We start from the raw sequence: 70,866 nt of genomic DNA on the forward strand, positions 1-70,866 counted from the left end.
ATCCAGAGGGCTTTACGTGGGACCCTGGTGCTTCCCATGTTCCATAACCATGGGCAAGGCTGGGGAGCAAATTTGGGGCAGTGTTCTCATTTCCCATGAATGTTGCCCAGGCTGAGACAAATCTCACCAGGCCCCTCTCTTTTCATGGGGCACAATTTCCACACCACGCACACACTGTCAAGCCTAGATTTCACCACCAATGTCTAAGCCACGCTGCAGGCCTACATACTGCGGGGACAGGCGGGACCTCCGAGTCACTTCCCAGCCATGGGCAACCTGGGCTGCTCTCTCTGCAGTCACCTCACAAGCACCTTCCCAGCCACCTGCCTCCTGCTGCCCTATCAGCCACTCCAAAAGACAGGACCTCACGGCCACCTTCCCAGCCGTCTGCCCGCCACTGCCCTACAAGCCCCTGACACACAAGTGACCTCACAATAACTTCCTCAGCCATCAGCCAAATGCTCACCTCCCAGATGCTCCGGCCAACGTCACCTCCAAAGCACGCGTCCCAGCCGTGCACCTGCTGCTGCCCCAGCAACTGCTCAGCCAGAAGACACCTCACCAGCACCTCCCCAGCCACACGCCTCCTGCTAGCCAATCACGTAACCCTTGCAGAAGGGACCTTACAGACAACACGCCAGCCTTGTTCCTGCAGCTGGCCTCTCAGCTCCTCAGCCCCAAGGGACCTCAGAATCAGCAGCCGAGCCACGGGGCCCCTGCTGGCCTCTCAGCTACCGACAAAGAACTGATTGGGCAGTGGGGATTTTCTGGCCCAGCTCTCGCACACACTAGGGACCTCGTGGCTGTTGCCCCCTGCAGCTGCCCCTGCTCTCCCCAAGGCTGAGACACCTCCTGAACGGTCTCCCTCACTCACCCTGGCGCCTCACACTGCTCCTAGTGCAGCAAAACACCCAGGACGGGCCACTTCCTGCCCCAAGAGAAGATCACCTTCTGCCCAGCCAGTACCCGCACCGAGCCCGTGAAGCTCAGGAATTGGAGAAAGGCCTGCAAGGGATTCCTGGCAACATTTCCTAAGGGGCCGATTGTGTGGGAGCAGCGACCATGAAGCGGAAGACAGCGGTGTCTTGTTTCCCAGGCAGAGCAAGAAGCCTTCCCGCAACTCCAAAGGCCACTTCCTGCCCCAAGGAGGGACTGAACCAAGCCAGCACATCCCCTACACATCAAGGACAACAAGCACTCTCTGATTTGGTGCCCTGACAGTTTGGGACGTGGGAAGGTCTCAGGCGAGGGCATCTCAGCTGGGGACACCAGCAGAGGCAGCACTCAGCAGCTCTTCCCCCTGGCCCGCCAGCAGGGCTAATGACAACGGCAAGGGGAGGACGGGCCCTTCCCCAGCCTCCAAGGCCCTGCGAAAGCCAAACAGCTGCCACGCTCAGAGCTGCTCTGCCAACACCCTTCAGGCTGCTTCCAGGGCCACAGGTCTCAGGGCCCAGCAAGAGCCACGGAGCAGCACCAGTGGCCAGGCCACGGCGTGCCGCGTGGGCACAGCCTCTCTCGGAGCCCTCCGACAGGCAGTTTTTCCGAGCAGAAGCGACCATGGGCAAGGGCCCCAAAACACACCAAGACCCACTCTCCAACCCTTCCGCTTGCTTCTAGTCCTCCAGAGCCTTTCCACAGGCACTTCCTCTGAACATCCAGTCAAAGCCCAGAGCCTGCTCCCTTCCCACCTCCACAAAGCAGAGGGCAAGTGCTCTCCCAGGAGGCGCATCACGCCAGCTCTTGCCTATCTATCTGCTTTGCTTCCCGTGCCCTCAAGGCCCTCACCCCACAGGCCTCCCTACTGAGGGGCCCTTTGGGGCTTCAAGGAAGGAGGACAAAACTCTTTGGCAACACTCCCCCTCTCTCGGGCCGTGCTCCGACAGCTCACCAATGACCACACGGCTGCACACAGACACACTCAGCAGCACGGACAGGGCCAGTGCACCAGCCTTAGACAAGCACACTTCCAACCCGGGAAACGGCACAAGGCTTCCGCTGCTCTCCAGCATTTGCCTTGCCCCGGCTCAGCAAGGCCGGGGATTTCTCTCCCAAGCAAAGCCTTGAGCCAAGCCAGCAGCTTTCAGCAGGGCGAGTGCCACATGGAAAAGCCAGCGCAGGCTCTGCCTCCAGGGTCCCCCCGGGCATGGCCCAGGCAGAGCCCGAGAGCACCAGCTAAGCCACCCACTGAAGGAGCTGGGCGTGTGGCAGAGCCAAGCTGGTTTGTCCTCACGTCTGGTGCCAGGAGCTCTCCTCTAAAGCAGCACCAGGCAGCAGCCCAGAGGAAGGACCACTTCCCTCTCTTCTCTTAGCAAGCACTTGAGCCCCTAGTGCTCCACTCTTTGGCCCCTGCATTTCTCAGGCCTGCAAGGACACGACCCCATCACGGCGTCAGCAGGGAGCAGTCCGAAAAACAAGAGTGGTCACAATGCAAAGGCTCTAGGACTCTCCCCACCTCCCAAAAAAGGAGTGGCAACTCTCCAAGCGCTCAGGGAGAAAACACCAAGGGGAAAGGGCTTCCAGCGCTCAGCGTCCACAATGCCTGCCCACAAGCCGGCAGGCTGCTGGGAGGACGCCTGTGCTCACCACCACTCCCTTGGCTCCACACACTCGCAGCAATGCCCCTAGAGCTCCGTGGGGCTCCTCACACCCACCCAAACCTCAGGCCAACACCACCACCTTCCCCGCGTCAGCACCTCACCACACCACACCTCGCACACTCATGCCTGCCCAAGGGGGCTCTCTCGCTGCCCTGCTGCAGCACCCAGAGCTCACCCTGCAGCGGGACGGTGCAGGAACTTGCCGAGACGGCAGCTGGAAGGAAGAGAGGCCGGGGCTGCGCATCCCTTGCAGGCCACCCTTGCCTTGCCTTCCCTCCTCCAAGGCACTCCTTGTCCAGGGAGATTGGGCACAGGGAGCCATCAGCCACCCTTCAGAGTCCTCTCCCAAGAACACACCTGCCCCTCTCCCAAGAACACCTCTCCACAAGGCCTTCACTTCTCCAAACACCTTCCAGCACGCTAACACCCATCTGGGAACGAGCACCTCCCACGACCTCCTGCTCCTTCAGCCAACACTGCTGCAAGACCAAAGCTCTCCCCACAAAAAGCAACCGAGAGGAAAGGAGGACAAAGCATGCCTCGTACAGCTCTCAGAGCAAGCAGAAGCGCTCCCTGCACTTTCGGGTGGGTGCTGGCTACAGAGCCTGGCAAGAGCGGAGGAAACTCCAGGCGTGAAGCTGAGCGGGCAGAAGGCAGCCGGCTGCCAGCGTGCCTGGCTCACGGGGCCACCAGGGCAGCCGGGGCCCCAGCAGCCAAGGCACCTGCTCACCTCGCAGCGCTCCCCACCTCCCCAGCCTCATGGCACTCCCCACGCACACCACTGCTCTCTCCACACGTCTCCTCCCACACCCAGAACCAACACCCTGGGGCCACCGCCTCTCCCCACCACACGCCACCCAACTTCTGGCACACACCTCACCCCCACCCCTCCCCTCACACACGGTGGACAGCCAGCACGCCCCTCTGCAGCAGGCACACACAGGCCACACCACCACACAGGCCAGCAGCCAGGACACCCCCCCCTCAAATGCCCCAAATCACACCCAGGCCCACTCTCCAGCCCTTCTGTTTCCTTCTAGTCCTCCAAGAGGCAGCAACAAGCACTTCCTCTGAACATCCACTCCCACCTCTGCTCCTGCTCCCTTCCCACCTCCACCAATCCAAGGGCAGAAAGAGCATTCCCATCTTGCAGACAAATCTCGGCCAAACCACACTGTACCGCCCAGCGCAGCTGCTTGGGGCCGGCCAGCACATCTGGATTGCAGGACAGCTCCCCTGGGGCCCAGGCACCTCTGTCCTATGGTGCTAACCCCGTGGCAGCTCCTGGAGGAGAGCAGCCCCACACGGCCAGGGCCAGCATGGGAACACACCTACACACCCACTCACTCCCACTCCTGCTCTCCTGCTTTGCTCCCGCTGCACTTATAAGTGTCTTTAACCCACGTGCTGGACTGTGATGGGCTGACAGAGACATCCGGCAACCCAACACAACCCTCCTCCTCTTGTCAGCCAGTAGCAGGGCAGCACTGGGGGCGATGCCATGGCAACATTGCAGACACATGACCCAGCAGGCAGCTCCTTCCTCCCACCATGGTTGGTGGTGGGTCTGGTGCCATGCTGAGGGCTGTTACAAGGGGAAGGTTTCATGTCCTCTGTGGGCATTTCCAGCAGGCTCTTGAGATCCCCCTGGGATCTGCTGGACATTGCAGCCTCTGGGAGCCAGGACCCCTTTCCTGCCAGAGCCAGACCCCAAGGGGGGACCCACTTCCAGGGAAACTTGGGCCTGAATTTCCTCCCACCCTACCAGGAGGGGATGGAGCCAGCCCCACAGGAGCCTCGGGGCTCAGGACAGCCCCAGCCCCAGGACCCAGCACTCCTGCCTGCCCCATTGTGCCCTGAGCCAGAGGGGACCCTCCAGCAGGGCTCTTGTGGCCGCCCCCAGCCCTGTCCAGACACCCCCACAGCCCAGGTCCCACAACTGTTTTTCCATTTCACAGTCTCTGTGCGACACCTCAGGAAGCAGTTCCTCAATCCCTTACCCTTGGTGGAGAGCTGCAGGAGCACTGGAAAGCTAGTATCCGTGGTCTGGGCTAATGTTCTTGGTCCAGCAGTCTCCATCTCGTTTGGCCCCTTTCCTTCGGCTCGCCTCTCCCTCCAGGGAAAAAGGACTCTCTTGTCTCCTGTCTCATCACTCACAATTCCTCTCCAATGTGTCCCTGCTCTTGTGCCTGTTGGTGAGGAGCCCCAGTGCAGCCCCACTGCCTCCTGGCCTCCCTCCTTGCTGGGGAGTAGCTCTGAAGGGCAGCAGTGGGGAGTGTGTGAGCCGTGCCCTGGCCTTGCAGGGAAGTGAGGGCTCTCCCATGGCACCGGGGAGAGACCTCTCTGTGATGCGGCACGTCCCCCTGTGACCTCAGCCCGTGTCATCTCTGGGCTCAGTAGGTCACCGCCATGGAGATGGCACAGCCAGGGAGAGAGCAGAGAGATTTCCCTCCATGTTCTGCAAAGCAATCACCTGCCCTCCCCACAGTTAGTTTCCAAAACTGGCTGATAACTCCTTCAGGAACGTGACCAGATGGTGACAAAGGCTGTGAAAAATCTAAGATGGGGCACGGCAGAGGTCACTTCTGTGCCCCTGCACCAACAGGTCTCTGCACAGGGCAGACCTGGCCAGGAAGCTGGGGTTTGGGGCTATGTTAGGGGTTTGGCACTTGTTAAAGATGGGATCAAAATCATGTGAGGTCAAACAGCACAAAAGGGTGGCCATGGGCTGCGATGCTTTGGTGAGCCTGGTGAGACAGGTTTCTCCCGTGGGTCACTCTTCTTGTCAAAGGAGGATGTAGGACAGGATGGGACAGGACGCAGCCTTCCTCCTTCAGGCACCAAAGCAGGCTCTCTGCTTTGAAAAGGCCTCAGCAAGGTTTCTCAGTCTGCGGTGCTTAGGAGAGAGATGAGATGCCAGAAAAGAGCAACTAGGCCCTTAACACGCATCATCCAGAGGGCTTTACGTGGGACCCTGGTGCTTCCCATGTTCCATAACCACGGGCAAGGCTGGGGAGCAAATTTGGGGCAGTGTTCTCATTTCCCATGAATGTTGCCCAGGCTGAGACAAATCTCACCAGGCCCCTCTCTTTGCATGGGGCACAATTTCCACACCACGCACACACTGTCAAGCCTAGATTTCACAACCAATGTCTAAGCCACGCTGCAGGCCTACATACTGTGGGGACAGGCGGGACCTCCGAGTCACTTCCCAGCCATGGGCAACCTGGGCTGCTCTCTCTGCAGTCACCTCACAAGCACCTTCCCAGCCACCTGCCTCCTGCTGCCCTATCAGCCACTCCAAAAGACAGGACCTCACGGCCACCTTCCCAGCCGCCTGACTCTCACTGCCCTGACACAAGCCCCTGACACACAAGTGACCTCACAATGACTTCCTCAGCCATCAGCCAAATGCTCACCTCCCAGATGCTCCGGCCAACGTCACCTCCAAAGCACGCGTCCCAGCCGTGCACCTGCTGCTGCCCCAGCAACTGCTCAGCCAGAAGACACCTCACCAGCACCTCCCCAGCCACACGCCTCCTGCTAGCCAATCACGTAACCCTTGCAGAAGGGACCTTACAGACAACACGCCAGCCTTGTTCCTGCAGCTGGCCTCTCAGCTCCTCAGCCCCAAGGGACCTCAGAATCAGCAGCCGAGCCACACGGCCCCTGCTGGCCTCTCAGCTACCGACAAAGAACTGATTGGGCAGTGGGGATTTTCTGGCACAGCTCTCGCAGACACTAGGGACCTCGTGGCTGTTGCCCCCTGCAGCTGCCCCTGCTCTCCCCAAGGCTGAGACACCTCCTGAACGGTCTCCCTCACTCACCCTGGCGCCTCACACTGCTCCTAGTGCAGCAAAACACCCAGGACGGGCCACTTCCTGCCCCAAGAGAAGATCACCTTCTGCCCAGCCAGTACCCGCACCGAGCCCGTGAAGCTCAGGAATTGGAGAAAGGCCTGCAAGGGATTCCTGGCAACATTTCCTAAGGGGCCGATTGTGTGGGAGCAGCGACCATGAAGCGGAAGACAGCAGGGCCCCATGGCCCAGTCAGAGCAAGAAGCCTTCCCGCAACTCCAAAGGCCACTTCCTGCCCCAAGGAGGGACTGAACCAAGCCAGCACATCCCCTACACATCAAGGACAACAAGCACTCTCTGGTTTGGGGCCCTGACAGTTTGGGACGTGGGGAAGGACTGAGGCGAGGGCATCTCAGCTGGGGACACCAGCAGAGGCAGCACTCAGCAGCTCTTCCCCCATTAGATCCCGCCAGCAGGGCTAATGACAACGGCAAGGGGAGGACGGGCCCTTCCCCAGCCTCCAAGGCCCTGCGAAAGCCAAACAGCTGCCACGCTCAGAGCTGCTCTGCCAACACCCTTCAGGCTGCTTCCAGGGCCACAGGTCTCAGGGCCCAGCAAGAGCCACGGAGCAGCACCAGTGGCCAGGCCACGGCGTGCCGCGTGGGCACAGCCTCTCTCGGAGCCCTCCGACAGGCAGTTTTTCCGAGCAGAAGCGACCATGGGCAAGGGCCCCAAAACACACCAAGACCCACTCTCCAACCCTTCCGCTTGCTTCTAGTCCTCCAGAGCCTTTCCACAGGCACTTCCTCTGAACATCGAGTCAAAGCCCAGAGCCTGCTCCCTTCCCACCTCCACAAAGCACCGAGCAAGTGCTCTCCCAGGAGGCGCATCACGCCAGCTCTTGCCTATCTATCTGCTTTGCTTCACGTGCCCTCAAGGCCCTCACCCCACAGGCCTCCCTACTGAGGGGCCCTTTGGGGCTTCAAGGAAGGAGGACAAAACTCTTTGGCAACACTCCCCCTCTCTCGGGCCGTGCTCCGACAGCTCACCAATGACCACACGGCTGCACACAGACACACTCAGCAGCACGGACAGGGCCAGTGCACCAGCCTTAGACAAGCACACTTCCAACCCGGGAAACGGCACAAGGCTTCCGCTGCTCTCCAGCATTTGCCTTGCCCCGGCTCAGCAAGGCCGGGGATTTCTCTCCCAAGCAAAGCCTTGAGCCAAGCCAGCAGCTTTCAGCAGGGCGAGTGCCACATGGAAAAGCCAGCGCAGGCTCTGCCTCCAGGGTCCCCCCGGGCATGGCCCAGGCAGAGCCCGAGAGCACCAGCTAAGCCACCCACTGAAGGAGCTGGGCGTGTGGCAGAGCCAAGCTGGTTTGTCCTCACGTCTGGTGCCAGGAGCTCTCCTCTAAAGCAGCACCAGGCAGCAGCCCAGAGGAAGGACCACTTCCCTCTCTTCTCTTAGCAAGCACTTGAGCCCCTAGTGCTCCACTCTTTGGCCCCTGCATTTCTCAGGCCTGCAAGGACACGACCCCATCACGGCGTCAGCAGGGAGCAGTCCGAAAAACAAGAGTGGTCACAATGCAAAGGCTCTAGGACTCTCCCCACCTCCCAAAAAAGGAGTGGCAACTCTCCAAGCGCTCAGGGAGAAAACACCAAGGGGAAAGGGCTTCCAGCGCTCAGCGTCCACAATGCCTGCCCACAAGCCGGCAGGCTGCTGGGAGGACGCCTGTGCTCACCACCACTCCCTTGGCTCCACACACTCGCAGCAATGCCCCTAGAGCTCCGTGGGGCTCCTCACACCCACCCAAACCTCAGGCCAACACCACCACCTTCCCCGCGTCAGCACCTCACCACACCACACCTCGCACACTCCTGCCTGCCCAAGGGGGCTCTCTCGCTGCCCTGCTGCAGCACCCAGAGCTCACCCTGCAGCGGGACGGTGCAGGAACTTGCCGAGACGGCAGCTGGAAGGAAGAGAGGCCGGGGCTGCGCATCCCTTGCAGGCCACCCTTGCCTTGCCTTCCCTCCTCCAAGGCACTCCTTGTCCAGGGAGATTGGGCACAGGGAGCCATCAGCCACCCTCCAGAGTCCTCTCCCAAGAACACACCTGCCCCTCTCCCAAGAACACCTCTCCACAAGGCCTTCACTCCTCCAAACACCTTCCAGCACGCTAACGCCCAGCCATGAACGAGCACCTCCCACGACCTCCTGCTCCTTCAGCCAACACTGCTGCAAGACCAAAGCTCTCCCCACAAAAAGCAACCGAGAGGAAAGGAGGACAAAGCATGCCTCGTACAGCTCTCAGAGCAAGCAGAAGCGCTCCCTGCACTTTCGGGTGGGTGCTGGCTACAGAGCCTGGCAAGAGCGGAGGAAACTCCAGGCGTGAAGCTGAGCGGGCAGAAGGCAGCCGGCTGCCAGCGTGCCTGGCTCACGGGGCCACCAGGGCAGCCGGGGCCCCAGCAGCCAAGGCACCTGCTCACCTTGCAGCGCTCCCCACCTCCCCAGCCTCATGGCACTCCCCACGCACACCACTGCTCTCTCCACACGTCTCCTCCCACACCCAGAACCAACACCCTGGGGCCACCGCCTCTCCCCACCACACGCCACCCAACTTCTGGCACACACCTCACCCCCACCCTGAGCCTCACACACGGTGGACAGCCAGCACGCCCCTCTGCAGCAGGCACACACAGGCCACACCACCACACAGGCCAGCAGCCAGGACACCCCCCCCTCAAATGCCCCAAATCACACCCAGGCCCACTCTCCAGCCCTTCTGTTTCCTTCTAGTCCTCCAAGAGGCAGCAACAAGCACTTCCTCTGAACATCCACTCCCACCTCTGCTCCTGCTCCCTTCCCACCTCCACCAATCCAAGGGCAGAAAGAGCATTCCCATCTTGCAGACAAATCTCGGCCAAACCACACTGTACCGCCCAGCGCAGCTGCTTGGGGCCGGCCAGCACATCTGGATTGCAGGACAGCTCCCCTGGGGCCCAGGCACCTCTGTCCTATGGTGCTAAGCCCGTGGCAGCTCCTGGAGGAGAGCAGCCCCACACGGCCAGGGCCAGCATGGGAACACACCTACACACCCACTCACTCCCACTCCTGCTCTCCTGCTTTGCTCCCGCTGCACTTATAAGTGTCTTTAACCCACGTGCTGGACTGTGATGGGCTGACAGAGACATCCGGCAACCCAACACAACCCTCCTCCTCTTGTCAGCCAGTAGCAGGGCAGCACTGGGGGCGATGCCATGGCAACATTGCAGACACATGACCCAGCAGGCAGCTCCTTCCTCCCACCATGGTTGGTGGTGGGTCTGGTGCCATGCTGAGGGCTGTTACAAGGGGAAGGTTTCATGTCCTCTGTGGGCATTTCCAGCAGGCTCTTGAGATGCCCCTGGGATCTGGTGGACATTGCAGCCTCTGGGACACAGCACCCCTTTCCTGCCAGAGCCAGACCCCAAGGGGGGACCCACTTCCAGGGAAACTTGGGCCTGAATTTCCTCCCACCCTACCAGGAGGGGATGGAGCCAGCCCCACAGGAGCCTCGGGGCTCAGGACAGCCCCAGCCCCAGGACCCAGCACTCCTGCCTGCCCCATTGTGCCCTGAGGCAGAGGGGACCCTCCAGCAGGGCTCTTGTGGCCGCCCCCAGCCCTGTCCAGACACCCCCACAGCCCAGGTCCCACAACTGTTTTTCCATTTCACAGTCTCTGTGCGACACCTCAGGAAGGAGTTCCTCAATCCCTTACCCTTGGTGGAGAGCTGCAGGAGCACTGGAAAGCTAGTATCCGTGGTCTGGGCTAATGTTCTTGGTCCAGCAGTCTCCATCTCGTTTGGCCCCTTTCCTTCGGCTCGCCTCTCCCTCCAGGGAAAAAGGACTCTCTTGTCTCCTGTCTCATCACTCACAATTCCTCTCCAATGTGTCCCTGCTCTTGTGCCTGTTGGTGAGGAGCCCCAGTGCAGCCCCACTGCCTCCTGGCCTCCCTCCTTGCTGGGGAGTAGCTCTGAAGGGCAGCAGTGGGGAGTGTGTGAGCCGTGCCCTGGCCTTGCAGGGAAGTGAGGGCTCTCCCATGGCACCGGGGAGAGACCTCTCTGTGATGCGGCACGTCCCCCTGTGACCTCAGCCCGTGTCATCTCTGGGCTCAGTAGGTCACCGCCATGGAGATGGCACAGCCAGGGAGAGAGCAGAGAGATTTCCCTCCATGTTCTGCAAAGCAATCACCTGCCCTCCCCACAGTTAGTTTCCAAAACTGGCTGATAACTCCTTCAGGAACGTGACCAGATGGTGACAAAGGCTGTGAAAAATCTAAGATGGGGCACGGCAGAGGTCACTTCTGTGCCCCTGCACCAACAGGTCTCTGCACAGGGCAGACCTGGCCAGGAAGCTGGGGTTTGGGGCTATGTTAGGGGTTTGGCACTTGTTAAAGACGGGATCAAAATCATGTGAGGTCAAACAGCACAAAAGGGTGGCCATGGGCTGCGATGCTTTGGTGAGCCTGGTGAGACAGGTTTCTCCCGTGGGTCACTCTTCTTGTCAAAGGAGGATGTAGGACAGGATGGGACAGGACGCAGCCTTCCTCCTTCAGGCACCAAAGCAGGCTCTCTGCTTTGAAAAGGCCTCAGCAAGGTTTCTCAGTCTGCGGTGCTTAGGAGAGAGATGAGATGCCAGAAAAGAGCAACTAGGCCCTTAACACGCATCATCCAGAGGGCTTTACGTGGGACCCTGGTGCTTCCCATGTTCCATAACCACGGGCAAGGCTGGGGAGCAAATTTGGGGCAGTGTTCTCATTTCCCATGAATGTTGCCCAGGCTGAGACAAATCTCACCAGGCCCCTCTCTTTGCATGGGGCACAATTTCCACACCACGCACACACTGTCAAGCCTAGATTTCACAACCAATGTCTAAGCCACGCTGCAGGCCTACATACTGTGGGGACAGGCGGGACCTCCGAGTCACTTCCCAGCCATGGGCAACCTGGGCTGCTCTCTCTGCAGTCACCTCACAAGCACCTTCCCAGCCACCTGCCTCCTGCTGCCCTATCAGCCACTCCAAAAGACAGGACCTCACGGCCACCTTCCCAGCCGCCTGACTCTCACTGCCCTGACACAAGCCCCTGACACACAAGTGACCTCACAATGACTTCCTCAGCCATCAGCCAAATGCTCACCTCCCAGCTGCTCCGGCCAACGTCACCTCCAAAGCACGCGTCCCAGCCGTGCACCTGCTGCTGCCCCAGCAACTGCTCAGCCAGAAGACACCTCACCAGCACCTCCCCAGCCACACGCCTCCTGCTAGCCAATCACGTAACCCTTGCAGAAGGGACCTTACAGACAACACGCCAGCCTTGTTCCTGCAGCTGGCCTCTCAGCTCCTCAGCCCCAAGGGACCTCAGAATCAGCAGCCGAGCCACACGGCCCCTGCTGGCCTCTCAGCTACCGACAAAGAACTGATTGGGCAGTGGTGATTTTCTGGCACAGCTCTCGCACACACTAGGGACCTCGTGGCTGTTGCCCCCTGCAGCTGCCCCTGCTCTCCCCAAGGCTGAGACACCTCCTGAACGGTCTCCCTCACTCACCCTGGCGCCTCACACTGCTCCTAGTGCAGCAAAACACCCAGGACGGGCCACTTCCTGCCCCAAGAGAAGATCACCTTCTGCCCAGCCAGTACCCGCACCGAGCCCGTGAAGCTCAGGAATTGGAGAAAGGCCTGCAAGGGATTCCTGGCAACATTTCCTAAGGGGCCGATTGTGTGGGAGCAGCGACCATGAAGCGGAAGACAGCGGTGTCTTGTTTCCCAGGCAGAGCAAGAAGCTTTCCCGCAACTCCAAAGGCCATTTCCTTCCAAAGGAAGGACTGAACCAAGCCAGCACATTCCCTACACATCAAGGACAACAAGCACTCTCTGATTTGGTGCCCTGACAGTTTGGGACGTGGGAAGGTCTCAGGCGAGGGCATCTCAGCTGGGGACACCAGCAGAGGCAGCACTCAGCAGCTCTTCCCCCTGGCCCGCCAGCAGGGCTAATGACAACGGCAAGGGGAGGACGGGCCCTTCCCCAGCCTCCAAGGCCCTGCGAAAGCCAAACAGCTGCCACGCTCACAGCTGCTCTGCCAACACCCTTCAGGCTGCTTCCAGGGCCACAGGTCTCAGGGCCCAGCAAGAGCCACGGAGCAGCACCAGTGGCCAGGCCACGGCGTGCCGCGTGGGCACAGCCTCTCTCGGAGCCCTCCGACAGGCAGTTTTTCCGAGCAGAAGCGACCATGGGCAAGGGCCCCAAAACACACCAAGACCCACTCTCCAACCCTTCCGCTTGCTTCTAGTCCTCCACAGGCTTTCCACAGGCACTTCCTCTGAACATCCAGTCAAAGCCCAGAGCCTGCTCCCTTCCCACCTCCACAAAGCACCGAGCAAGTGCTCTCCCAGGAGGCGCATCACGCCAGCTCTTGCCTATCTATCTGCTTTGCTTCCCGTGCCCTCAAGGCCCTCACCCCACAGGCCTCCCTACTGAGGGGCCCTTTGGGGCTTCAAGGAAGGAGGACAAAACTCTTTGGCAACACTCCCCCTCTCTCGGGCCGTGCTCCGACAGCTCACCAATGACCACACGCCTGCACACAGACACACTCAGCAGCACGGACAGGGCCAGTGCACCAGCCTTAGACAAGCACACTTCCAACCAGGGAAACGGCACAAGGCTTCCGCTGCTCTCCAGCATTTGCCTTGCCCCGGCTCAGCAAGGCCGGGGATTTCTCTCCCAAGCAAAGCCTTGAGCCAAGCCAGCAGCTTTCAGCAGGGCGAGTGCCACATGGAAAAGCCAGCGCAGGCTCTGCCTCCAGGGTCCCCCCGGGCATGGCCCAGGCAGAGCCCGAGAGCACCAGCTAAGCCACCCACTGAAGGAGCTGGGCGTGTGGCAGAGCCAAGCTGGTTTGTCCTCACGTCTGGTGCCAGGAGCTCTCCTCCAAAGCAGCACCAGGCAGCAGCCCAGAGGAAGGACCACTTCCCTCTCTTCTCTTAGCAAGCACTTGAGCCCCTAGTGCTCCACTCTTTGGCCCCTGCATTTCTCAGGCCTGCAAGGACACGACCCCATCACGGCGTCAGCAGGGAGCAGTCCGAAAAACAAGAGTGGTCACAATGCAAAGGCTCTAGGACTCTCCCCACCTCCCAAAAAAGGAGTGGCAACTCTCCAAGCGCTCAGGGAGAAAACACCAAGGGGAAAGGGCTTCCAGCGCTCAGCCTCCACAATGCCTGCCCACAAGCCGGCAGGCTGCTGGGAGGACGCCTGTGCTCACCACCACTCCCTTGGCTCCACACACTCGCAGCAATGCCCCTAGAGCTCCGTGGGGCTCCTCACACCCACCCAAACCTCAGGCCAACACCACCACCTTCCCCGCGTCAGCACCTCACCACACCACACCTCGCACACTCATGCCTGCCCAAGGGGGCTCTCTCGCTGCCCTGCTGCAGCACCCAGAGCTCACCCTGCAGCGGGACGGTGCAGGAACTTGCCGAGACGGCAGCTGGAAGGAAGAGAGGCCGGGGCTGCGCATCCCTTGCAGGCCACCCTTGCCTTGCCTTCCCTCCTCCAAGGCACTCCTTGTCCAGGGAGATTGGGCACAGGGAGCCATCAGCCACCCTCCAGAGTCCTCTCCCAAGAACACACCTGCCCCTCTCCCAAGAACACCTCTCCACAAGGCCTTCACTCCTCCAAACACCTTCCAGCACGCTAACGCCCAGCCATGAACGAGCACCTCCCACGACCTCCTGCTCCTTCAGCCAACACTGCTGCAAGACCAAAGCTCTCCCCACAAAAAGCAACCGAGAGGAAAGGAGGACAAAGCATGCCTCGTACAGCTCTCAGAGCAAGCAGAAGCGCTCCCTGCACTTTCGGGTGGGTCCTGGCTGCAGAGCCTGGCAAGAGCGGAGGAAACTCCAGGCGTGAAGCTGAGCGGGCAGAAGGCAGCCGGCTGCCAGCGTGCCTGGCTCATGGGGCCACCAGGGCAGCCGGGGCCCCAGCAGACAAGGCACCTGCTCACCTCGCAGCGCTCCCCACCTCCCCAGCCTCATGGCACTGCCCACGCACACCACTGCTCTCTCCACACGTCTCCTCCCGCACCCAGAACCAACACCCTGGGGCCACCGCCTCTCCCCACCACACGCCACCCAACTTCTGGCACACACCTCACCCCCACCCTGAGCCTCACACACGGTGGACAGCCAGCATGCCCCTCTGCAGCAGGCACACACAGGCCACACCACCACACAGGCCAGCAGCCAGGACACCCCCCCTCAAATGCCCCAAATCACACCCAGGACCACTCTCCAGCCCTTCTGTTTCCTTCTAGTCCTCCAAGAGGCAGCAACAAGCACTTCCTCTGAACATCCACTCCCACCTCTGCTCCTGCTCCCTTCCCACCTCCACCAATCCAAGGGCAGAAAGAGCATTCCCATCTTGCAGACAAATCTCGGCCAAACCACACTGTACCGCCCAGCGCAGCTGCTTGGGGCCGGCCAGCACATCTGGATTGCAGGACAGCTCCCCTGGGGCCCAGGCACCTCTGTCCTATGGTCCTAACCCCGTGGCAGCTCCTGGAGGAGAGCAGCCCCACACGGCCAGGGCCAGCATGGGAACACACCTACACACCCACTCACTCCCACTCCTGCTCTCCTCCTTTGCTCCCGCTGCACTTATAAGTGTCTTTAACCCACGTGCTGGACTGTGATGGGCTGACAGAGACATCCGGCAACCCAACACAACCCTCCTCCTCTTGTCAGCCAGTAGCAGGGCAGCACTGGGGGCGATGCCATGGCAACATTGCAGACACATGACCCAGCAGGCAGCTCCTTCCTCCCACCATGGTTGGTGGTGGGTCAGGTGCCATGCTGAGGGCTGTTACAAGGGGAAGGTTTCATGTCCTCTGTGGGCATTTCCAGCAGGCTCTTGAGATCCCCCTGGGATCTGCTGGACATTGCAGCCTCTGGGAGCCAGGACCCCTTTCCTGCCAGAGCCAGACCCCAAGGGGGGACCCACTTCCAGGGAAACTTGGGCCTGAATTTCCTCCCACCCTACCAGGAGGGGATGGAGCCAGCCCCACAGGAGCCTCGGGGCTCAGGACAGCCCCAGCCCCAGGACCCAGCACTCCTGCCTGCCCCATTGTGCCCTGAGCCAGAGGGGACCCTCCAGCAGGGCTCTTGTGGCCGCCCCCAGCCCTGTCCAGACACCCCCACAGCCCAGGTCCCACAACTGTTTTTCCATTTCACAGTCTCTGTGCGACACCTCAGGAAGCAGTTCCTCAATCCCTTACCCTTGGTGGAGAGCTGCAGGAGCACTGGAAAGCTAGTATCCGTGGTCTGGGCTAATGTTCTTGGTCCAGCAGTCTCCATCTCGTTTGGCCCCTTTCCTTCGGCTCGCCTCTCCCTCCAGGGAAAAAGGACTCTCTTGTCTCCTGTCTCATCACTCACAATTCCTCTCCAATGTGTCCCTGCTCTTGTGCCTGTTGGTGAGGAGCCCCAGTGCAGCCCCACTGCCTCCTGTCCTCCCTCCTTGCTGGGGAGTAGCTCTGAAGGGCAGCAGTGGGGAGTGTGTGAGCCGTGCCCTGGCCTTGCAGGGAAGTGAGGGCTCTCCCATGGCACCGGGGAGAGACCTCTCTGTCATGCGGCACGTCCCCCTGTGACCTCAGCCCGTGTCATCTCTGGGCTCAGTAGGTCACCGCCATGGAGATGGCACAGCCAGGGAGAGAGCAGAGAGATTTCCCTCCATGTTCTGCAAAGCAATCACCTGCCCTCCCCACAGTTAGTTTCCAAAACTGGCTGATAACTCCTTCAGGAACGTGACCAGATGGTGACAAAGGCTGTGAAAAATCTAAGATGGGGCACGGCAGAGGTCACTTCTGTGCCCCTGCACCAACAGGTCTCTGCACAGGGCAGACCTGGCCAGGAAGCTGGGGTTTGGGGCTATGTTAGGGGTTTGGCACTTGTTAAAGACGGGATCAAAATCATGTGAGGTCAAACAGCACAAAAGGGTGGCCATGGGCTGCGATGCTTTGGTGAGCCTGGTGAGACAGGTTTCTCCCGTGGGTCACTCTTCTTGTCAAAGGAGGATGTAGGACAGGATGGGACAGGACGCAGCCTTCCTCCTTCAGGCACCAAAGCAGGCTCTCTGCTTTGAAAAGGCCTCAGCAAGGTTTCTCAGTCTGCGGTGCTTAGGAGAGAGATGAGATGCCAGAAAAGAGCAACTAGGCCCTTAACACGCATCATCCAGAGGGCTTTACGTGGGACCCTGGTGCTTCCCATGTTCCATAACCACGGGCAAGGCTGGGGAGCAAATTTGGGGCAGTGTTCTCATTTCCCATGAATGTTGCCCAGGCTGAGACAAATCTCACCAGGCCCCTCTCTTTGCATGGGGCACAATTTCCACACCACGCACACACTGTCAAGCCTAGATTTCACAACCAATGTCTAAGCCACGCTGCAGGCCTACATACTGTGGGGACAGGCGGGACCTCCGAGTCACTTCCCAGCCATGGGCAACCTGGGCTGCTCTCTCTGCAGTCACCTCACAAGCACCTTCCCAGCCACCTGCCTCCTGCTGCCCTATCAGCCACTCCAAAAGACAGGACCTCACGGCCACCTTCCCAGCCGTCTGCCCGCCACTGCCCTACAAGCCCCTGACACACAAGTGACCTCACAATGACTTCCTCAGCCATCAGCCAAATGCTCACCTCCCAGCTGCTCCGGCCAACGTCACCTCCAAAGCACGCGTCCCAGCCGTGCACCTGCTGCTGCCCCAGCAACTGCTCAGCCAGAAGACACCTCACCAGCACCTCCCCAGCCACACGCCTCCTGCTAGCCAATCACGTAACCCTTGCAGAAGGGACCTTACAGACAACACGCCAGCCTTGTTCCTGCAGCTGGCCTCTCAGCTCCTCAGCCCCAAGGGACCTCAGAATCAGCAGCCGAGCCACACGGCCCCTGCTGGCCTCTCAGCTACCGACAAAGAACTGATTGGGCAGTGGTGATTTTCTGGCCCAGCTCTCGCAGACACTAGGGACCTCGTGGCTGTTGCCCCCTGCAGCTGCCCCTGCTCTCCCCAAGGCTGAGACACCTCCTGAACGGTCTCCCTCACTCACCCTGGCGCCTCACACTGCTCCTAGTGCAGCAAAACACCCAGGACGGGCCAGTTCCTGCCCCAAGAGAAGATCACCTTCTGCCCAGCCAGTACCCGCACCGAGCCCGTGAAGCTCAGGAATTGGAGAAAGGCCTGCAAGGGATTCCTGGCAACATTTCCTAAGGGGCCGATTGTGTGGGAGCAGCGACCATGAAGCGGAAGACAGCAGGGCCCCATGGCCCAGGCAGAGCAAGAAGCCTTCCCGCAACTCCAAAGGCCACTTCCTGCCCCAAGGAGGGACTGAACCAAGCCAGCACATCCCCTACACATCAAGGACAACAAGCACTCTCTGGTTTGGGGCCCTGACAGTTTGGGACGTGGGGAAGGACTGAGGCGAGGGCATCTCAGCTGGGGACACCAGCAGAGGCAGCACTCAGCAGCTCTTCCCCCATTAGATCCCGCCAGCAGGGCTAATGACAACGGCAAGGGGAGGACGGGCCCTTCCCCAGCCTCCAAGGCCCTGCGAAAGCCAAACAGCTGCCACGCTCACAGCTCTTCTGCCAACACCCTTCAGGCTGCTTCCAGGGCCACAGGTCTCAGGGCCCAGCAAGAGGCACGCAGCACCACCAACGGCCAGGCCACGGCGTGCCGCGTGGGCACAGCCTCTCTCGGAGCCCTCCGAAAGGCAGTTTTTCCGAGCAGAAGCGACCATGGGCAAGGGCCCCAAAACACACCAAGACCCACTCTCCAACCCTTCCGCTTGCTTCTAGTCCTCCAGAGCCTTTCAGCAGGCACTTCCTCTGAACATCCCAGCTCGCCCCAGAGCCTGCTCCCTTCCCACCTCCACCAATCCAAGGGCAGAAAGAGCATTCCCATCTTGCAGACAAATCTCGGCCAAACCACACTGTATCGCCCAGCGCAGCTGCTTGGGGCCGGCCAGCACATCTGGATTGCAGGACAGCTCCCCTGGGGCCCAGGCACCTCTGTCCTATGGTGCTAACCCCGTGGCAGCTCCTGGAGGAGAGCAGCCCCACACGGCCAGGGCCAGCATGGGAACACACCTACACACCCACTCACTCCCACTCCTGCTCTCCTGCTTTGCTCCCGCTGCACTTATAAGTGTCTTTAACCCACGTGCTGGACTGTGATGGGCTGACAGAGACATCCGGCAACCCAACACAACCCTCCTCCTCTTGTCAGCCAGTAGCAGGGCAGCACTGGGGGCGATGCCATGGCAACATTGCAGACACATGACCCAGCAGGCAGCTCCTTCCTCCCACCATCGTTGGTGGTGGGTCTGGTGCCATGCTGAGGGCTGTTACAAGGGGAAGGTTTCATGTCCTCTGTGGGCATTTCCAGCAGGCTCTTGAGATCCCCCTGGGATCTGGTGGACATTGCAGCCTCTGGGAGCCAGGACCCCTTTCCTGCCAGAGCCAGACCCCAAGGGGGGACCCACTTCCAGGGAAACTTGGGCCTGAATTTCCTCCCACCCTACCACCCTACCAGGAGGGGATGGAGCCAGCCCCACAGGAGCCTCGGGGCTCAGGACAGCCCCAGCCCCAGGACCCAGCACTCCTGCCTGCCCCATTGTGCCCTGAGCCAGAGGGGACCCTCCAGCAGGGCTCTTGTGGCCGCCCCCAGCCCTGTCCAGACACCCCCACAGCCCAGGTCCCACAACTGTTTTTCCATTTCACAGTCTCTGTGCGACACCTCAGGAAGGAGTTCCTCAATCCCTTACCCTTGGTGGAGAGCTGCAGGAGCACTGGAAAGCTAGTATCCGTGGTCTGGGCTAATGTTCTTGGTCCAGCAGTCTCCATCTCGTTTGGCCCCTTTCCTTCGGCTCGCCTCTCCCTCCAGGGAAAAAGGACTCTCTTGTCTCCTGTCTCGTCCCCCACAATTCCTCTCCAATGTGTCCCTGCTCTTGTGCCCGCTGGTGAGGAGCCCCAGTGCAGCCCCACTGCCTCCTGTCCTCCCTCCTTGCTGGGGAGTAGCTCTGAAGGGCAGCAGTGGGGAGTGTGTGAGCCGTGCCCTGGCCTTGCAGGGAAGTGAGGGCTCTCCCATGGCACCGGGGAGAGACCTCTCTGTCATGCGGCACGTCCCCCTGTGACCTCAGCCCGTGTCATCTCTGGGCTCAGTAGGTCACCGCCATGGAGATGGCACAGCCAGGGAGAGAGCAGAGAGATTTCCCTCCATGTTCTGCAAAGCAATCACCTGCCCTCCCCACAGTTAGTTTCCAAAACTGGCTGATAACTCCTTCAGGAACGTGACCAGATGGTGACAAAGGCTGTGAAAAATCTAAGATGGGGCACGGCAGAGGTCACTTCTGTGCCCCTGCACCAACAGGTCTCTGCACAGGGCAGACCTGGCCAGGAAGCTGGGGTTTGGGACTATGTTAGGGGTTTGCCACTTGCTAAAGACGGGATCAAAATCATGTGAGGTCAAACAGCACAAAAGGGTGGCCATGGGCTGCGATGCTTTGGTGAGCCTGGTGAGACAGGTTTCTCCCGTGGGTCACTCTTCTTGTCAAAGGAGGATGTAGGACAGGATGGGACAGGACGCAGCCTTCCTCCTTCAGGCACCAAAGCAGGCTCTTTGTTTTGAAAAGGCCTCAGCAAGGTTTCTCAGTCTGCGGTGCTTAGGAGAGAGATGAGATGCCAGAAAAGAGCAACTAGGCCCTTAACACGCATCATCCAGAGGGCTTTACGTGGGACCCTGGTGCTTCCCATGTTCCATAACCATGGGCAAGGCTGGGGAGCAAATTTGGGGCAGTGTTCTCATTTCCCATGAATGTTGCCCGGGCTGAGACAACTCTCACCAGGCCCCTCTCTTTTCATGGGGCACAATTTCCACACCACGCACACACTGTCAAGCCTAGATTTCACAACCAATGTCTAAGCCACGCTGCAGGCCAGGCAGCCTGTTGGGACAGGCGGGACCTCCGAGTCACTTCCCAGCCATGGGCAACCTGGGCTGCTCTCTCTGCACTCACCTCACAAGCACCTTCCCAGCCACCTGCCTCCTGCTGCCCTATCAGCCACTCCAAAAGACAGGACCTCACGGCCACCTTCCCAGCCGTCTGCCCGCCACTGCCCTACAAGCCCCTGACACACAAGTGACCTCACAATGACTTCCTCAGCCATCAGCCAAATGCTCACCTCCCAGCTGCTCCGGCCAACGTCACCTCCAAAGCACGCGTCCCAGCCGTGCACCTGCTGCTGCCCCAGCAACTGCTCAGCCAGAAGACACCTCACCAGCACCTCCCCAGCCACACGCCTCCTGCTAGCCAATCACGTAACCCTTGCAGAAGGGACCTTACAGACAACACGCCAGCCTTGTTCCTGCAGCTGGCCTCTCAGCTCCTCAGCCCCAAGGGACCTCAGAATCAGCAGCCGAGCCACACGGCCCCTGCTGGCCTCTCAGCTACCGACAAAGAACTGATTGGGCAGTGGTGATTTTCTGGCACAGCTCTCGCAGACACTAGGGACCTCGTGGCTGTTGCCCCCTGCAGCTGCCCCTGCTCTCCCCAAGGCTGAGACACCTCCTGAACGGTCTCCCTCACTCACCCTGGCGCCTCACACTGCTCCTAGTGCAGCAAAACACCCAGGACGGGCCAGTTCCTGCCCCAAGAGAAGATCACCTTCTGCCCAGCCAGTACCCGCACCGAGCCCGTGAAGCTCAGGAATTGGAGAAAGGCCTGCAAGGGATTCCTGGCAACATTTCCTAAGGGGCCGATTGTGTGGGAGCAGCGACCATGAAGCGGAAGACAGCGGTGTCTTGTTTCCCAGGCAGAGCAAGAAGCCTTCCCGCAACTCCAAAGGCCACTTCCTGCCCCAAGGAGGGACTGAACCAAGCCAGCACATCCCCTACACATCAAGGACAACAAGCACTCTCTGGTTTGGTGCCCTGACAGTTTGGGACGTGGGAAGGTCTCAGGCGAGGGCATCTCAGCTGGGGACACCAGCAGAGGCAGCACTCAGCAGCTCTTCCCCCTGGCCCGCCAGCAGGGCTAATGACAACGGCAAGGGGAGGACGGGCCCTTCCCCAGCCTCCAAGGCCCTGCGAAAGCCAAACAGCTGCCACGCTCAGAGCTGCTCTGCCAACACCCTTCAGGCTGCTTCCAGGGCCACAGGTCTCAGGGCCCAGCAAGAGGCACGCAGCACCACCAACGGCCAGGCCACGGCGTGCCGCGTGGGCACAGCATCTCTCGGAGCCCTCCGACAGGCAGTTTTTCCGAGCAGAAGCGACCATGGGCAAGGGCCCCAAAACACACCAAGACCCACTCTCCAACCCTTCCGCTTGCTTCTAGTCCTCCAGAGCCTTTCCACAGGCACTTCCTCTGAACATCCAGTCAAAGCCCAGAGCCTGCTCCCTTCCCACCTCCACAAAGCAGAGGGCAAGTGCTCTCCCAGGAGGCGCATCACGCCAGCTCTTGCCTATCTATCTGCTTTGCTTCCCGTGCCCTCAAGGCCCTCACCCCACAGGCCTCCCTACTGAGGGGCCCTTTGGGGCTTCAAGGAAGGAGGACAAAACTCTTTGGCAACACTCCCCCTCTCTCGGGCCGTGCTCCGACAGCTCACCAATGACCACACGGCTGCACACAGACACACTCAGCAGCACGGACAGGGCCAGTGCACCAGCCTTAGACAAGCACACTTCCAACCAGGGAAACGGCACAAGGCTTCCGCTGCTCTCCAGCATTTGCCTTGCCCCGGCTCAGCAAGGCCGGGGATTTCTCTCCCAAGCAAAGCCTCGAGCCAAGCCAGCAGCTTTCAGCAGGGCGAGTGCCACATGGAAAAGCCAGCGCAGGCTCTGCCTCCAGGGTCCCCCCCAGGCATGGCCCAGGAAGAGCCCGAGAGCACCAGCTAAGCCACCCACTGAAGGAGCTGGGCGTGTGGCAGAGCCAAGCTGGTTTGTCCTCCCGTCTGGTGCCAGGAGCTCTCCTCTAAAGCAGCACCAGGCAGCAGCCCAGAGGAAGGACCACTTCCCTCTCTTCTCTTAGCAAGCACTTGAGCCCCTAGTGCTCCACTCTTTGGCCCCTGCATTGCTCAGGCCTGCAAGGACACAACCCCCATCACGGCGTCAGCAGGGAGCAGTCCGAAAAACAAGAGTGGTCACAATGCAAAGGCTCTAGGACTCTCCCCACCTCCCAAAAAAGGAGTGGCAACTCTCCAAGCGCTCAGGGAGAAAACACCAAGGGGAAAGGGCTTCCAGCGCTCAGCCTCCACAATGCCTGCCCACAAGCCGGCAGGCTGCTTGGAGGACGCCTGTGCTCACCACCACTCCCTTGGCTCCACACACTCGCAGCAATGCCCCTAGAGCTCCGTGGGGCTCCTCACTCCCACCCAAACCTCAGGCCAACACCACCACCTTCCCCGCGTCAGCACCTCACCACACCACACCTCGCACACTCATGCCTGCCCAAGGGGGCTCTCTCGCTGCCCTGCTGCAGCACCCAGAGCTCACCCTGCAGCGGGACGGTGCAGGAACTTGCCGAGACGGCAGCTGGAAGGAAGAGAGGCCGGGGCTGCGCATCCCTTGCAGGCCACCCTTGCCTTGCCTTCCCTCCTCCAAGGCACTCCTTGTCCAGGGAGATTGGGCACAGGGAGCCATCAGCCACCCTCCAGAGTCCTCTCCCAAGAACACACCTGCCCCTCTCCCAAGAACACCTCTCCACAAGGCCTTCACTCCTCCAAACACCTTCCAGCATGCTAACGCCCAACCATGAACGAGCACCTCCCACGACCTCCTGCTCCTTCAGCCAACACTGCTGCAAGACCAAAGCTCTCCCCACAAAAAGCAGCCAAGAGGAAAGGAGGACAAAGCATGCCTCGTACAGCTCTCAGAGCAAGGAGAAGCGCTCCCTGCACTTTCGGGTGGGTCCTGGCTGCAGAGCCTGGCAAGAGCGGAGGAAACTCCAGGCGTGAAGCTGAGCGGGCAGAAAGCAGCCGGCTGCCAGCGTGCCTGGCTCATGGGGCCACCAGGGCAGCCGGGGCCCCAGCAGACAAGGCACCTGCTCACCTCGCAGCGCTCCCCACCTCCCCAGCCTCATGGCACTCCCCACGCACACCACTGCTCTCTCCACACGTCTCCTCCCGCACCCAGAACCAACACCCTGGGGCCACCGCCTCTCCCCACCACAGGCCACCCAACTTCTGGCACACACCTCACCCCCACCCTGAGCCTCACACACGGTGGACAGCCAGCACGCCCCTCTGCAGCAGGCACACACAGGCCACACCACCACACAGGCCAGCAGCCAGGACACCCCCCCTCAAATGCCCCAAATCACACCCAGGCCCACTCTCCAGCCCTTCTGTTTCCTTCTAGTCCTCCAAGAGGCAGCAACAAGCACTTCCTCTGAACATCCACTCCCACCTCTGCTCCTGCTCCCTTCCCACCTCCACCAATCCAAGGGCAGAAAGAGCATTCCCATCTTGCAGACAAAGCTCGGCCAAACCACACTGTACCGCCCAGCGCAGCTGCTTGGGGCCGGCCAGCACATCTGGATTGCAGGACAGCTCCCCTGGGGCCCAGGCACCTCTGTCCTATGGTCCTAACCCCGTGGCAGCTCCTGGAGGAGAGCAGCCCCACACGGCCAGGGCCAGCATGGGAACACACCTACACACCCACTCACTCCCACTCCTGCTCTCCTCCTTTGCTCCCGCTGCACTTATAAGTGTCTTTAACCCACGTGCTGGACTGTGATGGGCTGACAGAGACATCCGGCAACCCAACACAACCCTCCTCCTCTTGTCAGCCAGTAGCAGGGCAGCACTGGGGGCGATGCCATGGCAACATTGCAGACACATGACCCAGCAGGCAGCTCCTCCCTCCCACCATGGTTGGTGGTGGGTCTGGTGCCATGCTGAGGGCTGTTACAAGGGGAAGGTTTCATGTCCTCTGTGGGCATTTCCAGCAGGCTCTTGAGATGCCCCTGGGATCTGGTGGACATTGCAGCCTCTGGGACACAGCACCCCTTTCCTGCCAGAGCCAGACCCCAAGGGGGGACCCACTTCCAGGGAAACTTGGGCCTGAATTTCCTCCCACCCTACCAGGAGGGGATGGAGCCAGCCCCACAGGAGCCTCGGGGCTCAGGACAGCCCCAGCCCCAGGACCCAGCACTCCTGCCTGCCCCATTGTGCCCTGAGCCAGACGGGACCCTCCAGCAGGGCTCTTGTGGCCGCCCCCAGCCCTGTCCAGACACCCCCACAGCCCAGGTCCCACAACTGTTTTTCCATTTCACAGTCTCTGTGCGACACCTCAGGAAGGAGTTCCTCAATCCCTTACCCTTGGTGGAGAGCTGCAGGAGCACTGGAAAGCTAGTATCCGTGGTCTGGGCTAATGTTCTTGGTCCAGCAGTCTCCATCTCGTTTGGCCCCTTTCCTTCGGCTCGCCTCTCCCTCCAGGGAAAAAGGACTCTCTTGTCTCCTGTCTCATCACTCACAATTCCTCTCCAATGTGTCCCTGCTCTTGTGCCTGTTGGTGAGGAGCCCCAGTGCAGCCCCACTGCCTCCTGGCCTCCCTCCTTGCTGGGGAGTAGCTCTGAAGGGCAGCAGTGGGGAGTGTGTGAGCCGTGCCCTGGCCTTGCAGGGAAGTGAGGGCTCTCCCATGGCACCGGGGAGAGACCTCTCTGTGATGCAGCACGTCCCACTGTGACCTCAGCCCGTGTCATCTCTGGGCTCAGTAGGTCACCGCCATGGAGATGGCACAGCCAGGGAGAGAGCAGAGAGATTTCCCTCCATGTTCTGCAAAGCAATCACCTGCCCTCCCCACAGTTAGTTTCCAAAACTGGCTGATAACTCCTTCAGGAACGTGACCAGATGGTGACAAAGGCTGTGAAAAATCTAAGATGGGGCACGGCAGAGGTCACTTCTGTGCCCCTGCACCAACAGGTCTCTGCACAGGGCAGACCTGGCCAGGAAGCTGGGGTTTGGGGCTATGTTAGGGGTTTGCCACTTGCTAAAGACGGGATCAAAATCATGTGAGGTCAAACAGCACAAAAGGGTGGCCATGGGCTGCGATGCTTTGGTGAGCCTGGTGAGACAGGTTTCTCCCGTGGGTCACTCTTCTTGTCAAAGGAGGATGTAGGACAGGATGGGACAGGACGCAGCCTTCCTCCTTCAGGCACCAAAGCAGGCTCTTTGTTTTGAAAAGGCCTCAGCAAGGTTCCTCAGTCTGCGGTGCTTAGGAGAGAGATGAGATGCCAGAAAAGAGCAACTAGGCCCTTAACACGCATCATCCAGAGGGCTTTACGTGGGACCCTGGTGCTTCCCATGTTCCATAACCACGGGCAAGGCTGGGGAGCAAATTTGGGGCAGTGTTCTCATTTCCCATGAATGTTGCCCAGGCTAGAGACAACTCTCACCAGGCCCCTCTCTTTTCATGGGGCACAATTTCCACACCACGCACACACTGTCAAGCCTAGATTTCACCACCAATGTCTAAGCCACGCTGCAGGCCTACATACTGTGGGGACAGGCGGGACCTCCGAGTCACTTCCCAGCCATGGGCAACCTGGGCTGCTCTCTCTGCACTCACCTCACAAGCACCTTCCCAGCCACCTGCCTCCTGCTGCCCTATCAGCCACTCCAAAAGACAGGACCTCACGGCCACCTTCCCAGCCGCCTGACTCTCACTGCCCTGACACAAGCCCCTGACACACAAGTGACCTCACAATGACTTCCTCAGCCATCAGCCAAATGCTCACCTCCCAGATGCTCCGGCCAACGTCACCTCCAAAGCACGCGTCCCAGCCGTGCACCTGCTGCTGCCCCAGCAACTGCTCAGCCAGAAGACACCTCACCAGCACCTCCCCAGCCACACGCCTCCTGCTAGCCAATCACGTAACCCTTGCAGAAGGGACCTTACAGACAACACGCCAGCCTTGTTCCTGCAGCTGGCCTCTCAGCTCCTCAGCCCCAAGGGACCTCAGAATCAGCAGCCGAGCCACACGGCCCCTGCTGGCCTCTCAGCTACCGACAAAGAACTGATTGGGCAGTGGTGATTTTCTGGCACAGCTCTCGCACACACTAGGGACCTCGTGGCTGTTGCCCCCTGCAGCTGCCCCTGCTCTCCCCAAGGCTGAGACACCTCCTGAACGGTCTCCCTCACTCACCCTGGCGCCTCACACTGCTCCTAGTGCAGCAAAACACCCAGGACGGGCCAGTTCCTGCCCCAAGAGAAGATCACCTTCTGCCCAGCCAGTACTCGCACCGAGCCCGTGAAGCTCAGGAATTGGAGAAAGGCCTGCAAGGGATTCCTGGCAACATTTCCTAAGGGGCCGATTGTGTGGGAGCAGCGACCATGAAGCGGAAGACAGCGGTGTCTTGTTTCCCAGGCAGAGCAAGAAGCCTTCCCGCAACTCCAAAGGCCACTTCCTGCCCCAAGGAGGGACTGAACCAAGCCAGCACATCCCCTACACATCAAGGACAACAAGCACTCTCTGATTTGGTGCCCTGACAGTTTGGGACGTGGGAAGGTCTCAGGCGAGGGCATCTCAGCTGGGGACACCAGCAGAGGCAGCACTCAGCAGCTCTTCCCCCTGGCCCGCCAGCAGGGCTAATGACAACGGCAAGGGGAGGACGGGCCCTTCCCCAGCCTCCAAGGCCCTGCGAAAGCCAAACAGCTGCCACACTCAGAGCTGCTCTGCCAACACCCTTCAGGCTGCTTCCAGGGCCACAGGTCTCAGGGCCCAGCAAGAGGCACGCAGCACCACCAACGGCCAGGCCACGGCGTGCCGCGTAGGCACAGCCTCTCTCGGAGCCCTCCGACAGGCAGTTTTTCCGAGCAGAAGCGACCAAGGGCAAGGACCCCAAAACACACCAAGACCCACTCTCCAACCCTTCCGCTTGCTTCTAGTCCTCCACAGCCTTTCCCCAGGCACTTCCTCTGAACATCCCGGCTCGCCCCGGAGCCTGCTCCCTTCCCACCTCCACAAAGCACAGGGCAAGTGCTCTCCCAGGAGGCGCATCACGCCAGCTCTTGCCTATCTATCTGCTTTGCTTCACGTGCCCTCAAGGCCCTCACCCCACAGGCCTCCCTACTGAGGGGCCCTTTGGGGCTTCAAGGAAGGAGGACAAAACTCTTTGGCAACACTCCCCCTCTCTCGGGCCATGCTCAGAGAGCTCACCAATGACCACACGGCTGCACACAGACACACTCAGCAGCACGGACAGGGCCAGTGCACCAGCCTTAGACAAGCACACTTCCAACCAGGGAAACGGCACAAGGCTTCCGCTGCTCTCCAGCATTTGCCTTGCCCCGCCTCAGCAAGGCCGGGGATTTCTCTGCCAAGCAAAGCCTCGAGCCAAGCCAGCAGCTTTCAGCAGTGCGAGTGCCACATGGAAAAGCCAGCGCAGGCTCTGCCTCCAGGGTCCCCCCCAGGCATGGCCCAGGAAGAGCCCGAGAGCACCAGCTAAGCCACCCACTGAAGGAGCTGGGCGTGTGGCAGAGCCAAGCTGGTTTGTCCTCACGTCTGGTGCCAGGAGCTCTCCTCCAAAGCAGCACCAGGCAGCAGCTCAGAGGAAGGACCACTTCCCTCTCTTCTCTTAGCAAGCACTTGAGCCCCTAGTGCTCCACTCTTTGGCCCCTGCATTTCTCAGGCCTGCAAGGACACGACCCCATCACGGCGTCAGCAGGGAGCAGTCCGAAAAACAAGAGTGGTCACAATGCAAAGGCTCTAGGACTCTCCCCACCTCCCAAAAAAGGAGTGGCAACTCTCCAAGCGCTCAGGGAGAAAACACCAAGGGGAAAGGGCTTCCAGCGCTCAGCCTCCACAATGCCTGCCCACAAGCCGGCAGGCTGCTTGGAGGACGCCTGTGCTCACCACCACTCCCTTGGCTCCACACACTCGCAGCAATGCCCCTAGAGCTCCGTGGGGCTCCTCACTCCCACCCAAACCTCAGGCCAACACCACCACCTTCCCCGCGTCAGCACCTCACCACACCTCGCACACTCCTGCCTGCCCAAGGGGGCTCTCTCGCTGCCCTGCTGCAGCACCCAGAGCTCACCCTGCAGCGGGACGGTGCAGGAACTTGCCGAGACGGCAGCTGGAAGGAAGAGAGGCCGGGGCTGCGCATCCCTTGCAGGCCACCCTTGCCTTGCCTTCCCTCCTCCAAGGCACTCCTTGTCCAGGGAGATTGGGCACAGGGAGCCATCAGCCACCCTTCAGAGTCCTCTCCCAAGAACACACCTGCCCCTCTCCCAAGAACACCTCTCCACAAGGCCTTCACTCCTCCAAACACCTTCCAGCACGCTAACGCCCAGCCATGAACGAGCACCTCCCACGACCTCCTGCTCCTTCAGCCAACACTGCTGCAAGACCAAAGCTCTCCCCACAAAAAGCAACCGAGAGGAAAGGAGGGAAAAGCATGCCTCGTACAGCTCTCAGAGCAAGCAGAAGCGCTCCCTGCACTTTCGGGTGGGTCCTGGCTGCAGAGCCTGGCAAGAGCGGAGGAAACTCCAGGCGTGAAGCTGAGTGGGCAGAAGGCAGCCGGCTGCCAGCGTGCCTGGCTCACGGGGCCACCAGGGCAGCCGGGGCCCCAGCAGCCAAGGCACCTGCTCACCTCGCAGCGCTCCCCACCTCCACAACCTCATGGCATTCCCCACGCACAGCACTGCTCTCTCCACACGTCTCCACCCGCACCCAGAACCAACACCCTGGGGCCACCGCCTCTCCCCACCACACGCCACCCAACTTCTGCGACACACCTCACCCCCACCCCTCCCCTCACACACGGTGGACAGCCAGCACGCCCCTCTGCAGCAGGCACACACAGGCCACACCACCACACAGGCCAGCAGCCAGGACACCCCCCCTCAAATGCCCCAAATCACACCCAGGACCACTCTCCAGCCCTTCTGTTTCCTTCTAGTCCTCCAAGAGGCAGCAACAAGCACTTCCTCTGAACATCCACTCCCACCTCTGCTCCTGCTCCCTTCCCACCTCCACCAATCCAAGGGCAGAAAGAGCATTCCCATCTTGCAGACAAATCTCGGCCAAACCACACTGTACCGCCCAGCGCAGCTGCTTGGGGCCGGCCAGCACATCTGGATTGCAGGACAGCTCCCCTGGGGCCCAGGCACCTCTGTCCTATGCTCCTAAGCCCGTGGCAGCTCCTGGAGGAGAGCAGCCCCACACGGCCAGGGCCAGCATGGGAACACACCTACACACCCACTCACTCCCACTCCTGCTCTCCTGCACTTATAAGTGTCTTTAACCCACGTGCTGGACTGTGATGGGCTGACAGAGACATCCGGCAACCCAACACAACCCTCCTCCTCTTGTCAGCCAGTAGCAGGGCAGCACTGGGGGCGATGCCATGGCAACATTGCAGACACATGACCCAGCAGGCAGCTCCTTCCTCCCACCATCGTTGGTGGTGGGTCTGGTGCCATGCTGAGGGCTGTTACAAGGGGAAGGTTTCATGTCCTCTGTGGGCATTTCCAGCAGGCTCTTGAGATCCCCCTGGGATCTGCTGGACATTGCAGCCTCTGGGAGCCAGGACCCCTTTCCTGCCAGAGCCAGACCCCAAGGGGGGACCCACTTCCAGGGAAACTTGGGCCTGAATTTCCTCCCACCCTACCAGGAGGGGATGGAGCCAGCCCCACAGGAGCCTCGGGGCTCAGGACAGCCCCAGCCCCAGGACCCAGCACTCCTGCCTGCCCCATTGTGCCCTGAGCCAGAGGGGACCCTCCAGCAGGGCTCTTGTGGCCGCCCCCAGCCCTGTCCAGACACCCCCACAGCCCAGGTCCCACAACTGTTTTTGCATTTCACAGTCTCTGTGCGACACCTCAGGAAGGAGTTCCTCAACCCCTTACCCTTGGTGGAGAGCTGCAGGAGCACTGGAAAGCTAGTATCCGTGGTGTGGGCTAATGTTCTTGGTCCAGCAGTCTCCATCTCGTTTGGCCCCTTTCCTTCGGCTCGCCTCTCCCTCCAGGGAAAAAGGACTCTCTTGTCTCCTGTCTCGTCCCTCACAATTCCTCTCCAATGTGTCCCTGCTCTTGTGCCTGTTGGTGAGGAGCCCCAGTGCAGCCCCACTGCCTCCTGTCCTCCCTCCTTGCTGGGGAGTAGCTCTGAAGGGCAGCAGTGGGGAGTGTGTGAGCCGTGCCCTGGCCTTGCAGGGAAGTGAGGGCTCTCCCATGGCACCGGGGAGAGACCTCTCTGTGATGCAGCACGTCCCACTGTGACCTCAGCCCGTGTCATCTCTGGGCTCAGTAGGTCACCGCCATGGAGATGGCACAGCCAGGGAGAGAGCAGAGAGATTTCCCTCCATGTTCTGCAAAGCAATCACCTGCCCTCCCCACAGTTAGTTTCCAAAACTGGCTGATAACTCCTTCAGGAACGTGACCAGATGGTGACAAAGGCTGTGAAAAATCTAAGATGGGGCACGGCAGAGGTCACTTCTGTGCCCCTGCACCAACAGGTCTCTGCACAGGGCAGACCTGGCCAGGAAGCTGGGGTTTGGGGCTATGTTAGGGGTTTGGCACTTGTTAAAGATGGGATCAAAATCATGTGAGGTCAAACAGCACAAAAGGGTGGCCATGGGCTGCGATGCTTTGGCGAGCCTCAAGACAGGTTTCTCCCGTGGGTCACTCTTCTTGTCAAAGGAGGATGTAGGACAGGATGGGACAGGACGCAGCCTTCCTCCTTCAGGCACCAAAGCAGGCTCTTTGTTTTGAAAAGGCCTCAGCAAGGTTTCTCAGTCTGCGGTGCTTAGGAGAGAGATGAGATGCCAGAAAAGAGCAACTAGGCCCTTAACACGCATCATCCAGAGGGCTTTACGTGGGACCCTGGTGCTTCCCATGTTCCATAACCGTGGGCAAGGCTGGGGAGCAAATTTGGGGCAGTGTTCTCATTTCCCATGAATGTTGCCCAGGCTGAGACAAATCTCACCAGGCCCCTCTCTTTTCATGGGGCACAATTTCCACACCACGCACACACTGTCAAGCCTAGATTTCACCACCAATGTCTAAGCCACGCTGCAGGTCTACATACTGTGGGGACAGGCAGGACCTCCGAGTCACTTCCCAGCCATGGGCAACCTGGGCTGCTCTCTCTGCACTCACCTCACAAGCACCTTCCCAGCCACCTGCCTCCTGCTGCCCTATCAGCAACTCCAAACGACAGGATCTCACTGTCACCTTCCCAGCCGCCTGACTCTCACTGCCCTGACACAAGCCCCTGACACACAAGTGACCTCACAATGACTTCCTCAGCCATCAGCCAAATGCTCACCTCCCAGATGCTCCGGCCAACGTCACCTCCAAAGCACACGTCCCAGCCGTGCACCTGCTGCTGCCCCAGCAACTGCTCAGCCAGAAGACACCTCACCAGCACCTCCCCAGCCACACGCCTCCTGCTAGCCAATCACGTAACCCTTGCAGAAGGGACCTTACAGACAACACGCCAGCCTTGTTCCTGCAGCTGGCCTCTCAGCTCCTCAGCCCCAAGGGACCTCAGAATCAGCAGCCGAGCCACGGGGCCCCTGCTGGCCTCTCAGCTACCGACAAAGAACTGGTTGGGCAGTGGTGATTTTCTGGCCCAGCTCTCGCACACACTAGGGACCTCGTGGCTGTTGCCCCCTGCAGCTGCCCCTGCTCTCCCCAAGGCTGAGACACCTCCTGAACGGTCTCCCTCACTCACCCTGGCGCCTCACACTGCTCCTAGTGCAGCAAAACACCCAGGACGGGCCACTTCCTGCCCCAAGAGAAGATCACCTTCTGCCCAGCCAGTACCCGCACCGAGCCCGTGAAGCTCAGGAATTGGAGAAAGGCCTGCAAGGGATTCCTGGCAACATTTCCTAAGGGGCCGATTGTGTGGGAGCAGCGACCATGAAGCGGAAGACAGCAGTGTCTTGTTTCCCAGGCAGAGCAAGAAGCTTTCCCGCAACTCCAAAGGCCACTTCCTGCCCCAAGGAGGGACTGAACCAAGCCAGCACATCCCCTACACATCAAGGACAACAAGCACTCTCTGGTTTGGGGCCCTGACAGTTTGGGACGTGGGGAAGGACTGAGGCGAGGGCATCTCAGCTGGGGACACCAGCAGAGGCAGCACTCAGCAGCTCTTCCCCCATTAGATCCCGCCAGCAGGGCTAATGACAACGGCAAGGGGAGGACGGGCCCTTCCCCAGCCTCCAAGGCTCTTAGGAAAGCACAACAGCTGCCACGCTCAGAGCTGCTCTGCCAACACCCTTCAGGCTGCTTCCGGGGCCACAGGTCTCAGGGCCCAGCAAGAGGCACGCAGCACCACCAACGGCCAGGCCACGGCGTGCCGCGTGGGCACAGCCTCTCTCAGAGCCCTCCGACAGGCAGTTTTTCCGAGCAGAAGCGACCATGGGCAAGGGCCCCAAAACACACCAAGACCCACTCTCCAACCCTTCCGCTTGCTTCTAGTCCTCCACAGCCTTTCCCCAGGCACTTCCTCTGAACATCCCGGCTCACCCCGGAGCCTGCTCCCTTCCCACCTCCACAAAGCAGAGGGCAAGTGCTCTCCCAGGAGGCGCATCACGCCAGCTCTTGCCTCTCTCTTGTGCCTCACGTGCCCTCAAGGCCCTCACCCCACAGGCCTCCCTACTGAGGGGCCCTTTGGGGCTTCAAGGAAGGAGGACAAAACTCTTTGGCAACACTCCCCCTCTCTCGGGCCGTGCTCAGGGAGCTCACCAATGACCACACGGCTGCACACAGACACACTCAGCAGCACGGACAGGGCCAGTGCACCAGCCTTAGACAAGCACACTTCCAACCAGGGAAACGGCACAAGGCTTTTCTGCTCTCCAGCATTTGCCTTGCCCCGCCTCAGCAAGGCCGGGGATTTCTCTCCCAAGCAAAGCCTCGAGCCAAGCCAGCAGCTTTCAGCAGGGCGAGTGCCACATGGAAAAGCCAGCGCAGGCTCTGCCTCCAGGGTCCCCCCTGGCATGGCCCAGGCAGAGCCCGAGAGCACCAGCTAAGCCACCCACTGACGGAGCTGGGCGTGTGGCAGAGCCAAGCTGGTTTGTCCTCACGTCTGGTGCCAGGAGCTCTCCTCCAAAGCAGCACCAGGCAGCAGCTCAGAGGAAGGACCACTTCCCTCTCTTCTCTTAGCAAGCACTTGAGCCCCTAGTGCTCCACTCTTTGGCCCCTGCATTTCTCAGGCCTGCAAGGACACGACCCCATCACGGCGTCAGCAGGGAGCAGTCCGAAAAACAAGAGTGGTCACAATGCAAAGGCTCTAGGACTCTCCCCACCTCCCAAAAAAGGAGTGGCAACTCTCCAAGCGCTCAGGGAGAAAACACCAAGGGGAAAGGGCTTCCAGCGCTCAGCGTCCACAATGCCTGCCCACAAGCCGGCAGGCTGCTTGGAGGACGCCTGTGCTCACCACCACTCCCTTGGCTCCACACACTCGCAGCAATGCCCCTAGAGCTCCGTGGGGCTCCTCACTCCCACCCAAACCTCAGGCCAACACCACCACCTTCCCCGCGTCAGCACCTCACCACACCTCGCACACTCCTGCCTGCCCAAGGGGGCTCTCTCGCTGCCCTGCTGCAGCACCCAGAGCTCACCCTGCAGCGGGACGGTGCAGGAACTTGCCGAGACGGCAGCTGGAAGGAAGAGAGGCCGGGGCTGCGCATCCCTTGCAGGCCACCCTTGCCTTGCCTTCCCTCCTCCAAGGCACTCCTTGTCCAGGGAGATTGGGCACAGGGAGCCATCAGCCACCCTTCAGAGTCCTCTCCCAAGAACACACCTGCCCCTCTCCCAAGAACACCTCTCCACAAGGCCTTCACTCCTCCAAACACCTTCCAGCACGCTAACGCCCAGCCATGAACGAGCACCTCCCACGACCTCCTGCTCCTTCAGCCAACACTGCTGCAAGACCAAAGCTCTCCCCACAAAAAGCAACCGAGAGGAAAGGAGGGAAAAGCATGCCTCGTACAGCTCTCAGAGCAAGCAGAAGCGCTCCCTGCACTTTCGGGTGGGTCCTGGCTGCAGAGCCTGGCAAGAGCGGAGGAAACTCCAGGCGTGAAGCTGAGTGGGCAGAAGGCAGCCGGCTGCCAGCGTGCCTGGCTCACGGGGCCACCAGGGCAGCCGGGGCCCCAGCAGCCAAGGCACCTGCTCACCTCGCAGTGCTCCCCACCTCCACAACCTCATGGCATTCCCCACGCACACCACTGCTCTCTCCACACGTCTCCACCCGCACCCAGAACCAACACCCTGGGGCCACCGCCTCTCCCCACCACACGCCACCCAACTTCTGCGACACACCTCACCCCCACCCCTCCCCTCACACACGGTGGACAGCCAGCACGCCCCTCTGCAGCAGGCACACACAGGCCACACCACCACACAGGCCAGCAGCCAGGACACCCCCCCTCAAATGCCCCAAATCACACCCAGGACCACTCTCCAGCCCTTCTGTTTCCTTCTAGTCCTCCAAGAGGCAGCAACAAGCACTTCCTCTGAACATCCACTCCCACCTCTGCTCCTGCTCCCTTCCCACCTCCACCAATCCAAGGGCAGAAAGAGCATTCCCATCTTGCAGACAAATCTCGGCCAAACCACACTGTACCGCCCAGCGCAGCTGCTTGGGGCCGGCCAGCACATCTGGATTGCAGGACAGCTCCCCTGGGGCCCAGGCACCTCTGTCCTATGCTCCTAAGCCCGTGGCAGCTCCTGGAGGAGAGCAGCCCCACACGGCCAGGGCCAGCATGGGAACACACCTACACACCCACTCACTCCCACTCCTGCTCTCCTGCACTTATAAGTGTCTTTAACCCACGTGCTGGACTGTGATGGGCTGACAGAGACATCCGGCAACCCAACACAACCCTCCTCCTCTTGTCAGCCAGTAGCAGGGCAGCACTGGGGGCGATGCCATGGCAACATTGCAGACACATGACCCAGCAGGCAGCTCCTTCCTCCCACCATCGTTGGTGGTGGGTCTGGTGCCATGCTGAGGGCTGTTACAAGGGGAAGGTTTCATGTCCTCTGTGGGCATTTCCAGCAGGCTCTTGAGATCCCCCTGGGATCTGCTGGACATTGCAGCCTCTGGGAGCCAGGACCCCTTTCCTGCCAGAGCCAGACCCCAAGGGGGGACCCACTTCCAGGGAAACTTGGGCCTGAATTTCCTCCCACCCTACCAGGAGGGGATGGAGCCAGCCCCACAGGAGCCTCGGGGCTCAGGACAGCCCCAGCCCCAGGACCCAGCACTCCTGCCTGCCCCATTGTGCCCTGAGCCAGACGGGACCCTCCAGCAGGGCTCTTGTGGCCGCCCCCAGCCCTGTCCAGACACCCCCACAGCCCAGGTCCCACAACTGTTTTTGCATTTCACAGTCTCTGTGCGACACCTCAGGAAGGAGTTCCTCAACCCCTTACCCTTGGTGGAGAGCTGCAGGAGCACTGGAAAGCTAGTATCCGTGGTGTGGGCTAATGTTCTTGGTCCAGCAGTCTCCATCTCGTTTGGCCCCTTTCCTTCGGCTCGCCTCTCCCTCCAGGGAAAAAGGACTCTCTTGTCTCCTGTCTCGTCCCTCACAATTCCTCTCCAATGTGTCCCTGCTCTTGTGCCTGTTGGTGAGGAGCCCCAGTGCAGCCCCACTGCCTCCTGGCCTCCCTCCTTGCTGGGGAGTAGCTCTGAAGGGCAGCAGTGGGGAGTGTGTGAGCCGTGCCCTGGCCTTGCAGGGAAGTGAGGGCTCTCCCATGGCACCGGGGAGAGACCTCTCTGTGATGCAGCACGTCCCACTGTGACCTCAGCCCGTGTCATCTCTGGGCTCAGTAGGTCACCGCCATGGAGATGGCACAGCCAGGGAGAGAGCAGAGAGATTTCCCTCCATGTTCTGCAAAGCAATCACCTGCCCTCCCCACAGTTAGTTTCCAAAACTGGCTGATAACTCCTTCAGGAACGTGACCAGATGGTGACAAAGGCTGTGAAAAATCTAAGATGGGTCACGGCAGAGGTCACTTCTGTGCCCCTGCACCAACAGGTCTCTGCACAGGGCAGACCTGGCCAGGAAGCTGGGGTTTGGGGCTATGTTAGGGGTTTGGCACTTGTTAAAGACGGGATCAAAATCATGTGAGGTCAAACAGCACAAAAGGGTGGCCATGGGCTGCGATGCTTTGGCGAGCCTCAAGACAGGTTTCTCCCGTGGGTCACTCTTCTTGTCAAAGGAGGATGTAGGACAGGATGGGACAGGACGCAGCCTTCCTCCTTCAGGCACCAAAGCAGGCTCTTTGTTTTGAAAAGGCCTCAGCAAGGTTTCTCAGTCTGCGGTGCTTAGGAGAGAGATGAGATGCCAGAAAAGAGCAACTAGGCCCTTAACACGCATCATCCAGAGGGCTTTACGTGGGACCCTGGTGCTTCCCATGTTCCATAACCGTGGGCAAGGCTGGGGAGCAAATTTGGGGCAGTGTTCTCATTTCCCATGAATGTTGCCCAGGCTGAGACAAATCTCACCAGGCCCCTCTCTTTTCATGGGGCACAATTTCCACACCACGCACACACTGTCAAGCCTAGATTTCACCACCAATGTCTAAGCCACGCTGCAGGTCTACATACTGTGGGGACAGGCAGGACCTCCGAGTCACTTCCCAGCCATGGGCAACCTGGGCTGCTCTCTCTGCACTCACCTCACAAGCACCTTCCCAGCCACCTGCCTCCTGCTGCCCTATCAGCAACTCCAAACGACAGGATCTCACTGTCACCTTCCCAGCCGCCTGACTCTCACTGCCCTGACACAAGCCCCTGACACACAAGTGACCTCACAATGACTTCCTCAGCCATCAGCCAAATGCTCACCTCCCAGATGCTCCGGCCAACGTCACCTCCAAAGCACGCGTCCCAGCCGTGCACCTGCTGCTGCCCCAGCAACTGCTCAGCCAGAAGACACCTCACCAGCACCTCCCCAGCCACACGCCTCCTGCTAGCCAATCACGTAACCCTTGCAGAAGGGACCTTACAGACAACACGCCAGCCTTGTTCCTGCAGCTGGCCTCTCAGCTCCTCAGCCCCAAGGGACCTCAGAATCAGCAGCCGAGCCACGGGGCCCCTGCTGGCCTCTCAGCTACCGACAAAGAACTGGTTGGGCAGTGGTGATTTTCTGGCCCAGCTCTCGCACACACTAGGGACCTCGTGCCTGTTGCCCCCTGCAGCTGCCCCTGCTCTCCCCAAGGCTGAGACACCTCCTGAACGGTCTCCCTCACTCACCCTGGCGCCTCACACTGCTCCTAGTGCAGCAAAACACCCAGGACGGGCCACTTCCTGCCCCAAGAGAAGATCACCTTCTGCCCAGCCAGTACCCGCACCGAGCCCGTGAAGCTCAGGAATTGGAGAAAGGCCTGCAAGGGATTCCTGGCAACATTTCCTAAGGGGCCGATTGTGTGGGAGCAGCGACCATGAAGCGGAAGACAGCAGTGTCTTGTTTCCCAGGCAGAGCAAGAAGCTTTCCCGCAACTCCAAAGGCCATTTCCTTCCAAAGGAAGGACTGAACCAAGCCAGCACATCCCCTACACATCAAGGACAACAAGCACTCTCTGGTTTGGGGCCCTGACAGTTTGGGACGTGGGGAAGGACTGAGGCGAGGGCATCTCAGCTGGGGACACCAGCAGAGGCAGCACTCAGCAGCTCTTCCCCCATTAGATCCCGCCAGCAGGGCTAATGACAACGGCAAGGGGAGGACGGGCCCTTCCCCAGCCTCCAAGGCTCTTAGGAAAGCACAACAGCTGCCACGCTCAGAGCTGCTCTGCCAACACCCTTCAGGCTGCTTCCGGGGCCACAGGTCTCAGGGCCCAGCAAGAGCCACGGAGCACCACCAACGGCCAGGCCACGGCGTGCCGCGTGGGCACAGCCTCTCTCAGAGCCCTCCGACAGGCAGTTTTTCCGAGCAGAAGCGACCATGGGCAAGGGCCCCAAAACACACCAAGACCCACTCTCCAACCCTTCCGCTTGCTTCTAGTCCTCCACAGCCTTTCCCCAGGCACTTCCTCTGAACATCCCGGCTCACCCCGGAGCCTGCTCCCTTCCCACCTCCACAAAGCAGAGGGCAAGTGCTCTCCCAGGAGGCGCATCACGCCAGCTCTTGCCTCTCTCTTGTGCCTCACGTGCCCTCAAGGCCCTCACCCCACAGGCCTCCCTACTGAGGGGCCCTTTGGGGCTTCAAGGAAGGAGGACAAAACTCTTTGGCAACACTCCCCCTCTCTCGGGCCGTGCTCAGGGAGCTCACCAATGACCACACGGCTGCACACAGACACACTCAGCAGCACGGACAGGGCCAGTGCACCAGCCTTAGACAAGCACACTTCCAACCAGGGAAACGGCACAAGGCTTTTCTGCTCTCCAGCATTTGCCTTGCCCCGCCTCAGCAAGGCCGGGGATTTCTCTCCCAAGCAAAGCCTCGAGCCAAGCCAGCAGCTTTCAGCAGGGCGAGTGCCACATGGAAAAGCCAGCGCAGGCTCTGCCTCCAGGGTCCCCCCTGGCATGGCCCAGGCAGAGCCCGAGAGCACCAGCTAAGCCACCCACTGACGGAGCTGGGCGTGTGGCAGAGCCAAGCTGGTTTGTCCTCACGTCTGGTGCCAGGAGCTCTCCTCCAAAGCAGCACCAGGCAGCAGCTCAGAGGAAGGACCACTTCCCTCTCTTCTCTTAGCAAGCACTTGAGCCCCTAGTGCTCCACTCTTTGGCCCCTGCATTTCTCAGGCCTGCAAGGACACGACCCCATCACGGCGTCAGCAGGGAGCAGTCCGAAAAACAAGAGTGGTCACAATGCAAAGGCTCTAGGACTCTCCCCACCTCCCAAAAAAGGAGTGGCAACTCTCCAAGCGCTCAGGGAGAAAACACCAAGGGGAAAGGGCTTCCAGCGCTCAGCCTCCACAATGCCTGCCCACAAGCCGGCAGGCTGCTTGGAGGACGCCTGTGCTCACCACCACTCCCTTGGCTCCACACACTCGCAGCAATGCCCCTAGAGCTCCGTGGGGCTCCTCACTCCCACCCAAACCTCAGGCCAACACCACCACCTTCCCCGCGTCAGCACCTCACCACACCTCGCACACTCCTGCCTGCCCAAGGGGGCTCTCTCGCTGCCCTGCTGCAGCACCCAGAGCTCACCCTGCAGCGGGACGGTGCAGGAACTTGCCGAGACGGCAGCTGGAAGGAAGAGAGGCCGGGGCTGCGCATCCCTTGCAGGCCACCCTTGCCTTGCCTTCCCTCCTCCAAGGCACTCCTTGTCCAGGGAGATTGGGCACAGGGAGCCATCAGCCACCCTTCAGAGTCCTCTCCCAAGAACACACCTGCCCCTCTCCCAAGAACACCTCTCCACAAGGCCTTCACTCCTCCAAACACCTTCCAGCACGCTAACGCCCAGCCATGAACGAGCACCTCCCACGACCTCCTGCTCCTTCAGCCAACACTGCTGCAAGACCAAAGCTCTCCCCACAAAAAGCAACCGAGAGGAAAGGAGGGAAAAGCATGCCTTGTACAGCTCTCAGAGCAAGCAGAAGCGCTCCCTGCACTTTCGGGTGGGTCCTGGCTGCAGAGCCTGGCAAGAGCGGAGGAAACTCCAGGCGTGAAGCTGAGTGGGCAGAAGGCAGCCGGCTGCCAGCGTGCCTGGCTCACGGGGCCACCAGGGCAGCCGGGGCCCCAGCAGACAAGGCACCTGCTCACCTCGCAGCGCTCCCCACCTCCACAACCTCATGGCATTCCCCACGCACAGCACTGCTCTCTCCACACGTCTCCACCCGCACCCAGAACCAACACCCTGGGGCCACCGCCTCTCCCCACCACACGCCACCCAACTTCTGCGACACACCTCACCCCCACCCCTCCCCTCACACACGGTGGACAGCCAGCACGCCCCTCTGCAGCAGGCACACACAGGCCACACCACCACACAGGCCAGCAGCCAGGACACCCCCCCTCAAATGCCCCAAATCACACCCAGGACAACTCTCCAGGCCTTCTGTTTCCTTCTAGTCCTCCAAGAGGCAGCAACAAGCACTTCCTCTGAACATCCACTCCCACCTCTGCTCCTGCTCCCTTCCCACCTCCACCAATCCAAGGGCAGAAAGAGCATTCCCATCTTGCAGACAAATCTCGGCCAAACCACACTGTACCGCCCAGCGCAGCTGCTTGGGGCCGGCCAGCACATCTGGATTGCAGGACAGCTCCCCTGGGGCCCAGGCACCTCTGTCCTATGGTGCTAACCCCGTGGCAGCTCCTGGAGGAGAGCAGCCCCACACGGCCAGGGCCAGCATGGGAACACACCTACACACCCACTCACTCCCACTCCTGCTCTCCTGCTTTGCTCCCGCTGCACTTATAAGTGTCTTTAACCCACGTGCTGGACTGTGATGGGCTGACAGAGACATCCGGCAACCCAACACAACCCTCCTCCTCTTGTCAGCCAGTAGCAGGGCAGCACTGGGGGCGATGCCATGGCAACATTGCAGACACATGACCCAGCAGGCAGCTCCTTCCTCCCACCATCGTTGGTGGTGGGTCTGGTGCCATGCTGAGGGCTGTTACAAGGGGAAGGTTTCATGTCCTCTGTGGGCATTTCCAGCAGGCTCTTGAGATCCCCCTGGGATCTGCTGGACATTGCAGCCTCTGGGAGCCAGGACCCCTTTCCTGCCAGAGCCAGACCCCAAGGGGGGACCCACTTCCAGGGAAACTTGGGCCTGAATTTCCTCCCACCCTACCAGGAGGGGATGGAGCCAGCCCCACAGGAGCCTCGGGGCTCAGGACAGCCCCAGCCCCAGGACCCAGCACTCCTGCCTGCCCCATTGTGCCCTGAGCCAGACGGGACCCTCCAGCAGGGCTCTTGTGGCCGCCCCCAGCCCTGTCCAGACACCCCCACAGCCCAGGTCCCACAACTGTTTTTGCATTTCACAGTCTCTGTGCGACACCTCAGGAAGGAGTTCCTCAATCCCTTACCCTTGGTGGAGAGCTGCAGGAGCACTGGAAAGCTAGTATCCGTGGTCTGGGCTAATGTTCTTGGTCCAGCAGTCTCCATCTCGTTTGGCCCCTTTCCTTCGGCTCGCCTCTCCCTCCAGGGAAAAAGGACTCTCTTGTCTCCTGTCTCGTCCCTCACAATTCCTCTCCAATGTGTCCCTGCTCTTGTGCCTGTTGGTGAGGAGCCCCAGTGCAGCCCCACTGCCTCCTGTCCTCCCTCCTTGCTGGGGAGTAGCTCTGAAGGGCAGCAGTGGGGAGTGTGTGAGCCGTGCCCTGGCCTTGCGGGGAAGTGAGGGCTCTCCCATGGCACCGGGGAGAGACCTCTCTGTCATGCGGCATGTCCCACTGTGACCTCAGCCCGTGTCATCTCTGGGCTCAGTAGGTCACCGCCATGGAGATGGCACAGCCAGGGAGAGAGCAGAGAGATTTCCCTCCATGTTCTGCAAAGCAATCACCTGCCCTCCCCACAGTTAGTTTCCAAAACTGGCTGATAACTCCTTCAGGAACGTGACCAGATGGTGACAAAGGCTGTGAAAAATCTAAGATGGGTCACGGCAGAGGTCACTTCTGTGCCCCTGCACCAACAGGTCTCTGCACAGGGCAGACCTGGCCAGGAAGCTGGGCTTTGGGGCTATGTTAGGGGTTTGCCACTTGTTAAAGATGGGATCAAAATCATGTGAGGTCAAACAGCACAAAAGGGTGGCCATGGGCTGCGATGCTTTGGTGAGCCTGGTGAGACAGGTTTCTCCCGTGGGTCACTCTTCTTGTCAAAGGAGGATGTAGGACAGGATGGGACAGGACGCAGCCTTCCTCCTTCAGGCACCAAAGCAGGCTCTTTGTTTTGAAAAGGCCTCAGCAAGGTTTCTCAGTCTGCGGTGCTTAGGAGAGAGATGAGATGCCAGAAAAGAGCAACTAGGCCCTTAACACGCATCATCCAGAGGGCTTTACGTGGGACCCTGGTGCTTCCCATGTTCCATAACCGTGGGCAAGGCTGGGGAGCAAATTTGGGGCAGTGTTCTCATTTCCCATGAATGTTGCCCAGGCTGAGACAAATCTCACCAGGCCCCTCTCTTTTCATGGGGCACAATTTCCACACCACACACACACTGTCAAGCCTAGATTTCACAACCAATGTCTAAGCCACGCTGCAGGTCTACATACTGTGGGGACAGGCGGGACCTCCGAGTCACTTCCCAGCCATGGGCAACCTGGGCTGCTCTCTCTGCAGTCACCTCACAAGCACCTTCCCAGCCACCTGCCTCCTGCTGCCCTATCAGCCACTCCAAAAGACAGGACCTCACGGCCACCTTCCCAGCCGTCTGCCCGCCACTGCCCTACAAGCCCCTGACACACAAGTGACCTCACAATAACTTCCTCAGCCATCAGCCAAATGCTCACCTCCCAGCTGCTCCGGCCAACGTCACCTCCAAAGCACGCGTCCCAGCCGTGCACCTGCTGCTGCCCCAGCAACTGCTCAGCCAGAAGACACCTCACCAGCACCTCCCCAGCCACACGCCTCCTGCTAGCCAATCACGTAACCCTTGCAGAAGGGACCTTACAGACAACACGCCAGCCTTGTTCCTGCAGCTGGCCTCTCAGCTCCTCAGCCCCAAGGGACCTCAGAATCAGCAGCCGAGCCACACGGCCCCTGCTGGCCTCTCAGCTACCGACAAAGAACTGATTGGGCAGTGGGGATTTTCTGGCCCAGCTCTCGCAGACACTAGGGACCTCGTGCCTGTTGCCCCCTGCAGCTGCCCCTGCTCTCCCCAAGGCTGAGACACCTCCTGAACGGTCTCCCTCACTCACCCTGGCGCCTCACACTGCTCCTAGTGCAGCAAAACACCCAGGACGGGCCACTTCCTGCCCCAAGAGAAGATCACCTTCTGCCCAGCCAGTACCCGCACCGAGCCCGTGAAGCTCAGGAATTGGAGAAAGGCCTGCAAGGGATTCCTGGCAACATTTCCTAAGGGGCCGATTGTGTGGGAGCAGCGACCATGAAGCGGAAGACAGCAGGGCCCCATGGCCCAGGCAGAGCAAGAAGCCTTCCCGCAACTCCAAAGGCCACTTCCTGCCCCAAGGAGGGACTGAACCAAGCCAGCACATCCCCTACACATCAAGGACAACAAGCACTCTCTGTTTTGGGGCCCTGACAGTTTGGGACGTGGGGAAGGACTGAGGCGAGGGCATCTCAGCTGGGGACACCAGCAGAGGCAGCACTCAGCAGCTCTTCCCCCATTAGCTCCCGCCAGCAGGGCTAATGACAACGGCAAGGGGAGGACGGGCCCTTCCCCAGCCTCCAAGGCCCTGCGAAAGCCAAACAGCTGCCACGCTCAGAGCTGCTCTGCCAACACCCTTCAGGCTGCTTCCAGGGCCACAGGTCTCAGGGCCCAGCAAGAGCCACGGAGCAGCACCAGTGGCCAGGCCACGGCGTGCCGCGTGGGCACAGCCTCTCTCGGAGCCCTCCGACAGGCAGTTTTTCCGAGCAGAAGCGACCATGGGCAAGGGCCCCAAAACACACCAAGACCCACTCTCCAACCCTTCCGCTTGCTTCTAGTCCTCCAGAGCCTTTCCCCAGGCACTTCCTCTGAACATCCCGGCTCGCCCCGGAGCCTGCTCCCTTCCCACCTCCACCAATCCAAGGGCAGAAAGAGCATTCCCATCTTGCAGACAAATCTCGGCCAAACCACACTGTACCGCCCAGCGCAGCTGCTTGGGGCCGGCCAGCACATCTGGATTGCAGGACAGCTCCCCTGGGGCCCAGGCACCTCTGTCCTATGGTGCTAACCCCGTGGCAGCTCCTGGAGGAGAGCAGCCCCACACGGCCAGGGCCAGCATGGGAACACACCTACACACCCACTCACTCCCACTCCTGCTCTCCTGCTTTGCTCCCGCTGCACTTATAAGTGTCTTTAACCCACGTGCTGGACTGTGATGGGCTGACAGAGACATCCGGCAACCCAACACAACCCTCCTCCTCTTGTCAGCCAGTAGCAGGGCAGCACTGGGGGCGATGCCATGGCAACATTGCAGACACATGACCCAGCAGGCAGCTCCTTCCTCCCACCATCGTTGGTGGTGGGTCTGGTGCCATGCTGAGGGCTGTTACAAGGGGAAGGTTTCATGTCCTCTGTGGGCATTTCCAGCAGGCTCTTGAGATCCCCCTGGGATCTGCTGGACATTGCAGCCTCTGGGAGCCAGGACCCCTTTCCTGCCAGAGCCAGACCCCAAGGGGGGACCCACTTCCAGGGAAACTTGGGCCTGAATTTCCTCCCACCCTACCACCCTACCAGGAGGGGATGGAGCCAGCCCCACAGGAGCCTCGGGGCTTAGGACAGCCCCAGCCCCAGGACCCAGCACTCCTGCCTGCCCCATTGTGCCCTGAGCCAGAGGGGACCCTCCAGCAGGGCTCTTGTGGCCGCCCCCAGCCCTGTCCAGACACCCCCACAGCCCAGGTCCCACAACTGTTTTTGCATTTCACAGTCTCTGTGCGACACCTCAGGAAGCAGTTCCTCAATCCCTTACCCTTGGTGGAGAGCTGCAGGAGCACTGGAAAGCTAGTATCCGTGGTCTGGGCTAATGTTCTTGGTCCAGCAGTCTCCATCTCGTTTGGCCCCTTTCCTTCGGCTCGCCTCTCCCTCCAGGGAAAAAGGACTCGTCCCCCACAATTCCTCTCCAATGTGTCCCTGCTCTTGTGCCTGTTGGTGAGGAGCCCCAGTGCAGCCCCACTGCCTCCTGTCCTCCCTCCTTGCTGGGGAGTAGCTCTGAAGGGCAGCAGTGGGGAGTGTGTGAGCCGTGCCCTGGCCTTGCGGGGAAGTGAGGGCTCTCCCATGGCACCGGGGAGAGACCTCTCTGTCATGCGGCACGTCCCACTGTGACCTCAGCCCGTGTCATCTCTGGGCTCAGTAGGTCACCGCCATGGAGATGGCACAGCCAGGGAGAGAGCAGAGAGATTTCCCTCCATGTTCTGCAAAGCAATCACCTGCCCTCCCCACAGTTAGTTTCCAAAACTGGCTGATAACTCCTTCAGGAACGTGACCAGATGGTGACAAAGGCTGTGAAAAATCTAAGATGGGTCACGGCAGAGGTCACTTCTGTGCCCCTGCACCAACAGGTCTCTGCACAGGGCAGACCTGGCCAGGAAGCTGGGCTTTGGGGCTATGTTAGGGGTTTGCCACTTGTTAAAGATGGGATCAAAATCATGTGAGGTCAAACAGCACAAAAGGGTGGCCATGGGCTGCGATGCTTTGGTGAGCCTGGTGAGACAGGTTTCTCCCGTGGGTCACTCTTCTTGTCAAAGGAGGATGTAGGACAGGATGGGACAGGACGCAGCCTTCCTCCTTCAGGCACCAAAGCAGGCTCTTTGTTTTGAAAAGGCCTCAGCAAGGTTTCTCAGTCTGCGGTGCTTAGGAGAGAGATGAGATGCCAGAAAAGAGCAACTAGGCCCTTAACACGCATCATCCAGAGGGCTTTACGTGGGACCCTGGTGCTTCCCATGTTCCATAACCGTGGGCAAGGCTGGGGAGCAAATTTGGGGCAGTGTTCTCATTTCCCATGAATGTTGCCCAGGCTGAGACAAATCTCACCAGGCCCCTCTCTTTTCATGGGGCACAATTTCCACACCACGCACACACTGTCAAGCCTAGATTTCACCACCAATGTCTAAGCCACGCTGCAGGCCAGGCAGCCTGTTGGGACAGGCGGGACCTCCGAGTCACTTCCCAGCCATGGGCAACCTGGGCTGCTCTCTCTGCACTCACCTCACAAGCACCTTCCCAGCCACCTGCCTCCTGCTGCCCTATCAGCCACTCCAAAAGACAGGACCTCACGGCCACCTTCCCAGCCGTCTGCCCGCCACTGCCCTACAAGCCCCTGACACACAAGTGACCTCACAATAACTTCCTCAGCCATCAGCCAAATGCTCACCTCCCAGCTGCTCCGGCCAACGTCACCTCCAAAGCACGCGTCCCAGCCGTGCACCTGCTGCTGCCCCAGCAACTGCTCAGCCAGAAGACACCTCACCAGCACCTCCCCAGCCACACGCCTCCTGCTAGCCAATCACGTAACCCTTGCAGAAGGGACCTTACAGACAACACGCCAGCCTTGTTCCTGCAGCTGGCCTCTCAGCTCCTCAGCCCCAAGGGACCTCAGAATCAGCAGCCGAGCCACACGGCCCCTGCTGGCCTCTCAGCTACCGACAAAGAACTGATTGGGCAGTGGGGATTTTCTGGCACAGCTCTCGCAGACACTAGGGACCTCGTGGCTGTTGCCCCCTGCAGCTGCCCCTGCTCTCCCCAAGGCTGAGACACCTCCTGAACGGTCTCCCTCACTCACCCTGGCGCCTCACACTGCTCCTAGTGCAGCAAAACACCCAGGACGGGCCAGTTCCTGCCCCAAGAGAAGATCACCTTCTGCCCAGCCAGTACCCGCACCGAGCCCGTGAAGCTCAGGAATTGGAGAAAGGCCTGCAAGGGATTCCTGGCAACATTTCCTAAGGGGCCGATTGTGTGGGAGCAGCGACCATGAAGCGGAAGACAGCAGGGCCCCATGGCCCAGGCAGAGCAAGAAGCCTTCCCGCAACTCCAAAGGCCACTTCCTGCCCCAAGGAGGGACTGAACCAAGCCAGCACATCCCCTACACATCAAGGACAACAAGCACTCTCTGGTTTGGGGCCCTGACAGTTTGGGACGTGGGGAAGGACTGAGGCGAGGGCATCTCAGCTGGGGACACCAGCAGAGGCAGCACTCAGCAGCTCTTCCCCCATTAGATCCCGCCAGCAGGGCTAATGACAACGGCAAGGGGAGGACGGGCCCTTCCCCAGCCTCCAAGGCCCTGCGAAAGCCAAACAGCTGCCACGCTCAGAGCTGCTCTGCCAACACCCTTCAGGCTGCTTCCAGGGCCACAGGTCTCAGGGCCCAGCAAGAGGCACGCAGCACCACCAACAGCCAGGCCACGGCGTGCCGCGTGGGCACAGCCTCTCTCGGAGCCCTCCGACAGGCAGTTTTTCCGAGCAGAAGCGACCATGGGCAAGGGCCCCAAAACACACCAAGACCCACTCTCCAACCCTTCCGCTTGCTTCTAGTCCTCCAGAGCCTTTCAGCAGGCACTTCCTCTGAACATCCCGGCTCGCCCCGGAGCCTGCTCCCTTCCCACCTCCACAAAGCAGAGGGCAAGTGCTCTCCCAGGAGGCGCATCACGCCAGCTCTTGCCTATCTATCTGCTTTGCTTCATGTGCCCTCAAGGCCCTCACCCCACAGGCCTCCCTACTGAGGGGCCCTTTGGGGCTTCAAGGAAGGAGGACAAAACTCTTTGGCAACACTCCCCCTCTCTCGGGCCGTGCTCAGAGAGCTCACCAATGACCACACGGCTGCACACAGACACACTCAGCAGCACGGACAGGGCCAGTGCACCAGCCTTAGACAAGCACACTTCCAACCAGGGAAACGGCACAAGGCTTCCGCTGCTCTCCAGCATTTGCCTTGCCCCGGCTCAGCAAGGCCGGGGATTTCTCTGCCAAGCAAAGCCTTGAGCCAAGCCAGCAGCTTTCAGCAGGGCGAGTGCCACATGGAAAAGCCAGCGCAGGCTCTGCCTCCAGGGTCCCCCCCAGGCATGGCCCAGGAAGAGCCCGAGAGCACCAGCTAAGCCACCCACTGAAGGAGCTGGGCGTGTGGCAGAGCCAAGCTGGTTTGTCCTCACGTCTGGTGCCAGGAGCTCTCCTCCAAAGCAGCACCAGGCAACAGCTCAGAGGAAGGACCACTTCCCTCTCTTCTCTTAGCAAGCACTTGAGCCCCTAGTGCTCCACTCTTTGGCCCCTGCATTTCTCAGGCCTGCAAGGACACGACCCCATCACGGCGTCAGCAGGGAGCAGTCCGAAAAACAAGAGTGGTCACAATGCAAAGGCTCTAGGACTCTCCCCACCTCCCAAAAAAGGAGTGGCAACTCTCCAAGCGCTCAGGGAGAAAACACCAAGGGGAAAGGGCTTCCAGCGCTCAGCCTCCACAATGCCTGCCCACAAGCCGGCAGGCTGCTTGGAGGACGCCTGTGCTCACCACCACTCCCTTGGCTCCACACACTCGCAGCAATGCCCCTAGAGCTCCGTGGGGCTCCTCACTCCCACCCAAACCTCAGGCCAACACCACCACCTTCCCCGCGTCAGCACCTCACCACACCACACCTCGCACACTCATGCCTGCCCAAGGGGGCTCTCTCGCTGCCCTGCTGCAGCACCCAGAGCTCACCCTGCAGCGGGACGGTGCAGGAACTTGCCGAGACGGCAGCTGGAAGGAAGAGAGGCCGGGGCTGCGCATCCCTTGCAGGCCACCCTTGCCTTGCCTTCCCTCCTCCAAGGCACTCCTTGTCCAGGGAGATTGGGCACAGGGAGCCATCAGCCACCCTCCAGAGTCCTCTCCCAAGAACACACCTGCCCCTCTCCCAAGAACACCTCTCCACAAGGCCTTCACTCCTCCAAACACCTTCCAGCATGCTAACGCCCAGCCATGAACGAGCACCTCCCACGACCTCCTGCTCCTTCAGCCAACACTGCTGCAAGACCAAAGCTCTCCCCACAAAAAGCAACCGAGAGGAAAGGAGGACAAAGCATGCCTCGTACAGCTCTCAGAGCAAGGAGAAGCGCTCCCTGCACTTTCGGGTGGGTCCTGGCTGCAGAGCCTGGCAAGAGCGGAGGAAACTCCAGGCGTGAAGCTGAGCGGGCAGAAGGCAGCCGGCTGCCAGCGTGCCTGGCTCATGGGGCCACCAGGGCAGCCGGGGCCCCAGCAGACAAGGCACCTGCTCACCTCGCAGCGCTCCCCACCTCCCCAGCCTCATGGCACTCCCCACGCACAGCACTGCTCTCTCCACACGTCTCCTCCCGCACCCAGAACCAACACCCTGGGGCCACCGCCTCTCCCCACCACACGCCACCCAACTTCTGGCACACACCTCACCCCCACCCTGAGCCTCACACACGGTGGACAGCCAGCACGCCCCTCTGCAGCAGGCACACACAGGCCACACCACCACACAGGCCAGCAGCCAGGACACCCCCCCTCAAATGCCCCAAATCACACCCAGGACCACTCTCCAGCCCTTCTGTTTCCTTCTAGTCCTCCAAGAGGCAGCAACAAGCACTTCCTCTGAACATCCACTCCCACCTCTGCTCCTGCTCCCTTCCCACCTCCACCAATCCAAGGGCAGAAAGAGCATTCCCATCTTGCAGACAAATCTCGGCCAAACCACACTGTACCGCCCAGCGCAGCTGCTTGGGGCCGGCCAGCACATCTGGATTGCAGGACAGCTCCCCTGGGGCCCAGGCACCTCTGTCCTATGCTCCTAAGCCCGTGGCAGCTCCTGGAGGAGAGCAGCCCCACACGGCCAGGGCCAGCATGGGAACACACCTACACACCCACTCACTCCCACTCCTGCTCTCCTGCTTTGCTCCCGCTGCACTTATAAGTGTCTTTAACCCACGTGCTGGACTGTGATGGGCTGACAGAGACATCCGGCAACCCAACACAACCCTCCTCCTCTTGTCAGCCAGTAGCAGGGCAGCACTGGGGGCGATGCCATGGCAACATTGCAGACACATGACCCAGCAGGCAGCTCCTCCCTCCCACCATGGTTGGTGGTGGGTCTGGTGCCATGCTGAGGGCTGTTACAAGGGGAAGGTTTCATGTCCTCTGTGGGCATTTCCAGCAGGCTCTTGAGATCCCCCTGGGATCTGCTGGACATTGCAGCCTCTGGGACACAGCACCCCTTTCCTGCCAGAGCCAGACCCCAAGGGGGGACCCACTTCCAGGGAAACTTGGGCCTGAATTTCCTCCCACCCTACCACCCTACCAGGAGGGGATGGAGCCAGCCCCACAGGAGCCTCGGGGCTCAGGACAGCCCCAGCCCCAGGACCCAGCACTCCTGCCTGCCCCATTGTGCCCTGAGCCAGAGGGGACCCTCCAGCAGGGCTCTTGTGGCCGCCCCCAGCCCTGTCCAGACACCCCCACAGCCCAGGTCCCACAACTGTTTTTGCATTTCACAGTCTCTGTGCGACACCTCAGGAAGCAGTTCCTCAATCCCTTACCCTTGGTGGAGAGCTGCAGGAGCACTGGAAAGCTAGTATCCGTGGTCTGGGCTAATGTTCTTGGTCCAGCAGTCTCCATCTCGTTTGGCCCCTTTCCTTCGGCTCGCCTCTCCCTCCAGGGAAAAAGGACTCTCTTGTCTCCTGTCTCATCACTCACAATTCCTCTCCAATGTGTCCCTGCTCTTGTGCCTGTTGGTGAGGAGCCCCAGTGCAGCCCCACTGCCTCCTGTCCTCCCTCCTTGCTGGGGAGTAGCTCTGAAGGGCAGCAGTGGGGAGTGTGTGAGCCGTGCCCTGGCCTTGCAGGGAAGTGAGGGCTCTCCCATGGCACCGGGGAGAGACCTCTCTGTCATGCGGCACGTCCCACTGTGACCTCAGCCCGTGTCATCTCAGGGCTCAGTAGGTCACCGCCATGGAGATGGCACAGCCAGGGAGAGAGCAGAGAGATTTCCCTCCATGTTCTGCAAAGCAATCACCTGCCCTCCCCACAGTTAGTTTCCAAAACTGGCTGATAACTCCTTCAGGAACGTGACCAGATGGTGACAAAGGCTGTGAAAAATCTAAGATGGGTCACGGCAGAGGTCACTTCTGTGCCCCTGCACCAACAGGTCTCTGCACAGGGCAGACCTGGCCAGGAAGCTGGGGTTTGGGGCTATGTTAGGGGTTTGCCACTTGTTAAAGATGGGATCAAAATCATGTGAGGTCAAACAGCACAAAAGGGTGGCCATGGGCTGCGATGCTTTGGTGAGCCTGGTGAGACAGGTTTCTCCCGTGGGTCACTCTTCTTGTCAAAGGAGGATGTAGGACAGGATGGGACAGGACGCAGCCTTCCTCCTTCAGGCACCAAAGCAGGCTCTTTGTTTTGAAAAGGCCTCAGCAAGGTTTCTCAGTCTGCGGTGCTTAGGAGAGAGATGAGATGCCAGAAAAGAGCAACTAGGCCCTTAACACGCATCATCCAGAGGGCTTTACGTGGGACCCTGGTGCTTCCCATGTTCCATAACCGTGGGCAAGGCTGGGGAGCAAATTTGGGGCAGTGTTCTCATTTCCCATGAATGTTGCCCAGGCTGAGACAAATCTCACCAGGCCCCTCTCTTTTCATGGGGCACAATTTCCACACCACGCACACACTGTCAAGCCTAGATTTCACCACCAATGTCTAAGCCACGCTGCAGGCCAGGCAGCCTGTTGGGACAGGCGGGACCTCCGAGTCACTTCCCAGCCATGGGCAACCTGGGCTGCTCTCTCTGCACTCACCTCACAAGCACCTTCCCAGCCACCTGCCTCCTGCTGCCCTATCAGCCACTCCAAAAGACAGGACCTCACGGCCACCTTCCCAGCCGTCTGCCCGCCACTGCCCTACAAGCCCCTGACACACAAGTGACCTCACAATAACTTCCTCAGCCATCAGCCAAATGCTCACCTCCCAGCTGCTCCGGCCAACGTCACCTCCAAAGCACGCGTCCCAGCCGTGCACCTGCTGCTGCCCCAGCAACTGCTCAGCCAGAAGACACCTCACCAGCACCTCCCCAGCCACACGCCTCCTGCTAGCCAATCACGTAACCCTTGCAGAAGGGACCTTACAGACAACACGCCAGCCTTGTTCCTGCAGCTGGCCTCTCAGCTCCTCAGCCCCAAGGGACCTCAGAATCAGCAGCCGAGCCACGGGGCCCTGCTGGCCTCTCAGCTACCGACAAAGAACTGATTGGGCAGTGGGGATTTTCTGGCCCAGCTCTCGCAGACACTAGGGACCTCGTGGCTGTTGCCCCCTGCAGCTGCCCCTGCTCTCCCCAAGGCTGAGACACCTCCTGAACGGTCTCCCTCACTCACCCTGGCGCCTCACACTGCTCCTAGTGCAGCAAAACACCCAGGACGGGCCACTTCCTGCCCCAAGAGAAGATCACCTTCTGCCCAGCCAGTACCCGCACCGAGCCCGTGAAGCTCAGGAATTGGAGAAAGGCCTGCAAGGGATTCCTGGCAACATTTCCTAAGGGGCCGATTGTGTGGGAGCAGCGACCATGAAGCGGAAGACAGCAGGGCCCCATGGCCCAGGCAGAGCAAGAAGCCTTCCCGCAACTCCAAAGGCCACTTCCTGCCCCAAGGAGGGACTGAACCAAGCCAGCACATCCCCTACACATCAAGGACAACAAGCACTCTCTGGTTTGGGGCCCTGACAGTTTGGGACGTGGGGAAGGACTGAGGCGAGGGCATCTCAGCTGGGGACACCAGCAGAGGCAGCACTCAGCAGCTCTTCCCCCATTAGATCCCGCCAGCAGGGCTAATGACAACGGCAAGGGGAGGACGGGCCCTTCCCCAGCCTCCAAGGCCCTGCGAAAGCCAAACAGCTGCCACGCTCAGAGCTGCTCTGCCAACACCCTTCAGGCTGCTTCCAGGGCCACAGGTCTCAGGGCCCAGCAAGAGGCACGCAGCACCACCAACGGCCAGGCCACGGCGTGCCGCGTGGGCACAGCCTCTCTCGGAGCCCTCCGACAGGCAGTTTTTCCGAGCAGAAGCGACCATGGGCAAGGGCCCCAAAACACACCAAGACCCACTCTCCAACCCTTCCGCTTGCTTCTAGTCCTCCAGAGCCTTTCAGCAGGCACTTCCTCTGAACATCCCGGCTCGCCCCGGAGCCTGCTCCCTTCCCACCTCCACAAAGCAGAGGGCAAGTGCTCTCCCAGGAGGCGCATCACGCCAGCTCTTGCCTATCTATCTGCTTTGCTTCATGTGCCCTCAAGGCCCTCACCCCACAGGCCTCCCTACTGAGGGGCCCTTTGGGGCTTCAAGGAAGGAGGACAAAACTCTTTGGCAACACTCCCCCTCTCTCGGGCCGTGCTCAGAGAGCTCACCAATGACCACACGGCTGCACACAGACACACTCAGCAGCACGGACAGGGCCAGTGCACCAGCCTTAGACAAGCACACTTCCAACCAGGGAAACGGCACAAGGCTTCCGCTGCTCTCCAGCATTTGCCTTGCCCCGGCTCAGCAAGGCCGGGGATTTCTCTCCCAAGCAAAGCCTCGAGCCAAGCCAGCAGCTTTCAGCAGGGCGAGTGCCACATGGAAAAGCCAGCGCAGGCTCTGCCTCCAGGGTCCCCCCTGGCATGGCCCAGGAAGAGCCCGAGAGCACCAGCTAAGCCACCCACTGAAGGAGCTGGGCGTGTGGCAGAGCCAAGCTGGTTTGTCCTCACGTCTGGTGCCAGGAGCTCTCCTCCAAAGCAGCACCAGGCAGCAGCTCAGAGGAAGGACCACTTCCCTCTCTTCTCTTAGCAAGCACTTGAGCCCCTAGTGCTCCACTCTTTGGCCCCTGCATTTCTCAGGCCTGCAAGGACACGACCCCATCACGGCGTCAGCAGGGAGCAGTCCGAAAAACAAGAGTGGTCACAATGCAAAGGCTCTAGGACTCTCCCCACCTCCCAAAAAAGGAGTGGCAACTCTCCAAGCGCTCAGGGAGAAAACACCAAGGGGAAAGGGCTTCCAGCGCTCAGCCTCCACAATGCCTGCCCACAAGCCGGCAGGCTGCTTGGAGGACGCCTGTGCTCACCACCACTCCCTTGGCTCCACACACTCGCAGCAATGCCCCTAGAGCTCCGTGGGGCTCCTCACTCCCACCCAAACCTCAGGCCAACACCACCACCTTCCCCGCGTCAGCACCTCACCACACCACACCTCGCACACTCATGCCTGCCCAAGGGGGCTCTCTCGCTGCCCTGCTGCAGCACCCAGAGCTCACCCTGCAGCGGGACGGTGCAGGAACTTGCCGAGACGGCAGCTGGAAGGAAGAGAGGCCGGGGCTGCGCATCCCTTGCAGGCCACCCTTGCCTTGCCTTCCCTCCTCCAAGGCACTCCTTGTCCAGGGAGATTGGGCACAGGGAGCCATCAGCCACCCTTCAGAGTCCTCTCCCAAGAACACACCTGCCCCTCTCCCAAGAACACCTCTCCACAAGGCCTTCACTCCTCCAAACACCTTCCAGCACGCTAACGCCCAGCCATGAACGAGCACCTCCCACGACCTCCTGCTCCTTCAGCCAACACTGCTGCAAGACCAAAGCTCTCCCCACAAAAAGCAACCGAGAGGAAAGGAGGACAAAGCATGCCTCGTACAGCTCTCAGAGCAAGGAGAAGCGCTCCCTGCACTTTCGGGTGGGTCCTGGCTGCAGAGCCTGGCAAGAGCGGAGGAAACTCCAGGCGTGAAGCTGAGCGGGCAGAAGGCAGCCGGCTGCCAGCGTGCCTGGCTCATGGGGCCACCAGGGCAGCCGGGGCCCCAGCAGACAAGGCACCTGCTCACCTCGCAGCGCTCCCCACCTCCACAGCCTCATGGCACTGCCCACGCACACCACTGCTCTCTCCACACGTCTCCTCCCGCACCCAGAACCAACACCCTGGGGCCACCGCCTCTCCCCACCACACGCCACCCAACTTCTGGCACACACCTCACCCCCACCCTGAGCCTCACACACGGTGGACAGCCAGCACGCCCCTCTGCAGCAGGCACACACAGGCCACACCACCACACAGGCCAGCAGCCAGGACACCCCCCCTCAAATGCCCCAAATCACACCCAGGCCCACTCTCCAGCCCTTCTGTTTCCTTCTAGTCCTCCAAGAGGCAGCAACAAGCACTTCCTCTGAACATCCACTCCCACCTCTGCTCCTGCTCCCTTCCCACCTCCACCAATCCAAGGGCAGAAAGAGCATTCCCATCTTGCAGACAAATCTCGGCCAAACCACACTGTACCGCCCAGCGCAGCTGCTTGGGGCCGGCCAGCACATCTGGATTGCAGGACAGCTCCCCTGGGGCCCAGGCACCTCTGTCCTATGGTGCTAACCCCGTGGCAGCTCCTGGAGGAGAGCAGCCCCACACGGCCAGGGCCAGCATGGGAACACACCTACACACCCACTCACTCCCACTCCTGCTCTCCTGCTTTGCTCCCGCTGCACTTATAAGTGTCTTTAACCCACGTGCTGGACTGTGATGGGCTGACAGAGACATCCGGCAACCCAACACAACCCTCCTCCTCTTGTCAGCCAGTAGCAGGGCAGCACTGGGGGCGATGCCATGGCAACATTGCAGACACATGACCCAGCAGGCAGCTCCTTCCTCCCACCATCGTTGGTGGTGGGTCTGGTGCCATGCTGAGGGCTGTTACAAGGGGAAGGTTTCATGTCCTCTGTGGGCATTTCCAGCAGGCTCTTGAGATCCCCCTGGGATCTGCTGGACATTGCAGCCTCTGGGACACAGCACCCCTTTCCTGCCAGAGCCAGACCCCAAGGGGGGACCCACTTCCAGGGAAACTTGGGCCTGAATTTCCTCCCACCCTACCACCCTACCAGGAGGGGATGGAGCCAGCCCCACAGGAGCCTCGGGGCTCAGGACAGCCCCAGCCCCAGGACCCAGCACTCCTGCCTGCCCCATTGTGCCCTGAGCCAGAGGGGACCCTCCAGCAGGGCTCTTGTGGCCGCCCCCAGCCCTGTCCAGACACCCCCACAGCCCAGGTCCCACAACTGTTTTTGCATTTCACAGTCTCTGTGCGACACCTCAGGAAGCAGTTCCTCAATCCCTTACCCTTGGTGGAGAGCTGCAGGAGCACTGGAAAGCTAGTATCCGTGGTCTGGGCTAATGTTCTTGGTCCAGCAGTCTCCATCTCGTTTGGCCCCTTTCCTTCGGCTCGCCTCTCCCTCCAGGGAAAAAGGACTCTCTTGTCTCCTGTCTCATCACTCACAATTCCTCTCCAATGTGTCCCTGCTCTTGTGCCTGTTGGTGAGGAGCCCCAGTGCAGCCCCACTGCCTCCTGTCCTCCCTCCTTGCTGGGGAGTAGCTCTGAAGGGCAGCAGTGGGGAGTGTGTGAGCCGTGCCCTGGCCTTGCAGGGAAGTGAGGGCTCTCCCATGGCACCGGGGAGAGACCTCTCTGTCATGCGGCACGTCCCACTGTGACCTCAGCCCGTGTCATCTCAGGGCTCAGTAGGTCACCGCCATGGAGATGGCACAGCCAGGGAGAGAGCAGAGAGATTTCCCTCCATGTTCTGCAAAGCAATCACCTGCCCTCCCCACAGTTAGTTTCCAAAACTTGCTGATAACTCCTTCAGGAACGTGACCAGATGGTGACAAAGGCTGTGAAAAATCTAAGATGGGTCACGGCAGAGGTCACTTCTGTGCCCCTGCACCAACAGGTCTCTGCACAGGGCAGACCTGTGTGGGAAGCTGGGGTTTGGGGCTATGTTAGGGGTTTGGCACTTGTTAAAGACGGGATCAAAATCATGTGAGGTCAAACAGCACAAAAGGGTGGCCATGGGCTGCGATGTTTTGGTGAGCCTGGTGAGACAGGTTTCTCCCGTGGGTCACTCTTCTTGTCAAAGGAGGATGTAGGACAGGATGGGACAGGACGCAGCCTTCCTCCTTCAGGCACCAAAGCAGGCTCTTTGTTTTGAAAAGGCCTCAGCAAGGTTTCTCAGTCTGCGGTGCTTAGGAGAGAGATGAGATGCCAGAAAAGAGCAACTAGGCCCTTAACACGCATCATCCAGAGGGCTTTACGTGGGACCCTGGTGCTTCCCATGTTCCATAACCGTGGGCAAGGCTGGGGAGCAAATTTGGGGCAGTGTTCTCATTTCCCATGAATGTTGCCCAGGCTGAGACAAATCTCACCAGGCCCCTCTCTTTTCATGGGGCACAATTTCCACACCACGCACACACTGTCAAGCCTAGATTTCACCACCAATGTCTAAGCCACGCTGCAGGCCAGGCAGCCTGTTGGGACAGGCGGGACCTCCGAGTCACTTCCCAGCCATGGGCAACCTGGGCTGCTCTCTCTGCACTCACCTCACAAGCACCTTCCCAGCCACCTGCCTCCTGCTGCCCTATCAGCCACTCCAAAAGACAGGACCTCACGGCCACCTTCCCAGCCGTCTGCCCGCCACTGCCCTACAAGCCCCTGACACACAAGTGACCTCACAATAACTTCCTCAGCCATCAGCCAAATGCTCACCTCCCAGCTGCTCCGGCCAACGTCACCTCCAAAGCACGCGTCCCAGCCGTGCACCTGCTGCTGCCCCAGCAACTGCTCAGCCAGAAGACACCTCACCAGCACCTCCCCAGCCACACGCCTCCTGCTAGCCAATCACGTAACCCTTGCAGAAGGGACCTTACAGACAACACGCCAGCCTTGTTCCTGCAGCTGGCCTCTCAGCTCCTCAGCCCCAAGGGACCTCAGAATCAGCAGCCGAGCCACGGGGCCCTGCTGGCCTCTCAGCTACCGACAAAGAACTGATTGGGCAGTGGGGATTTTCTGGCCCAGCTCTCGCAGACACTAGGGACCTCGTGGCTGTTGCCCCCTGCAGCTGCCCCTGCTCTCCCCAAGGCTGAGACACCTCCTGAACGGTCTCCCTCACTCACCCTGGCGCCTCACACTGCTCCTAGTGCAGCAAAACACCCAGGACGGGCCAGTTCCTGCCCCAAGAGAAGATCACCTTCTGCCCAGCCAGTACCCGCACCGAGCCCGTGAAGCTCAGGAATTGGAGAAAGGCCTGCAAGGGATTCCTGGCAACATTTCCTAAGGGGCCGATTGTGTGGGAGCAGCGACCATGAAGCGGAAGACAGCAGGGCCCCATGGCCCAGGCAGAGCAAGAAGCCTTCCCGCAACTCCAAAGGCCACTTCCTGCCCCAAGGAGGGACTGAACCAAGCCAGCACATCCCCTACACATCAAGGACAACAAGCACTCTCTGGTTTGGGGCCCTGACAGTTTGGGACGTGGGGAAGGACTGAGGCGAGGGCATCTCAGCTGGGGACACCAGCAGAGGCAGCACTCAGCAGCTCTTCCCCCATTAGATCCCGCCAGCAGGGCTAATGACAACGGCAAGGGGAGGACGGGCCCTTCCCCAGCCTCCAAGGCCCTGCGAAAGCCAAACAGCTGCCACGCTCAGAGCTGCTCTGCCAACACCCTTCAGGCTGCTTCCAGGGCCACAGGTCTCAGGGCCCAGCAAGAGGCACGCAGCACCACCAACGGCCAGGCCACGGCGTGCCGCGTGGGCACAGCCTCTCTCGGAGCCCTCCGACAGGCAGTTTTTCCGAGCAGAAGCGACCATGGGCAAGGGCCCCAAAACACACCAAGACCCACTCTCCAACCCTTCCGCTTGCTTCTAGTCCTCCAGAGCCTTTCAGCAGGCACTTCCTCTGAACATCCCGGCTCGCCCCGGAGCCTGCTCCCTTCCCACCTCCACAAAGCAGAGGGCAAGTGCTCTCCCAGGAGGCGCATCACGCCAGCTCTTGCCTATCTATCTGCTTTGCTTCATGTGCCCTCAAGGCCCTCACCCCACAGGCCTCCCTACTGAGGGGCCCTTTGGGGCTTCAAGGAAGGAGGACAAAACTCTTTGGCAACACTCCCCCTCTCTCGGGCCGTGCTCAGAGAGCTCACCAATGACCACACGGCTGCACACAGACACACTCAGCAGCACGGACAGGGCCAGTGCACCAGCCTTAGACAAGCACACTTCCAACCAGGGAAACGGCACAAGGCTTCCGCTGCTCTCCAGCATTTGCCTTGCCCCGGCTCAGCAAGGCCGGGGATTTCTCTCCCAAGCAAAGCCTCGAGCCAAGCCAGCAGCTTTCAGCAGGGCGAGTGCCACATGGAAAAGCCAGCGCAGGCTCTGCCTCCAGGGTCCCCCCTGGCATGGCCCAGGAAGAGCCCGAGAGCACCAGCTAAGCCACCCACTGAAGGAGCTGGGCGTGTGGCAGAGCCAAGCTGGTTTGTCCTCACGTCTGGTGCCAGGAGCTCTCCTCCAAAGCAGCACCAGGCAGCAGCTCAGAGGAAGGACCACTTCCCTCTCTTCTCTTAGCAAGCACTTGAGCCCCTAGTGCTCCACTCTTTGGCGCCTGCATTTCTCAGGCCTGCAAGGACACGACCCCATCACGGCGTCAGCAGGGAGCAGTCCGAAAAACAAGAGTGGTCACAATGCAAAGGCTCTAGGACTCTCCCCACCTCCCAAAAAAGGAGTGGCAACTCTCCAAGCGCTCAGGGAGAAAACACCAAGGGGAAAGGGCTTCCAGCGCTCAGCCTCCACAATGCCTGCCCACAAGCCGGCAGGCTGCTTGGAGGACGCCTGTGCTCACCACCACTCCCTTGGCTCCACACACTCGCAGCAATGCCCCTAGAGCTCCGTGGGGCTCCTCACTCCCACCCAAACCTCAGGCCAACACCACCACCTTCCCCGCGTCAGCACCTCACCACACCACACCTCGCACACTCCTGCCTGCCCAAGGGGGCTCTCTCGCTGCCCTGCTGCAGCACCCAGAGCTCACCCTGCAGCGGGACGGTGCAGGAACTTGCCGAGACGGCAGCTGGAAGGAAGAGAGGCCGGGGCTGCGCATCCCTTGCAGGCCACCCTTGCCTTGCCTTCCCTCCTCCAAGGCACTCCTTGTCCAGGGAGATTGGGCACAGGGAGCCATCAGCCACCCTTCAGAGTCCTCTCCCAAGAACACACCTGCCCCTCTCCCAAGAACACCTCTCCACAAGGCCTTCACTCCTCCAAACACCTTCCAGCACATTAACGCCCAGCCATGAACGAGCACCTCCCACGACCTCCTGCTCCTTCAGCCAACACTGCTGCAAGACCAAAGCTCTCCCCACAAAAAGCAACCGAGAGGAAAGGAGGACAAAGCATGCCTCGTACAGCTCTCAGAGCAAGCAGAAGCGCTCCCTGCACTTTCGGGTGGGTCCTGGCTGCAGAGCCTGGCAAGAGCGGAGGAAACTCCAGGCGTGAAGCTGAGCGGGCAGAAGGCAGCCGGCTGCCAGCGTGCCTGGCTCATGGGGCCACCAGGGCAGCCGGGGCCCCAGCAGACAAGGCACCTGCTCACCTCGCAGCGCTCCCCACCTCCACAGCCTCATGGCACTGCCCACGCACACCACTGCTCTCTCCACACGTCTCCTCCCGCACCCAGAACCAACACCCTGGGGCCACCGCCTCTCCCCACCACACGCCACCCAACTTCTGGCACACACCTCACCCCCACCCTGAGCCTCACACACGGTGGACAGCCAGCACGCCCCTCTGCAGCAGGCACACACAGGCCACACCACCACACAGGCCAGCAGCCAGGACACCCCCCCTCAAATGCCCCAAATCACACCCAGGACCACTCTCCAGCCCTTCTGTTTCCTTCTAGTCCTCCAAGAGGCAGCAACAAGCACTTCCTCTGAACATCCACTCCCACCTCTGCTCCTGCTCCCTTCCCACCTCCACCAATCCAAGGGCAGAAAGAGCATTCCCATCTTGCAGACAAATCTTGGCCAAACCACACTGTACCGCCCAGCGCAGCTGCTTGGGGCCGGCCAGCACATCTGGATTGCAGGACAGCTCCCCTGGGGCCCAGGCACCTCTGTCCTATGGTGCTAACCCCGTGGCAGCTCCTGGAGGAGAGCAGCCCCACACGGCCAGGGCCAGCATGGGAACACACCTACACACCCACTCACTCCCACTCCTGCTCTCCTGCTTTGCTCCCGCTGCACTTATAAGTGTCTTTAACCCACGTGCTGGACTGTGATGGGCTGACAGAGACATCCGGCAACCCAACACAACCCTCCTCCTCTTGTCAGCCAGTAGCAGGGCAGCACTGGGGGCGATGCCATGGCAACATTGCAGACACATGACCCAGCAGGCAGCTCCTTCCTCCCACCATCGTTGGTGGTGGGTCTGGTGCCATGCTGAGGGCTGTTACAAGGGGAAGGTTTCATGTCCTCTGTGGGCATTTCCAGCAGGCTCTTGAGATCCCCCTGGGATCTGGTGGACATTGCAGCCTCTGGGAGCCAGGACCCCTTTCCTGCCAGAGCCAGACCCCAAGGGGGGACCCACTTCCAGGGAAACTTGGGCCTGAATTTCCTCCCACCCTACCACCCTACCAGGAGGGGATGGAGCCAGCCCCACAGGAGCCTCGGGGCTCAGGACAGCCCCAGCCCCAGGACCCAGCACTCCTGCCTGCCCCATTGTGCCCTGAGCCAGAGGGGACCCTCCAGCAGGGCTCTTGTGGCCGCCCCCAGCCCTGTCCAGACACCCCCACAGCCCAGGTCCCACAACTGTTTTTGCATTTCACAGTCTCTGTGCGACACCTCAGGAAGCAGTTCCTCAATCCCTTACCCTTGGTGGAGAGCTGCAGGAGCACTGGAAAGCTAGTATCCGTGGTCTGGGCTAATGTTCTTGGTCCAGCAGTCTCCATCTCGTTTGGCCCCTTTCCTTCGGCTCGCCTCTCCCTCCAGGGAAAAAGGACTCTCTTGTCTCCTGTCTCATCACTCACAATTCCTCTCCAATGTGTCCCTGCTCTTGTGCCTGTTGGTGAGGAGCCCCAGTGCAGCCCCACTGCCTCCTGTCCTCCCTCCTTGCTGGGGAGTAGCTCTGAAGGGCAGCAGTGGGGAGTGTGTGAGCCGTGCCCTGGCCTTGCAGGGAAGTGAGGGCTCTCCCATGGCACCGGGGAGAGACCTCTCTGTCATGCGGCACGTCCCACTGTGACCTCAGCCCGTGTCATCTCAGGGCTCAGTAGGTCACCGCCATGGAGATGGCACAGCCAGGGAGAGAGCAGAGAGATTTCCCTCCATGTTCTGCAAAGCAATCACCTGCCCTCCCCACAGTTAGTTTCCAAAACTGGCTGATAACTCCTTCAGGAACGTGACCAGATGGTGACAAAGGCTGTGAAAAATCTAAGATGGGTCACGGCAGAGGTCACTTCTGTGCCCCTGCACCAACAGGTCTCTGCACAGGGCAGACCTGGCCAGGAAGCTGGGGTTTGGGGCTATGTTAGGGGTTTGCCACTTGTTAAAGATGGGATCAAAATCATGTGAGGTCAAACAGCACAAAAGGGTGGCCATGGGCTGCGATGCTTTGGTGAGCCTGGTGAGACAGGTTTCTCCCGTGGGTCACTCTTCTTGTCAAAGGAGGATGTAGGACAGGATGGGACAGGACGCAGCCTTCCTCCTTCAGGCACCAAAGCAGGCTCTTTGTTTTGAAAAGGCCTCAGCAAGGTTTCTCAGTCTGCGGTGCTTAGGAGAGAGATGAGATGCCAGAAAAGAGCAACTAGGCCCTTAACACGCATCATCCAGAGGGCTTTACGTGGGACCCTGGTGCTTCCCATGTTCCATAACCGTGGGCAAGGCTGGGGAGCAAATTTGGGGCAGTGTTCTCATTTCCCATGAATGTTGCCCAGGCTGAGACAAATCTCACCAGGCCCCTCTCTTTTCATGGGGCACAATTTCCACACCACGCACACACTGTCAAGCCTAGATTTCACCACCAATGTCTAAGCCACGCTGCAGGCCAGGCAGCCTGTTGGGACAGGCGGGACCTCCGAGTCACTTCCCAGCCATGGGCAACCTGGGCTGCTCTCTCTGCACTCACCTCACAAGCACCTTCCCAGCCACCTGCCTCCTGCTGCCCTATCAGCCACTCCAAAAGACAGGACCTCACGGCCACCTTCCCAGCCGTCTGCCCGCCACTGCCCTACAAGCCCCTGACACACAAGTGACCTCACAATAACTTCCTCAGCCATCAGCCAAATGCTCACCTCCCAGCTGCTCCGGCCAACGTCACCTCCAAAGCACGCGTCCCAGCCGTGCACCTGCTGCTGCCCCAGCAACTGCTCAGCCAGAAGACACCTCACCAGCACCTCCCCAGCCACACGCCTCCTGCTAGCCAATCACGTAACCCTTGCAGAAGGGACCTTACAGACAACACGCCAGCCTTGTTCCTGCAGCTGGCCTCTCAGCTCCTCAGCCCCAAGGGACCTCAGAATCAGCAGCCGAGCCACGGGGCCCTGCTGGCCTCTCAGCTACCGACAAAGAACTGATTGGGCAGTGGTGATTTTCTGGCCCAGCTCTCGCAGACACTAGGGACCTCGTGGCTGTTGCCCCCTGCAGCTGCCCCTGCTCTCCCCAAGGCTGAGACACCTCCTGAACGGTCTCCCTCACTCACCCTGGCGCCTCACACTGCTCCTAGTGCAGCAAAACACCCAGGACGGGCCAGTTCCTGCCCCAAGAGAAGATCACCTTCTGCCCAGCCAGTACCCGCACCGAGCCCGTGAAGCTCAGGAATTGGAGAAAGGCCTGCAAGGGATTCCTGGCAACATTTCCTAAGGGGCCGATTGTGTGGGAGCAGCGACCATGAAGCGGAAGACAGCAGGGCCCCATGGCCCAGGCAGAGCAAGAAGCCTTCCCGCAACTCCAAAGGCCACTTCCTGCCCCAAGGAGGGACTGAACCAAGCCAGCACATCCCCTACACATCAAGGACAACAAGCACTCTCTGGTTTGGGGCCCTGACAGTTTGGGACGTGGGGAAGGACTGAGGCGAGGGCATCTCAGCTGGGGACACCAGCAGAGGCAGCACTCAGCAGCTCTTCCCCCATTAGATCCCGCCAGCAGGGCTAATGACAACGGCAAGGGGAGGACGGGCCCTTCCCCAGCCTCCAAGGCCCTGCGAAAGCCAAACAGCTGCCACGCTCAGAGCTGCTCTGCCAACACCCTTCAGGCTGCTTCCAGGGCCACAGGTCTCAGGGCCCAGCAAGAGGCACGCAGCACCACCAACGGCCAGGCCACGGCGTGCCGCGTGGGCACAGCCTCTCTCGGAGCCCTCCGACAGGCAGTTTTTCCGAGCAGAAGCGACCATGGGCAAGGGCCCCAAAACACACCAAGACCCACTCTCCAACCCTTCCGCTTGCTTCTAGTCCTCCAGAGCCTTTCAGCAGGCACTTCCTCTGAACATCCCGGCTCGCCCCGGAGCCTGCTCCCTTCCCACCTCCACAAAGCAGAGGGCAAGTGCTCTCCCAGGAGGCGCATCACGCCAGCTCTTGCCTATCTATCTGCTTTGCTTCATGTGCCCTCAAGGCCCTCACCCCACAGGCCTCCCTACTGAGGGGCCCTTTGGGGCTTCAAGGAAGGAGGACAAAACTCTTTGGCAACACTCCCCCTCTCTCGGGCCGTGCTCAGAGAGCTCACCAATGACCACACGGCTGCACACAGACACACTCAGCAGCACGGACAGGGCCAGTGCACCAGCCTTAGACAAGCACACTTCCAACCAGGGAAACGGCACAAGGCTTCCGCTGCTCTCCAGCATTTGCCTTGCCCCGGCTCAGCAAGGCCGGGGATTTCTCTCCCAAGCAAAGCCTCGAGCCAAGCCAGCAGCTTTCAGCAGGGCGAGTGCCACATGGAAAAGCCAGCGCAGGCTCTGCCTCCAGGGTCCCCCCTGGCATGGCCCAGGAAGAGCCCGAGAGCACCAGCTAAGCCACCCACTGAAGGAGCTGGGCGTGTGGCAGAGCCAAGCTGGTTTGTCCTCACGTCTGGTGCCAGGAGCTCTCCTCCAAAGCAGCACCAGGCAGCAGCTCAGAGGAAGGACCACTTCCCTCTCTTCTCTTAGCAAGCACTTGAGCCCCTAGTGCTCCACTCTTTGGCCCCTGCATTTCTCAGGCCTGCAAGGACACGACCCCATCACGGCGTCAGCAGGGAGCAGTCCGAAAAACAAGAGTGGTCACAATGCAAAGGCTCTAGGACTCTCCCCACCTCCCAAAAAAGGAGTGGCAACTCTCCAAGCGCTCAGGGAGAAAACACCAAGGGGAAAGGGCTTCCAGCGCTCAGCCTCCACAATGCCTGCCCACAAGCCGGCAGGCTGCTTGGAGGACGCCTGTGCTCACCACCACTCCCTTGGCTCCACACACTCGCAGCAATGCCCCTAGAGCTCCGTGGGGCTCCTCACTCCCACCCAAACCTCAGGCCAACACCACCACCTTCCCCGCGTCAGCACCTCACCACACCACACCTCGCACACTCATGCCTGCCCAAGGGGGCTCTCTCGCTGCCCTGCTGCAGCACCCAGAGCTCACCCTGCAGCGGGACGGTGCAGGAACTTGCCGAGACGGCAGCTGGAAGGAAGAGAGGCCGGGGCTGCGCATCCCTTGCAGGCCACCCTTGCCTTGCCTTCCCTCCTCCAAGGCACTCCTTGTCCAGGGAGATTGGGCACAGGGAGCCATCAGCCACCCTTCAGAGTCCTCTCCCAAGAACACACCTGCCCCTCTCCCAAGAACACCTCTCCACAAGGCCTTCACTCCTCCAAACACCTTCCAGCACGCTAACGCCCAGCCATGAACGAGCACCTCCCACGACCTCCTGCTCCTTCAGCCAACACTGCTGCAAGACCAAAGCTCTCCCCACAAAAAGCAACCGAGAGGAAAGGAGGACAAAGCATGCCTCGTACAGCTCTCAGAGCAAGCAGAAGCGCTCCCTGCACTTTCGGGTGGGTGCTGGCTGCAGAGCCTGGCAAGAGCGGAGGAAACTCCAGGCGTGAAGCTGAGCGGGCAGAAGGCAGCCGGCTGCCAGCGTGCCTGGCTCATGGGGCCACCAGGGCAGCCGGGGCCCCAGCAGACAAGGCACCTGCTCACCTCGCAGCGCTCCCCACCTCCACAGCCTCATGGCACTGCCCACGCACACCACTGCTCTCTCCACACGTCTCCTCCCGCACCCAGAACCAACACCCTGGGGCCACCGCCTCTCCCCACCACACGCCACCCAACTTCTGGCACACACCTCACCCCCACCCTGAGCCTCACACACGGTGGACAGCCAGCACGCCCCTCTGCAGCAGGCACACACAGGCCACACCACCACACAGGCCAGCAGCCAGGACACCACCCCTCAAATGCCCCAAATCACACCCAGGACCACTCTCCAGCCCTTCTGTTTCCTTCTAGTCCTCCAAGAGGCAGCAACAAGCACTTCCTCTGAACATCCACTCCCACCTCTGCTCCTGCTCCCTTCCCACCTCCACCAATCCAAGGGCAGAAAGAGCATTCCCATCTTGCAGACAAATCTCGGCCAAACCACACTGTACCGCCCAGCGCAGCTGCTTGGGGCCGGCCAGCACATCTGGATTGCAGGACAGCTCCCCTGGGGCCCAGGCACCTCTGTCCTATGGTGCTAACCCCGTGGCAGCTCCTGGAGGAGAGCAGCCCCACACGGCCAGGGCCAGCATGGGAACACACCTACACACCCACTCACTCCCACTCCTGCTCTCCTGCTTTGCTCCCGCTGCACTTATAAGTGTCTTTAACCCACGTGCTGGACTGTGATGGGCTGACAGAGACATCCGGCAACCCAACACAACCCTCCTCCTCTTGTCAGCCAGTAGCAGGGCAGCACTGGGGGCGATGCCATGGCAACATTGCAGACACATGACCCAGCAGGCAGCTCCTTCCTCCCACCATCGTTGGTGGTGGGTCTGGTGCCATGCTGAGGGCTGTTACAAGGGGAAGGTTTCATGTCCTCTGTGGGCATTTCCAGCAGGCTCTTGAGATCCCCCTGGGATCTGGTGGACATTGCAGCCTCTGGGACACAGCACCCCTTTCCTGCCAGAGCCAGACCCCAAGGGGGGACCCACTTCCAGGGAAACTTGGGCCTGAATTTCCTCCCACCCTACCACCCTACCAGGAGGGGATGGAGCCAGCCCCACAGGAGCCTCGGGGCTCAGGACAGCCCCAGCCCCAGGACCCAGCACTCCTGCCTGCCCCATTGTGCCCTGAGCCAGAGGGGACCCTCCAGCAGGGCTCTTGTGGCCGCCCCCAGCCCTGTCCAGACACCCCCACAGCCCAGGTCCCACAACTGTTTTTGCATTTCACAGTCTCTGTGCGACACCTCAGGAAGCAGTTCCTCAATCCCTTACCCTTGGTGGAGAGCTGCAGGAGCACTGGAAAGCTAGTATCCGTGGTCTGGGCTAATGTTCTTGGTCCAGCAGTCTCCATCTCGTTTGGCCCCTTTCCTTCGGCTCGCCTCTCCCTCCAGGGAAAAAGGACTCTCTTGTCTCCTGTCTCATCACTCACAATTCCTCTCCAATGTGTCCCTGCTCTTGTGCCTGTTGGTGAGGAGCCCCAGTGCAGCCCCACTGCCTCCTGTCCTCCCTCCTTGCTGGGGAGTAGCTCTGAAGGGCAGCAGTGGGGAGTGTGTGAGCCGTGCCCTGGCCTTGCAGGGAAGTGAGGGCTCTCCCATGGCACCGGGGAGAGACCTCTCTGTCATGCGGCACGTCCCACTGTGACCTCAGCCCGTGTCATCTCAGGGCTCAGTAGGTCACCGCCATGGAGATGGCACAGCCAGGGAGAGAGCAGAGAGATTTCCCTCCATGTTCTGCAAAGCAATCACCTGCCCTCCCCACAGTTAGTTTCCAAAACTGGCTGATAACTCCTTCAGGAACGTGACCAGATGGTGACAAAGGCTGTGAAAAATCTAAGATGGGTCACGGCAGAGGTCACTTCTGTGCCCCTGCACCAACAGGTCTCTGCACAGGGCAGACCTGTGTGGGAAGCTGGGGTTTGGGGCTATGTTAGAGGTTTGGCACTTGTTAAAGACGGGATCAAAATCATGTGAGGTCAAACAGCACAAAAGGGTGGCCATGGGCTGCGATGCTTTGGTGAGCCTGGTGAGACAGGTTTCTCCCGTGGGTCACTCTTCTTGTCAAAGGAGGATGTAGGACAGGATGGGACAGGACGCAGCCTTCCTCCTTCAGGCACCAAAGCAGGCTCTTTGTTTTGAAAAGGCCTCAGCAAGGTTTCTCAGTCTGCGGTGCTTAGGAGAGAGATGAGATGCCAGAAAAGAGCAACTAGGCCCTTAACACGCATCATCCAGAGGGCTTTACGTGGGACCCTGGTGCTTCCCATGTTCCATAACCGTGGGCAAGGCTGGGGAGCAAATTTGGGGCAGTGTTCTCATTTCCCATGAATGTTGCCCAGGCTGAGACAAATCTCACCAGGCCCCTCTCTTTTCATGGGGCACAATTTCCACACCACGCACACACTGTCAAGCCTAGATTTCACCACCAATGTCTAAGCCACGCTGCAGGCCAGGCAGCCTGTTGGGACAGGCGGGACCTCCGAGTCACTTCCCAGCCATGGGCAACCTGGGCTGCTCTCTCTGCACTCACCTCACAAGCACCTTCCCAGCCACCTGCCTGCGGCTGCCCTATCAGCCACTCCAAAAGACAGGACCTCACGGCCACCTTCCCAGCCGTCTGCCCGCCACTGCCCTACAAGCCCCTGACACACAAGTGACCTCACAATAACTTCCTCAGCCATCAGCCAAATGCTCACCTCCCAGCTGCTCCGGCCAACGTCACCTCCAAAGCACGCGTCCCAGCCGTGCACCTGCTGCTGCCCCAGCAACTGCTCAGCCAGAAGACACCTCACCAGCACCTCCCCAGCCACACGCCTCCTGCTAGCCAATCACGTAACCCTTGCAGAAGGGACCTTACAGACAACACGCCAGCCTTGTTCCTGCAGCTGGCCTCTCAGCTCCTCAGCCCCAAGGGACCTCAGAATCAGCAGCCGAGCCACACGGCCCCTGCTGGCCTCTCAGCTACTGACAAAGAACTGATTGGGCAGTGGGGATTTTCTGGCACAGCTCTCGCAGACACTAGGGACCTCGTGGCTGTTGCCCCCTGCAGCTGCCCCTGCTCTCCCCAAGGCTGAGACACCTCCTGAACGGTCTCCCTCACTCACCCTGGCGCCTCACACTGCTCCTAGTGCAGCAAAACACCCAGGACGGGCCAGTTCCTGCCCCAAGAGAAGATCACCTTCTGCCCAGCCAGTACCCGCACCGAGCCCGTGAAGCTCAGGAATTGGAGAAAGGCCTGCAAGGGATTCCTGGCAACATTTCCTAAGGGGCCGATTGTGTGGGAGCAGCGACCATGAAGCGGAAGACAGCAGGGCCCCATGGCCCAGGCAGAGCAAGAAGCCTTCCCGCAACTCCAAAGGCCACTTCCTGCCCCAAGGAGGGACTGAACCAAGCCAGCACATCCCCTACACATCAAGGACAACAAGCACTCTCTGATTTGGGGCCCTGACAGTTTGGGACGTGGGGAAGGACTGAGGCGAGGGCATCTCAGCTGGGGACACCAGCAGAGGCAGCACTCAGCAGCTCTTCCCCCATTAGATCCCGCCAGCAGGGCTAATGACAACGGCAAGGGGAGGACGGGCCCTTCCCCAGCCTCCAAGGCCCTGCGAAAGCCAAACAGCTGCCACGCTCAGAGCTGCTCTGCCAACACCCTTCAGGCTGCTTCCAGGGCCACAGGTCTCAGGGCCCAGCAAGAGGCACGCAGCACCACCAACGGCCAGGCCACGGCGTGCCGCGTGGGCACAGCCTCTCTCGGAGCCCTCCGACAGGCAGTTTTTCCGAGCAGAAGCGACCATGGGCAAGGGCCCCAAAACACACCAAGACCCACTCTCCAACCCTTCCGCTTGCTTCTAGTCCTCCAGAGCCTTTCAGCAGGCACTTCCTCTGAACATCCCGGCTCGCCCTGGAGCCCGCTCCCTTCCCACCTCCACAAAGCAGAGGGCAAGTGCTCTCCCAGGAGGCGCATCACGCCAGCTCTTGCCTATCTATCTGCTTTGCTTCATGTGCCCTCAAGGCCCTCACCCCACAGGCCTCCCTACTGAGGGGCCCTTTGGGGCTTCAAGGAAGGAGGACAAAACTCTTTGGCAACACTCCCCCTCTCTCGGGCCGTGCTCAGAGAGCTCACCAATGACCACACGGCTGCACACAGACACACTCAGCAGCACGGACAGGGCCAGTGCACCAGCCTTAGACAAGCACACTTCCAACCAGGGAAACGGCACAAGGCTTCCGCTGCTCTCCAGCATTTGCCTTGCCCCGGCTCAGCAAGGCCGGGGATTTCTCTCCCAAGCAAAGCCTCGAGCCAAGCCAGCAGCTTTCAGCAGGGCGAGTGCCACATGGAAAAGCCAGCGCAGGCTCTGCCTCCAGGGTCCCCCCCAGGCATGGCCCAGGAAGAGCCCGAGAGCACCAGCTAAGCCACCCACTGAAGGAGCTGGGCGTGTGGCAGAGCCAAGCTGGTTTGTCCTCACGTCTGGTGCCAGGAGCTCTCCTCCAAAGCAGCACCAGGCAACAGCCCAGAGGAAGGACCACTTCCCTCTCTTCTCTTAGCAAGCACTTGAGCCCCTAGTGCTCCACTCTTTGGCGCCTGCATTTCTCAGGCCTGCAAGGACACGACCCCATCACGGCGTCAGCAGGGAGCAGTCCGAAAAACAAGAGTGGTCACAATGCAAAGGCTCTAGGACTCTCCCCACCTCCCAAAAAAGGAGTGGCAACTCTCCAAGCGCTCAGGGAGAAAACACCAAGGGGAAAGGGCTTCCAGCGCTCAGCCTCCACAATGCCTGCCCACAAGCCGGCAGGCTGCTTGGAGGACGCCTGTGCTCACCACCACTCCCTTGGCTCCACACACTCGCAGCAATGCCCCTAGAGCTCCGTGGGGCTCCTCACTCCCACCCAAACCTCAGGCCAACACCACCACCTTCCCCGCGTCAGCACCTCACCACACCACACCTCGCACACTCATGCCTGCCCAAGGGGGCTCTCTCGCTGCCCTGCTG

This window comes from Struthio camelus, chromosome 29 (genome assembly GCF_040807025.1).
Source record: "Struthio camelus isolate bStrCam1 chromosome 29, bStrCam1.hap1, whole genome shotgun sequence".
Taxonomy (NCBI): Eukaryota; Metazoa; Chordata; class Aves; order Struthioniformes; family Struthionidae; genus Struthio; species Struthio camelus.